The sequence below is a fragment of the Haemaphysalis longicornis genome, unplaced genomic scaffold (assembly GCF_048455015.1).
Source record: "Haemaphysalis longicornis isolate Haplotype H1 unplaced genomic scaffold, Haemaphysalis longicornis Haplotype H1 scaffold_16, whole genome shotgun sequence".
In the NCBI taxonomy this organism is placed as follows: domain Eukaryota; kingdom Metazoa; phylum Arthropoda; class Arachnida; order Ixodida; family Ixodidae; genus Haemaphysalis; species Haemaphysalis longicornis.
In genome coordinates, this window is record NW_027526266.1 from 18,323,481 (window position 1) to 18,395,569 (window position 72,089).

At 45.4% G+C, this 72,089-nt stretch overlaps 1 pseudogene; it reads left to right on the top strand.

Moving 5' to 3' along the window:
• The first annotated feature begins 37,114 nt into the window (after nt 1-37,114).
• On the top strand, nt 37,115-50,548 carry LOC144166049 (uncharacterized; annotated as a pseudogene).
• The last annotated feature ends 21,541 nt before the right edge of the window (nt 50,549-72,089 follow it).

The following is a 72,089-nucleotide window of genomic DNA, read 5'->3' on the forward strand; positions in this document are numbered from 1 at the left end:
GGACGCTACCGCAGCATTGGAAGAAGGCCAAGATCACCCTGATCCCCAAGCCGGGCAAGCCACCCGGCACGGACAACCTCCGGCCCATTTCGCTCACGTCTTGCGTGGGCAAGGTGCTGGAGCACGTTTTGACGAACCGGTAGCAGGACTACCTGGAGAGGTGGGGACTGTACCCCGCCAGGATGATTGACTTCAGACAGCGCCTGAGCACACAAGACGCGATGCTGCAGCTCAAGAACGAAATCGTGGATGACACCGGCATCTCACAAGACAACAAGACCACCCTGGGGCTCGACCTGCAGAACGCTTTTTATAAAGGGAAACACTCTGCGATTCTGTCCCAAGTCTCCAAGCTTAACATGGGCGAAAGGAGTTACAGTTACATCAAGGGCTTCATGACGGACAGGAACGCCAAGCTGCGAGCTGACGAAATACAACTGCAAGACAAGAAGCTCGGGAGCACCGGCACGCCGCAAGGATCCGTGATCTCGCCACTACTGTTCAACTTGGTAATGATAGAAGTGGCCGACAGGCTCGCGAAAGTGGAGGTCCGGCACACCATCCACGCCGATGACAACCATATGGAAGACGGGCGGCAGCGACTCCCAGATCGAGGCCAAGCTGCAGGAGGCCGTCAACGCCATCGGAGACCATCTCGACGCCTCCGGCCTCGTCTGCTCGCCAAGCAAGTCGGAGCTCCTGATAATACCACCACAAAGAGGCAACACCGAAATCACTCAGCGGCGAGAGCACGAGAAGATCAAGATAGTAACGCGGTCCGGGCAGACGATCCCCGAGGTCAGCAAGATCAGTCCTGGGCATGGTCATCGAGAACCATAGAAGAAACGGCGAGACCGTCACCCGTCTCACCGCCAAGGCGGCCGACGCGATGCGTCTCGTCCGGAGAATCACATCCCGGAAAGTCGGATGAAGCAGGACAGCCTGATCAGGCTCGTCCAGTCCTTCACCGTCAGCCACATTGCGTAAGTAGCGGCCTACCACAACTGGCTGCAACACAAACGGAACAAGATCAACGCCATCATGTGAAAAGCATACAAGTCGGTGCTCGGCTTGTTCGAGTCTAGGGGCACGCCCCGATTCTTGTAGCTAGGAGTACACAATACGCCTATGGAGATGGTGGAGGCGCAATGAACGGCTCAGCTCGAGCGCCTGTCAACAATGAAGGCCAGGAGGAAGATACTCGAAGGCCTGGGTCTCGAACGTCAGGACGAGGAGAATGCCAAACTCTCCATCTCCGACGAGATCCGGAGCAAGATCAGGGTAGACCCCTTACCGAGAAATATGAACCCGGAATACAACAAGGGGAGAAGAATTGCGAGAGCCAAGGCCCTAATCGGACACGCGCGGTGCGCGGCCGCGGCCGAATATCAACGAGAGGTTTTCGCTGCGGCTGTCATCGAAGCGTCGACGAGTGCCGTGAGGACGGCGGCGAGCGTCCGATGCTCCAAGGCGGAAAGCGCGAAGGAGGTCGCCATCGCCCTGGCCATTGCCGACACAGACTGCCTCAAGGGGCTGAGCGATTCGAGAACGGCGGTGCGCAACTACGCCAAGGGACGCATCTGTGAAGAGGCCGTGCGAGTGCTGCGCGGAGTCAAATTGCAAGAAAAAAGGGTGAGGATCAATTGGTTCCGGGCGCATGCGGGCGAGTGCGTGTCGGAGACAAACGCAAACCACAACAAGACGGCACACGGGGCGGCACGACCTCTAAACAACCACACCCCCGCGACCGACCGTCCCGCATGGTTCGGAGCCAAAGACCACATGACGGACTACGGCTAGATCACGAACCCCCCGCCTGGCTCGCAGAGCTCTTTAACAGCCGCACCCGGGGCTGAGCTGGGCGGAGGCCATACTTCTAAGACAGCTACAGACAGTGTCACTACCCACCATGGCCTTGATGCATCAAATGTACCCAGAAGCGTATCCGACCAACATGTGCAAGGTGTGCTGTAGGCAGACGGCCGACAAGTAGCATATCCTGTGGGACTTCTAGAAACAACCGGAGGAAGCGGCATCGAGAACCATCCCGCCGCGGCTAGAAGAAGCCGCGAAGACCTACGACGGCGAACATCAACTCTCGGCCGTCCAGCAGGTCCTGAGGGCGCTCGAAAGGCACGAGACTCGCGAGCCGACAGCGGCGAACGGATGGCCCGGGTGGAGTAACAGCTAACTCCTAGGACGACGCCAGTCCCGCATCACGGCACACAAAAACGCCGATCTGCAGGCACGAATACAGTTTACTCCAATCCAAACCAATCGTTTCCTTTTTCGCCGTTTTTTTCACTGTCTTCACCAGAGACCATATATCAAGCACATTGCTATTATACTCCTATCGGACCTATTAGGCCACTTGGATATATGAGTGATGAGACAAAAAAAAAACAGGCCGCTATGAAAACAAACCCACACGGCTTGCTTTGAATTTAAAAAAAGTAAGTCAGGACAAATACCTAATCATTTCCAGTATCACGAATAATTGTGTAACGTGGCCACCTCTTCGCAGTTTCCACTAGTGGTGCAAGGATAGAGGATCCACCGAGATGGCCTAGCCTCCCCCTTCATGGGAGACCTAGCTGTTTCATACATAATCATTGCCAGCAACCCGTTAGTTGTACTGCAGGACAAAGGCCTGTCCCATCTACCTCCATAAGTTCCTTATCCGCGCCGCTCGATTTGATTGTTTGCTTCCGAATCTTTTTATTTCTTCGCTCCATCCAGTAATTGACCTTCCTCTTTTAGATGCGAAGCATCTCATGGTTGGAGCTATGTCCCTCCCTTGTCGTTGTCGTTGTTGTCGCGCCGTCCACACCCCCACTGCGCATGCTCGGCTTGCTGAGTGCCTGGTCCCTTCTAGGGCTCCTGGAGTGAGTGTTGCCGGTGTCTTCCTGGGCCGGCACGACACGAGCACGCTTCCCCTTTAAGCTATAGAGGCTACCTTCTAGCCTCTATACTTTAAGGGCTCCTGGAGCAACAGTGGTGCCTGTGTCTTCCTGGTCCGGCACTAGACGAGCACGCTTCACGCTCCTTTGACGTTTCATCGTCGTCAGCAGCGGCGTGCGTCGGCGAGTCTCGGCGGGCCGTGATTACAAGCAGCCCACAACCATCCGGGGAACGTGCATCGACCACATCTTGAGCTACTTTAGCGTTCATCCACTAAAACAGCGCTTGACTTTACATTTCACAGACCATAAGGCGGTCATAATCAAAGCGGAACGCAAACCACAGCTCGACGTAACCTACGTTGAACATGATGATGATAATGCTTAAATAAAGACAAACTCGTACCATGTGCAGCGTCTCTCTCTCTCTCTCTCTCAAATGCCTCTACCCTCTAACACCCCCCACCCTCCTCCAATAAAATTACAACATCTGCCCGTAGGGGAACCCTGCGTAGTATGCGAAACAGCCACGGGGTCAACGCAATTTCCTATTTTGTAGTTCCGGTAAGTGAAAAGTGTTGTAGGTGCTATGGAAACCAAACGGTAAATCGAAATGTGGTATTTATCAAAGTGTGCTAGTTACCATGGAAACCAAACGAGCGTTGAGAAACTGCTTCGTTCGGGGGCATGATAGGCCCTGATGTTTATATTTTTGTATATATGTAAATACCTTTTGTATTTACACAAGTCATAGTTGCAGTAATATTTTGTAAGAGAATTGTGCTCAAATTGCATCTTTTAAATTGTTTTTATATACACCCTGTACAAAGTAGCATTGACGTTTTCATCATTTTTTTTCTTTTTGTTACTTTTGTTTTGGTAATTTTTGATAAAATTCATAACAAAGCTGTTGTTTGAAGTTTGTACTGTTGGAAAACCTTCTTCCGCTGTCATTTCATACGTTACACTTTACCACCGATTGTTTTCTGTGCAAAGAAACAATATTTTCTGGTATACCCAAAAAGACCCCATGGGCGCTAGAACTTCTGTTCTTGTATACATGTAAATAACTTTTGTACTTGCAGAGCTCATACTTGCAGTATTATTTCGTAAGGGCATTTTAATAAATTGTATATTTCTTGTTATGTTATGTGTAACCTGTGCAAAGTAGCATTGATATTTAGACCAATTTTGTTTTCTATTTGTTAGTTTTTTGTTTTGATTATGTTTTTGGTAAAATTCGTAAAAATCTGTTCTTTCATATTATTACTGATGTAAATATGTTATTTGTTCTATCATTTTGTGCCTTCAACTTTGGCATCAATCATTTTCTGTGGCAGGAAGAAATATTTCCCGGACTACTCAAAAACAACCGATTTTTTCACGGTTACTGAAATGCTAAAAAGCCATTCTGGTCAAAGAAAGTACAGGCCTATCAACCAACAACCAGCTGTAATCTCAAACCCGTACACAGCTTCTACGGGAACCTCGAATCAGTAATGAAGAATGCAACAACGCAGATCACGATTTCAATGGAAGGCTTCAACGCAAAGGTCAATAAGAAGGCAATGACAGAAGCTTCAGTGGGCAACTTCTAAAGAGACAATCGAACGAGTCTGGGAGACACACTGGTGAGATTTTCAGAGAAATAACCTCCGGTTGGTTAACACATTCTTGTACATGCAAAAGAATTGGAAATGAACATGAAAAAGCCCTCATGATACAACTAAAAATGAAAATGACCTCATTTTAAGTGACACCTTAGGTATCGTGCAAAGCGTAGAGGTGTTAATTATGATTAGGAGATGGAAGCTAAAGCTGAATCTCAACGGAGATAGAAAGAAACTTGTGAAAACTAAAAACCTCCGCTTGGAGTCAGCCAGAGGCAGATCGCAGGAGTTTAAATTAATCTTTCAAAACAAGCTCGCCTTTCTAAAGAAGCAGAACGAGGTCATTGTAGACATGTTAAATGGCAAAATAACATCGGCACTCAGTGAATCAGCAGCAGCTGTGGGAAGCAACATGTAGAAAAAAATTAGAATTCATAAGAAAACGAAGAAGGTAATTGCAAAACGTAAGAACATGAAAGTGTCAAGTACGGTGGATCAAATTGAACTATCCGAGCTTTCGAAGCTTAATAACACAAGTTAAACAAACGAAATTCGTGCATAAAGCATGGAAGTGATCTAGGGAACGCTGCAAATAAGGGAAAGTTTGATATGTAACTAAGGCGAAGCTAAAAATCGGCAAAAAAGGATGTACAGTCGGCCAAATCTTCAACTTGCGTTCGGGAGCGGCGACATTTCATGCTTCAGCTGCGTATAACGGAACCCAAGTTGCAAACGGCCTATCGTCTGCTAGGCTGTTCCTTCCTAAGAGCGTCATGAGAGTGAAAAATCACCGCTCGCGCACAATAGATAAATATTTGGCCCAGAGTTTTTATTTGGCACAATATTTGGCTAAATATTTGGCACAATAGTTAAATATTTGGCCGCTCTGAGAGACGAGAGGGGTAACATTTCGCAAACCTTAGACGGGACAATAAACGTAGCAGAACGATTCTGCACCAGGCTGTATGTGAGCGACGTTCGACCAGGGTAAACTACTGGGTGTACAAGATGAAATGGTGATGTGTCACTAGTAACCAAAGAGGAAGCTCGTAGGGCTCTAAAAGAGATGAAAATAGGAAAACGTGCAGGTGAGGATGGCGTAACGGTAGATCTTTTGAAGGAGGGAGAAGATATTGTGCCGAAAAACCTTGCTGCACTATTTTCGGAAAGCTTGAAGGCTCAAAAAGGACCAAACTTGTAAAAAAGCCAACGATTTTTTTTATTAATATGAAGGCGTCCCCAAAGTCCTATGAATTACAGACCCATCAGCCAACCCTAAGTTGTTTACGAACTGTTTACGAAAGATATCTTTGGCCGCATAGGTGACATCGTGGATTCTGAATAACCCAGAGAGCAGGCTGGGTTTAGCAGAGGGTACTCAACCACGGATCCTATCAATGTCGTCAATCAAATGATAGGAAAATCCACTGAGTACACTAAACACCGTTACATGCATTTATAGACTATGAGCAAGCGTAAGATTGCGTACTCACCCCAGCCGTACTGGAAGGACAAAAAAATCCGGGAATAAAGGAAACCTCCATACATTTCTACAAGACATCTGTTAGGAATACACTGGAAGGATAACCCTCCACATCAAAAGCTATAAATTTCCGATTGCAAAGGGTGTAAGAAACCGAGATACCATCTCGCCAAAGAAATTCGCAGCAAGTCTGGAGAGGGTATTCAGCAAGCTTGGCTGGGAAAACATAAGATTAAGTTTAAACGAGGAATACAAGAACCATTGGACGTTTGCGGACGATGTAGGCCTGGTGATTTTGACTGCAGAAAACCTGCAAAAAGTGCTTGAGAACTGTAGTCAGAAAGCACGGCCGTGGGGCTAAAATAAATACGAATAAACCTACGTAATGCGAAATAAACATGCCGAAAACGCTCGCTTTAGCTTAGGAAACGAAACACTGGACAAAGTGAAAGCATGCAACTACCTCGGGTAGATTGCTAGTGCTGACCCCAACCACGAGAGGGAAATGCGCCGCAAAATAGGCATAGGTTGGGGAGCAGTTGGCAAGCACTCCCGAAAAATCTGAAGTGAGCTACCTGTGTATCTTGAAAGAAAAATTTACAACGAGTGCGAACTGCCGGTGATGACATACGAAGCTGGAACTTGGCGCCTTACGAAACAACTAGAAAGGACACTTAGGTCGGCTCAACGGGCCATGGGAAGAATAATGTTAGGAGTAACACTCAGGCACAGGAAACTAGAGACCTGAATCAGAGAACAAACTAGAGTAGCAGCTATCATAGTTGAAATAAAGAAAAAGAACTTTGTCTGGTCATATAATGAGGAGAACTGACAAGAGGTGGACAATTAAGGTAACAGAGTGGATACAAAGAAATGGGTCTGGAAAAAGAGGAAGGCCAATAATTGGATGGAGAGAAGAAATAAGGAAATCGGGGGGTAAACTGTGAGCTCGAGCAGCGCACAGCCGGAGTAGTTGGAGGTCAATCGGAGAAGACTGCGTCCAGCAGTGGACCTGAGTAGGCTGATAATGATGATGACGACGATGATGATGATAATGATGACGTTGTTATCTTTCTTTTTTTATGGGTATTATTCGTTTGCGCCTCACAGGTGCACGAAGGCGTTCAGTATCTGTTGCATAGGGTATGACGAGAACTGGGCTGTGTATTCGTATTGCATGAATGCAGCAGACCCCTACTCTATGGAAACCTGCGCTGGGAAGACAAAAAATGGCATGTTTATGGTCTGACTCACATAATAAAAAGTTACGAGGGACCAAACTGTGTTTCCTCTTTGATATCAGTCGAATGGCTATTGAGTAAACTTTTGCGGACGAACTAAAATAGAATTAAAATACTGAAGTTTCCTTCGACGGGTTTGCGCAGCCTTAGAAAAATATGTGAACTATTCAGCAATAATGGGCCCTGAAATACTACGAAAACCAAATGTTGAGAAGTAAAAAGCCCCTCAAGTGTTTCAAAAGGCTGCTGTGACAATTTAGGCACCAAAACATGGAGGGTTTTTTTTTACCGCCGGCTGGGCGATTTTTGTTCATTTGTGTGCAACGAACACTTTTTATACGTTGTTATTCCCTCCAAACATTCGCTTCACTTCTTTATTATTCTACCGGGTTTGGGGCTCGTTTTCTCTAAAGAAAATGTTCATACAATGTTTGATGCGTATTACCAATATATTTAGTGTGAAAATGTTCAAAATGTTTAAAAACATTTTCTGAACTTCCATTCATTGCGTTGACAGCGCCCATTGGTAATTTTTGCGGCCTAAATAAAATGACGGATTCAACTAAAAACAACTTTTTTCCCGCAGAAAACAAAATACACAGTGAGCATGTGAATTTCAGACAAAGCTTTTATTGTTTTTTAGGGCTCTTCATCGGAAGTTCCATCAAAGTAGTCATTTGTAAAGCATTCGCCAACAGGTTTGCCAGGGAAAGCAAAGCAGGAGCAGCCATCGCTGCAATCATAGTTTGAAGAACACTGAAAAAAAAACAGGATTTTATTATTGTAATAATGAAAAGCTAGAATTAACGCATTTCAAAATTTTTACCAACAAATGAGGACTTATATAACTGTAAAACTTTTTTCCCATTAGTAGGTTTGAATATTTAAACCGGAAAGTTCGTAAGAAGGAGTAATTGTCGAAGACGTTTTATACACTCTGGATTAAGGAACTTAGGAAGTGTTTGCAAGAAAAGTGGATTCACTGTTAAGTCGCTGTTTTTACCCACTTCCCGCCTGTAACATAGGAAATGGGCCTATGTCAGTAAAGTCTCTCAAAGTAAATGCGAAAAAAACAAGTGTACTGAGGTTGAGGTTTATGTTGTAACAGGAAGCTCCTCAACAATTTTATGAGAAATGAAGCATCAAATATTCTTAAAAGATAAATTATTTTTATGCATTTTGCACAGATATGGCAAGAGGACATTTCGCGATCGTCACCAGAAGCCCTTCGTTCGGTTTCAGTACAAAAAATTACCTCCGGAAGAGTCGGCTTCACATGGAGTTTCCTAAGGGGGCTGATCTATAGCGTGAGGGCAAGTAAAGGCATTGCTTCGGACGGCGTGCTCTTATTATATATGTGGACATAGATTGTGGCTTAAAGAAAGTAATTCCACCCCACTCGAAACGCCAGAATGCTTGACATGCTAATATAGGGCCCACAAGCCCGAAGCCGTCACGAAAAGCAGTTTACCACGTCATACCGCATGCCCCGCGGTGGCCGCTTTCTAATGGAGGCGAAAAGCAAGAAAGCCCGTGTGTACGAGATTTCGGGGCACCTTAATGATGCCCAGGTTGTCAAAATTAATCCGGAGAACTCCATTACAGCGCGCCTCATCGCCTGCGTTGCGGCGGCGAGTGAAGTCCTACAATCAACATACCGCATACCACCATTGCCATCTCTCAGAAAAAATTAACAGCCAAAATTTGCAAGGAGCCTCGAACCAATCCAAGGAAAAGATAGTTTTGGCGGCTCTAAGACCCTCGTACAAATTTCGTCGAAGTTGTTTATTTTTCCTTTTTCTTTCGGTGTAAGATAGCAACGCTGCAGGAATTGTTTATGAGAATAAAGCCCTTCTCCGTCTTTGCTATCCACGCCTTATGTTGATCTTGCTCACTTCCTCTTCCAAGATAGCACCAAAACCTTCAAGAAATATACGTACCATGACATTAACTACATCTCCCCGAAGAACTTTGGCGTGCCCCTCACAAACCGAGATCCTTTTCTACAAACCCCCGAAACCGCGGAAAATAATGAAGGACGCCCCTATTAGTAAAGTGTATATAGAGGACAAACGTATCCCCCGCGTCGAATGCATTTGCGTCCTTGGCCTTCGTGTCCAGGCAAATGGGGCCAACACAGCTACTATTTTGGCATTGAGATGCAGTGCGGAGCCAACCAGCCGACTCATTGCGCTCATAGCAAACTCTATAGCCTCTCAGGAGGCAAGTTTACTGCGCTTGGTTTATGATTTCATTAATTACTCCTTCGTAGACGTGAGTTTTTTTCTGCACCGACTGCATAGTACGGAAAGCCTACAACTAAGCTGTAGGATCACGCGTCACGGATTCCACCGCGCTCATACACGCAATGGGGGTTCATACTACCCTGGGAGGGCTTGTTGAAACTCAAAGGGCGGGGAAGCAGCCCAGGCTCTTAGGCAACAGAACTGGCGGCTCAAGTCTAAGGTCCCTGCATATTCCCTTCACCACTCAACACGACCGAAATGCTCTCTGCCGACAACACTCCTTCACACATCCGTTGTTCTCCCTTACCCGAAATATGCTCCCAGAATATGAAGACAGAACCTCAGCAGCATCTGCACTTACCAAGAGTTTGGCGGAAACGAACATGTACTATAGGTGAATGCTGTGGACTATCGCGTCTGACCTGCGGTGGCTGTTGACGTGGGGGACCAGTAAGGAAACGCCGTGACCTAAAGGCGCATCCCTAGGTGGCGGTTGAAATGGCTACCAATCGCTGCCAATAGCTACAACGGCGGCGAAAATTCTTGTGTCTGATTGACTGATGGCTATCAGAAACCTCTTAGCGGACGAATACAACGTCCAGCAGCCAAATACTGCTCGAAATTTGTCGGATACAGATGCAGGCGTACGAACATACTGAGTGGCGGAAATACACCGCACAAGAAAGAAGACACGGGCAGGCGCTACACTTCCAACAGTTTAATGTCTTCTTTCTTGTGTGTCGTGTATTTCTGCCACTCAGTATGTTCGTAAACCTAAGCCAGCACGCCCAGCAACACGTTCTCTTCAGATGCAGGCATGCTCACCTTGTATGGACACCGGGACACTCGTCTTAGCCGGGAAGGAATTGGCTTTTAAAGCAGTCCAAGATTGCGTAAACCAGGCTAAGATCAACAAAGACGTCCGGCCTGCGTTTCCGGGCAGCAGAGACAGGCTGGTAACTTGGAAGAAGTTTATGTATCACTAACGGCTGAGCACCTGACGTACCCTCACCGCACCCTTCTCTCAAAAAATGGGAATCGGTTGTGTGGATGCGAATACTGTTTACCACTTCCCCAATCTCATTATTCATGCCAATATTTCTTAGATTCTTATTACGGCAGATGCAAGTTGTGAGCAAATAATGCCACCCTACCACATATCGTATGGGGATGCTCACAGAAACCCCAACTACTTAACGGATCATGAAAGACCGGGGCTAAAGAGCAATAGCATGTCATCTTGCTCGCTCTGTGCCCGACCCGCATCGACAACCCTTCCCATTGGATGAAGATGCCGCTAACGCCCGCGGTGTTATTGCCGCCAACAGGGAAGGCCAGGTGACTTCCTCCGGATCGCCCCTTCCGTCTACCAGTGTGAGCTAAAATCAAATTTCTTTTCTCTCTCTCTCTCTCTCTCTTTCGTTTGAACGCTGTGAGTTTGTGGTAGTGGTGTAGCTTAGAGGGGACGAACTCCTAGCCAGCCCCCTTCAGGTTGGTGGTAAACCGGGTTGTGTTCCACCCACCGAATATTTTGCAGTATTAGACATAAAAAAAGCGAGTAAATGCCGCTATGTTCAGTCAGAGCAAGGGTTCAACAGCTAGAGGTTCAATCCTTTAATTCAGTCTCGTTCCTTTAAGCACCCCAAAAGAGTGCGCTTAGTCTACACGTACTAGTCGTGAATGGTAATTTTGCGCCACCGCAGGCAATCACTCTTTACTACTTGCAGGCAATCACTCTTTACTTACTCTTTACTCTTTACTACTTTACTCTTTACTACTCTTGGATGTTCTTTTGCGTGTTAGAAAAAAAATATATTGGCACAAAATATGTCTGGGGATAGAAACAGGAGCTTCAATGTCCTCACTGATGTCGTTGTACACCAATACGCTCTGCACAAAAGCTGACTTTTTCTAACGATATTGATGAATGACCTTACGTGGAGAGGAAACAAAACGCTTCCCATGTTCGGAATCGAACATTGGTTCCTCTCGTTATGAAGCTGGAGTCTATCCGATTCCTCAGTTTTGAAATGGTTGAAGCCAACGCCAAGCAGTAGGTACCCATTCCCGCTGTACAACCCAGATGCAAAGGTAATGCGAACGGAGTGCACACCCGAGAGTTGCTGTGGGTATTCTGGAAAAGTAGTGCGTACATGCAGAGTAGACATACTCGCAGTACGGGTTTCTCTTACCAAAAGATCAATCAGGAGACTGCGTCGCGCTTAGCCATAGTCGTCGTTAGACGGAAGCGTGAATGATTTTGGGTGCGGAGTACATTAGGACCGCACAATGTCTGTCCGCGTCCGGGCACATAGCCTTGCAGAGGAGCCGGCAAGAATCGAGCAGTTGTCTCGTAGAGCAGACACAGTTACTGTCAGTCGTCTTGCCCTTGGGCCGCAACCGCTTTTTTCTTTATTGCCGGTTTCAGACATTATCTTGAAACAGGGGTGCATATAATAAAAGCGCTGACTTCACTTAAGCCCGCGCCACATGAATAAAAAAAGGGCATACACAATACCTTTTCAAATTCATGCAACCATTCACGAGTATATTGTTGACGTTTCCCCATTTCTGCAATAGGTTGGACACTCTCGCTGAAATACTGCCTTGCGGGCCTTCCGTCTACGTCACAGTGCCGAGCCGCCATTCGATGCCTCCATATTGCATAGAGGACCACGAAAAACCGAATGCTGTAAGGGCTCAACGAAAACTCCTTTTTCGATGTTCGCTGAAGAACGTACTACAAAACACCACATTCCAACAATCCAGAAAAACACGTTCCACCATCTCGGGCTTTTTACACCAGGAACAGTCCACACCTCATTGCACAAACAGACTTTTCTCCAACATTCATGTTTTAACTGGTAACACTCCAGGATGCCGTTTAAAGACAAAAAATTTTAACACCAGGGGGAATGGCCTTAACGTTTACCCCTTTCAAAACGTTCTGCCCTTGGCCGACCGGAAACAAGGATCGGTATAAAGAAACCAGAAAACAGATTTCAGCAAAGGCTTTATACTACTTTTTCTTCGACACGGCACTCAAGTACTCCACAGAGAACCGTACACAAAGAAATTGTGCCGCTTGATTCGCTTCTTTTAAATAGCCGTGTACTCGTGCATTGTAGCTTTGACATGACGTAAAAATAAATTGGTGCAATAGCCTGCCGGACCTGACTTGAAAAACAGTGCGCAAGATGGGGTTATTTACCTCGTGCAAGAAATAGAAACGATTTACCATTTATCTAAAAAAAAGATGCGAGAGCGATAAACCGCCTCCACGAACTCTTCGAAAAAGATTCGTCCTACTTCTCATTTCCCAGGACGAGCCCCAAACGAAAACAGCACAAATTCGATGCAGCCGCTAAACATTGGTGCGAGAACAGTGGATCACTTGCAAGACGTACCAAACATTCGCTAACATAAATATGGTGCACACCGTTGCGCGCGCACTCACCGACAGCGCACGCCCCTCGCTTCCCACTTTTGCGCTTGATATTGGGCCACGACCGTGAGTTTGTATCTTAGAGTCCCTCGCCTGTAAAGGTGCGGAATACCTCAGGACCTCCCAATGTCCGTCCGCGTACATCCGTGCGCACACCACCATCAAGCGAAAATCAAGCGAAATTGGATTTGAGCAGTGAGTTGCCGTTTCATTTAGGGAATAATGAAGGTGCAACTCACGATTCAAATCGGATGTTACTCGGGGCGCAACTTGGATGTCATTGAAATTCCCCGTACTCCACCCCCTCGCCATCATCCACGGACTGGAGATGCTACCATTTTTTTCACTTATGTTTCGTTAGCAGCATCTGGCCGCTCGTGGGTGTGTTATGCATGTTCCCCTTTCTCTTTGGCATGTTTCCCTTTCTTTCTTCTGTATGCCGCCCATTTATTATAAAATATTTATTAGGGAGAGTGTGCGCTATGTCAGAATGCATCATTTACTCTCGTGTAGTTCCGTGGTGTCAGACCACGAATGAAACGTCGTATGCACGACAAAGACGGTTCCATTCGCTTCCCAATACACGTCTCTGCACGTAATTTTGGGGACTACTACTTAACCGGTTGTGTACGTTTTTGAGTTGTTAGTTATTACAAATTAAGTTCACATAAACTTCCTTTCCCTAACAAAACCAGCATCATCCTTGGCTACATGACCGCTGGGGAGCTGCTGGGTACATATACCTTGGCCCCCGAAAGGCTCCGAGAAAGTTCATCCAGTGCCAGCCATCTGCTGCAAGGCCTCTCCCAGAAATTCGGTCTTCTTCAGGACATACAGATAACCAACTGTGCGAGTTCGCCCCACGTCCTTCTGCCCCAGCTCAAGGAATCACTGTTGATCAGGGGATCCCCCACTGCAGACCCTAACGGTTGGACAAGCTAGAGCGCGTGGTATTCAATAGGTGGGACGCAAAAGAAATGTTTCGGCCTGTGTTCTCTATTTATAAGATTAAGCCCGAATAGTTCTAGAACCACGAAGGCTCCCTGACCGACTGCACTAAATACAAAACCAAGTTCTCTAAAACATTCTCTAAAACTGCCGTAACGCCAAAGGAACCAGCCACGCTTTTTCTACAAACTAGCACGACGCACTCCATCGAAAGGGTCGACACATTTGTTGAGGAGATAAAGATTTTGTTTCGCCATGCGGACACGGAAATGGTGGAAGAAAAGAAACTTAGCTTGAGGATAGCAGGGGTAAACCAAGAACTCTTCTATGCGTTGTCCGTAACCCCGCCCCCCTCTTCAAACACAGGGCGAATTCATGTCTAAGGCGGCAGCTACGGTAAATACGCTGGAAATTCGACGGAATTACTACGACCGGCCAATCAGTGCGCTGCTTTCCGACACGATCAGTGCGGGGCGGTTACCTTTGACACACTATGTGGGACCATCCGAGCAGTGTCACGGGTGAGCCGCGGAAATGTTTCCTAAACACGCCGGAACATAAGCTGCTTCCCTCATTGACGTGATCTGCGAGGTGAAGCAAGGTAGTACCTACATAATGCACGACGTGCTACCCAGAGAACACTGCTCTTCCGAAGGAAACCGCACAACAAGTAACGAAGTTGTTCGTCCACGGATTTGTGATGCTACATGCAGCTCCTGAAATCCTAATCACGGATCCCTGAACGGCCTTTTCTGTGGAGCTCATGCAAGTAGTGTGACCCTACAACACGGATCAACTAAAGCTTGGCAGGGTAGCACCCCCGAACGAAGGAAGAGATGCAACCCCCGAACAAGATGATCGCGAATATTGTGTCTTTTTACATCGGTACTGGGGACATGGTAGTTGGGACGACATCCTCCCTTATGTCGCGCTTGCCTACAATACAAGGATCCAGGAAACTGCGCATGTGACAGTGAACCCGGCCAACTACGATGCTCCGCACCATGCTGCGGCATCAAGAAGACGAGGACCTAAACGCCGACATTGAAGAATACCTACAGCATGCAGAGGATGCTCTCCAGGTTGCTCGAGCTGGTACAATGAACGAGCCGCTGCTGTAAGCCAAGCGCTACAACCTCTGTGGCCGATACGCCGAGTATCACCCAGGTGAGCTTGGGTGGATTTGAACCCCATTTCACCGACGCGGACACAGTGAAAAGCTCCTTCGATGGTATGTCGTACTCTGCAGAATTCAGTGACGTGTTGGTCAACATGTCTACTGGTTTCTCCACGACGTTAACTCCGGCACATCACGGCGACGCACGCGGCCCGAAGTCGTCCAGATGGTTTACCTCGAGCCTTCCTATGGAATATCAAAAGCTTATTGATGATTGGACTACGCGTTTATTTTGGAGTCGGATCCATTAACTCAAGGAGGGAGGGTGTTAATAGGACGAATTATGCCTTAGGTTTTCTTTTATGGGCGAGTGCCTTAGGGGCTCTGGCTGTCGGCGTCTTCTGTCGTCGTCTCTAGTCACGGAAGTAAAACACCGGGACACTCGTTTCTCAATGTTTCGCACTAGCCTCTCCGTGGGCACAAACGGGCACAAAAAGAACACACCGAAACATTCGTTTTCCGAGCTGTCGTGTTAGAACGCTTCGCGCTTGAAAAATGCGACACTTTTACAGCAAAGCTGTATGCGTTTACCTGAACTCGGCACGATCTACGACTCTGAAGCGCAGGAGCCTCATCAACACCAGGAGCAGTAAGACAAGGGAGAATAACACAACAAATAAATCATATATTTTGACTGGGGTTAGCTATGCGACTGCTGATTGTATATAATATGTGTACACATGTATATAGTTGAAACAACACCGTTTTTTCTCTCTCATGGCTCATTAGCAGCCACGTTTTGTGTCTGAAACACCGATGTACGCTGCATGCATCGCCCCTATCCAGGTTCCACGACAGTGGAGAGGGTCCGGGATTTTTTTTTAGTTTCGTTGATTGCATCTGGCCAGCCGTGTCTGCCCTATCGCAGTTCGAATCTGAGAAAGTGTTTCCCTCTCTTTATTTTCTATCCCGCAAAAGCTACCTTATTTGTGAGGGAAAGTGCTGCACCCTGGCTAGAATGCTCTTCTTTGTTCTAGAAGTAATCCGACGGTTCCAGAAAGTAGTCTAAAAACATGTAAACACTCGCAGAGCAAATGGCGCGGCATTCTATACGCCACAGAACTCCCTGCATGTCATTTTGATGAATGCAAATTCACCGCTTGTCGACTTTTTGAGTACTCAGCGGAGCACAATTTTGCTCAAAAAAAGTTTCGTTTCATTCAAGAAATCTTTGTAGTCCTCTTATACGTGACAAGATGCACAGTGAAGGACTAAAAAACATCGGTCGTCATCCCCCCCCCCCCCCCCCCCCCTGAAAGTGAATGCCCAGCAAAGCTGCTGTAAACCACTAAAAATGCAATGCAAGAGGGTATGAAATGTTTCTCGGCGTCTCGACGGGCTCGTCCGTTGCCCTCGGCTAGTGTCACCGCATAAGCGGACAGACTATCGGCATAATTTCTCGTATTGTTCCGTGCCAGCGCCATGATCATTGGTCAGTTGCATTACGTGACATTTATTTACACTGTGGATCTACGTTCATGTGCGCGTACATTTTGTTTCGGCGTTTTTTTGGCCAACTCTTATAGGCTAAGCTTGGGCTCTCTGCTCTGCGGCTTTGCGCGACTGACGTCGTACCGAATGCGAATAAAATATAACGCGTGTAACAGCATTTCAGCAGCAGAAATGTGTTCAAAGATGCCGTTTTGCTGCATCATCGGTACTATTGTTAGAAAATGACCTGGTCGACGTTAACAACGATACCTTAAACGCGGCAATCTCGCAACACCGATAACACAAAGTCGCCGCCTTTGCTGCCTTGAGTTCTTCAGGGGCAGTTCGTGGAAGCAGTGCACTATTACTTTGTCTACTGATACTACGCTCGGATTTCCTGGCGGCAAATGCTGGGTCCTGAGTCGGCTGAGGCATGCTGTCGGGGTTTTGTTCAAGACGTCTCTCTTTATTTGCACTAGTCCTGCCCATCCGTAGACATAATCTTTAACAAGACCAGGTAATGAGTCGTCCCATTCTTTAGAGGCGGCTTAGCATTCAAAATGCGGTTTTGATAGTATAATTTCCGTTTTCCGAAACGAATTTTTAGCTCAATGCTGTATTCCTGATTTGCCTGACGCATGTGCTCGGCGTCTTGGGCCTTGGCGCCTTGGCGTGTTTGCCCACAGAGATCGGTTTTGACCACTCAGATGAAAAGGTTGGGGTTAGAGGTATAAAGCGCTGCTGTAAAAGATCAGTGGAATATATTGTTCCTATAATTATTTGCACTTGATTTTAACCCCTTTGGCACTCTGACTATGATCATGCTGTGCTTATCATATTACGTTTTTAATCCGGAAGCCTGAATGTAATTACTCACAGTTTCATTGCACAAAAACTGTGTAACATTTGCCAAGTTTGGTGTTACGTAATCAGCGTAGCAAACACTGCAAAAAAACATAAAGCATGTTTAAAAATTTGACAATTAACATTTTTTTTCAGAATGATGCATTATAAATAACGTAGGAATAATTTGCAATAGTTGAGAGAAGGAAGATACGGAAAACAGTGTGGGTTGGAGAGCAGTAGCCTATATTTTTTGTCGTTGATTCATTCTTGCCGCTGTTAGTGACAAGAAAGCTCGATTACCGAAGATAGAAATCCTCTTCGATTTTCTTACTAAACTGTGATTTTTTACTGCACTATTTCCGTGAGTGAATGTTTTCATTACACAAGTCATTAAGTGTTCTGTTTCTGTCTTTATACAGAAAACTGTTTCTAAAATACGAGGTAAAGCAATGTTTAGAAAAAAAGATTAGCTGGGATAAACAAAGCTTCGCCATGCACTTTTTTCACGATAACACAATCTGTGCAAGTGAATTCATTTTGAAACAGTGCGTGCGTTTCTTCGGTAAATAATTACATGCGTAAACCAGCTGGAAACTCTGCTGGAATTCAAAAGTGAACAGAAAAGGACGGTTTTACTATTCAGCTAAAAATTTCGTAACTATCCCATTTATTCTGTGAATGTAGATGACTAGCGAAGCTTTTGTTGGGCCTTCACGTGGGATTTATATTAGGACGTAAAAAAACGTTCATTTTAAAATAAATGATGGCAATATGTCTTGGCGATGTGGCCGGTGACCCGATAAGGCATACAAAACACGACACGAAGATTATTAAGGCAGGCGAGGAAATAGGGGTCGGTGCGAACGCAGGTGCAGCCGATGCGGTTAAAACAGGGCACAACCTTCCAGAAACCTATACTTTCTACCTGGCGGGTTATAATGGCAATGGTGCCCACTGTTAAACAATCAACAAAATGCATGTTCAAGTGATGAGTGCATAGGATACTTGACAAATTTAAAACATGTTGCATAAAATTTGGCCTCTTGTTTGCCGCACTTTCCGTGCCCAAGTATCTTTCATGAAATCCTGTGCGCCTGTGTTCTTCTTGTGAAGGAGCTGCTCCTTTACGGTGATATTGAGGAGACACCTGGGCCACTTGCCGAGGAAACCCTTGCCGAATAACGAACTACTCGTCGCAATGGCCGCTGTTTCGTCTAAGTTTGACTCAAAACAGGCTGATGTCATGCAGGCTTTAGGGGCCCTTATGCAACATCAGCACGAGATCACGCAAAAGCAATACATTTAGTGGCTAGAGGGACAACCGTTGAATCTTTATTTGAAACTATTTGAGCTCTACCTCCTTCATCGGACATTTTGCTTTGGTTTCCGATGCCGTGCGCATTGAAAACGCGGAGATAAATTCCCGAATAAACGATCTTGGGGATCGTTCAAACAGACACAACCTTTTATTTTCTGGAGTTCAGAACGGTCCTTACGAAAATTGGGCAGTATCAGAGGCTCATATTCTAAACCTTGTTTCTAAGCCCCTCAACGAAGTCCTTACTGAAGACGCCATTGCGGAAGCAAACAGGTTAGGCGCTGATGTTCCGAACAACACACGACCAATTATAGATACATGTTCGTCATTCAAGTATAAAGAGAAGATATTTTCCCAGAAATCTAATCTCAAAACAGCTGGCGTTCCGGTAAGCGAGGATATTTGCAGGGCCACACGACAACACCGAAAAAAAACTTAAGGAGTTTGGAAGAGCTAGCGGTCAAATTTATGTGCTGCGCGCAAATAAATTAGTAATTAACAAAAAGAAATACGTGCACTGCGCAGCTACTGATTTTGTATGTGACATCGACTCCGCCCGAAATGCGCCAGACCCAAACGAAGAAGAAAAAAGCACCCCGGTCTGGACCGCAACCCATCCTAGATTGCCACAAGTATTCTCTGAAGCTAAGAAGCAGCAAAACAATGTATCCGTTTTTACACAAATGCGCGCAGTGTGCTGAATAAACTCTACACAATGTGTTCAATAGTCGACTCGTGTTCTGCTGACATTTCAGTTATCACTGAAAGTTGGTTGTCTGCAAATATACAGAACAATGAAATTATATATTGTGAAAATGCATACACCATCTACCGATAAGACTGCGATTTTCGGTCGTGTGTAGGTGTGATGAATGCGGTCAATAATTTCCTCGTTTCGAATTATGTTGCTATTGCATCACCTTTGGAAGCTGTTTGTGCTTGTGGTATTCTTGCCGGCGGTAAATTGAATTTTGTGTCTGCTATCGTTCACCGGCTGCCTCGACATATTTTGGGAAGACATACATGACGTATTAAACAGGGTTAGGGCCAGATTTCTAATACGTACAGTGTTATTGTTTGGCGATTTAAACTTCCCAAACATTGAATGGCATAAGGACTATATTGCTGTTAGACAAAACACACCCGAGTCTACACATTTCTTAAACATTTGCCATGATTTCAACCTCGTCCGACTTCTTTATAGGCCTACGCGTACTACAGCCACAACCGCAGGCACTTAAGATCTTATCCTTACTAATGCAACTGACCTGGTTTCTCCTATCACGTACCTTTCTAGAATTAGTGGCGACTCTTTACATCATTTTGCCTTAATACCCAAATTCCTTCTAAAAAGCATACCGAAAACTTGTTGTTCCGTCTTCCATAGGTACCAGTAAAATACGAAAGTGAAATGTGCCCTAATAGGAGCATTTGAATGTTTGTTGGGCGTAGATGGGAACTTGCTCTTCGCTATTTATATTTCGTCGGTATTGCACTGTCATACGCATCAACGTTAGACACTGGATTACACGTGCTAGAGCATTGCGTAAATCTGACTGAAACCAGAGGCGCTCGCAAACCGTCCGTGTGAACAAAAGCAAACGGGTTGTCAACGAATCACCTGGTGAACACATGGTCCGCTGCAGCAAAAGGAGCAGCGGGCAGTACCACGAGCGCGACATCCGCAAGTCGGCTTCTCGCACCTTACGCTGTGCGTCCCCCGTACACGTAGGCGCTTAAGGCCCCTGTATTTTGCAAAGATAGCGCCGACCATTGTACAAAAAGGAGAGGAGAATATCCTCCTCGCCATCTACGTCTCTCCTCATCCCGTCGCCCTTTTGTGCCCCCTATTGGACCAGGCTCGACACGTGACCAATGACCTCCGATGACCCCACCGCGAGTTTCCCTTTCACCGGCAGCAACGCCATTAGGGAGCGTAGGACGACGGGCACGCATGTGCGCTGCACGTGAAGACAGACACAGGTACATCTTTTTCAAGGTGGTCTCGGCTGCATCGCGATACCGACTTGCTGTGCCGTTGGCTGCTTCGTAGCATTGCAAAAGGTGATCAGCTGTTGTTGTTCCAGGAGAGAAAAATGACGTTAAACGATGAGCGATATGGCTGCACTGCACCGAGAGAAAAAAGATTTTATTGTCACGTAGGAAGGATTTCCGAGTTAAGCAGTCACTACTAAACCTGACTAAACTCCTTCGTGTATACTTGTCTCTGGAAGTTCTTTAAATGAAAGTCAGGCTGATACTGACTTCCGGGTTAAATGAAAAAAAAAAAAACCAGCGTGAAGTTTCCATCGATGCTTTCTCACACGATTTAGTAGCAATGAAAGCACGATCGTGTCTAGCTCGCTAGCATTCGGTGAGGTGTTCGAAAATGCCCACGGTAATTACGCCAAAATCTTTCGCGGTCGCGATTTTTTTCCAGTTGGAAAAATTTGCAGCGGAAGAAATACGTTTCACCAGTGACCTCCTTTATAATATATTCTATTCGCTTGAACTCTATGTGGTCGATCTTTGTGTTCTGATATTGTATTTTAATTTACCCCATTTTTGTGCACTGTCATGACGAATGTAATGCATACGTGTGTAGTTATTATATAAGAGTGTAATGTTTTATAGTTTTTTTATGGGGTGGTTTTTGTGAACGTACTTGTCAGTGGTGAACACAGGAGTAGGGGTGGTTCATTCGCAGCTTGACCATAAGACATTATTTCCAAGATGTTTCAACCGTTCCTTCGGAACAGGGTCCTCAGTAGACGTGAGCGATGCAGCATACAAGATAGCTGTGATCCAAAAAATAATTCTCAGGCATTGATAACAGGGAATAGCACCGGCATACGAAAATATTAGCAATTTAACAAGGAAAAAGACCCTGTGTATGCTCTGCTGGGAACAAAATGTCCTATTTTTGGAAGAAGAACGTCAGCTTTAGTTGCCATAAAATAAGGACGATGGATAAGTCGCAAGTAAAACCACGATGCAGATGCGCGCGTGCACACGGGAACAAAAACATTTTTTTAGAAACTGAACGGGAAATAGAACCACGTGAGTGCATTTTGTGGCCTTAAAAAAATAAAGCTTGGCGTATGCAGGCAATAAAATTCCCTGCCGTGTAGCGTTTATAGACTGATGCAGCTTTTTTTTAAACGCGTCCACTAAACAGAACACCTTGTTTTGTTATATACATGGGGGAGTAATGAAAACTGCCTAGGAGTATGTTTGTGCCAGATCTATGCGGCGCCGATTCTGCTTTGAATTGAACATTTGCGTATGCAGTAAAAGTACTTTCCTCCCACTGAACGGTTTCAGCATTTTTTGAGCAAATTGTACACACACGACCAAGGCCGTGGCCAGGACTTTTTTCGGAAGGGTTTAAGGGGTATTGGAAGGGAGGAGTTTTGGTGAAAGGAACATTAGGTCCTGTTTATGCGCTGCCTGGAAAAAATTTCCAAAAAAAGTCCTAACCACCCCCCCTTCTCCCATCTCTTCTTGGATACGTCCCTGCACACAATTCAAGAGGTACGCGTGCATGTTCCCACTTTTAGTATGGTTCTGCGGTTATAACTCTGCTGGCGCTCATACCTTTTTGACGGGCCCTTCCGCACTTGTATGTATGTATGTATTTATTGTTCTTAGGAAAAGGAAGATCCACGAACAGGCGTAAATTGTCTCGCTTAGGGGGCGGACACCGGAACGCCCGCTGGTGTAGGGAGGGGGGGGGATAGGGCGAAAAGAATACATAGGAATAGGAGGATAGGGGAGAAGGTGGACATCTGTGAACTGAAAAAAAAAATGTATAAATGGTAGGTTTTTCATCTCCTGGAACGGTCCCAGATTTATTTGGTATCCCAGATTTAGATGGTATCGGCTCCGGTGAGATACCAGAAAAGGAGATTGTAATCGGCCGGCACGAGCGCGTAGTTGGTTGCCCTCAAAACGGGGCATGATAGCTAAGGCACTGACCAATCACAAACTGTTCTTCCTACACATTATCTGCGAACACCGTTAAGGATTTTGCGTCCAGAACTGTCGAGTTTTAAGCAAGCACTTCAACGCGCCGCCCATACGAAACGAAACGGTCCGGCGGCGCGCTCCGCGGGAATTGTTCACTAATGGCGGCCAAGAGTGACGGCCGAGGAGTAAACGGCGCGGGAAAGTGAGTTTGCTTAACCTTTGAAAAATACAGGGACCTTATGGGCGACCACATCGAGGCGCCAACTGTCGGCGCTCATTAGCGTTATGATGCACTACTTCGCTTCGCCTCTCCTGGGGGAAGCACCATCTCAAAGTAAGGATAGAAGGCGCGTTTGTCTTTCTACTCACGCGTCTGTTCTCTGCCAAGTTCAGTATTATGAGAGTAGTGGACATAACAAATCTATTTAGTGCAGTTACCGGGAGCTTGGTTAATTGGGGAAAGTCTCTAGGGTTTTGGCACGCGAACGGCAGTCAACACCCGGCACTTTTGCCAATGTCAGCTGGTTAACGACCCCAGTAAAGTACCTCGGTGCCTCTTCGCAGTTCTATAGGGACAGTGAGCCGTATTGGCGTGAACAAACCCAGGAGATTCGCGCAAAGCCGGATAAGTGGAAGGGGGGTTTTTTGTCAACATTTGCTAGGGCAACGGTGTGCAACTTGTTTTTCATTTGTAAATTGTGGTATGTAGTGCGGGTACTGCATTGCTCCGGTGCGAATGTGCAAAAGCTGCATCGGGTGTTGGCGGTTTTTGTGTGGGACTCAACCTGGTAGAGGTGCAGACGCACAAACCTGTTGGGGGACTGTGGCTGGAGCATTTATTTGTGCGCCAGCTGGTCAACAGATTTCTTTTCTTAAGGGATGTAAGAGACCCTTTTCTTCCAACAGTATGTCAACTAAGGCTGGGCAGGGTACTTCCTGACTGTGTTGTCACCACCGAGTACATGTCGGGGGGTATTTTTGGATTTTTGCAAGAAGTAGTTGGGAGTGTGAACTTTTTGAGTGCACGTTTCTCTAAAGTATATTTAGGCACATTGAAGCGGAAAACCCTGAACAATATTATTGTGGATGTTGTCTTCCCTGTGCCCTTGTACAGAGCTATGTACTGTGGAGGACCCGGCCAGGATGTGCTCAAAATTGTGAAAAGTATGCAAGTACAGCCTGGAGTAAATTCTTTTTTCTTTCGGCTACACACACGAACATTATCATTCCGGACTTGTATGGAAAAAAGGGGGCTTTTTGTGCCATGGGGGACAGATTGCTTTAGCTGCAAATCACCGGAGACGATAGACCACGTTTTTTTGCATTGTTGGGAGGGCGTATATTTTTGGGATGTTTTACAGAGGACACTTTGCAAAGACTTCCCGCTAAACCATCATGGCATACGGTATCTATCCGTAGACAAAGAGGATGGAATGCCTTAGGACTTAGTCATGGCGCTGGGCCTCCACAGCGTATGGCCCTCACGCACAGCAAGACTGTACAACGACGTAGATGCCCGTTCCGCAAAGCAGTACTTCAGAGAAAGTGTAGGTCGTTATGTGGAGGTAATTAAATCTCAAGAGGTCTCACCTGTGTGGCTGCCAAAGATACAGCAGCTTAGGTCATTGAAAGAGTTTTAAAGGACACCACTAGCCCTAAGTCGGTCCGCCTCACCAGGTTTGTGTCGTATATCATTTACGCTGTTGATCTGTGATGTGTTGTGAATTGTCGAATCCAGGCAATAAAGAAAAAAAAATGTTCAGAGCTCAGTCTGGAGCGTGTTTCGTGCATCCCAATCGCAGCACCAGAGTTCGTTGCTTGAATCCCGGCGCAGCCACTTCAATCAAAGTTTTTTCTGGCTACGTCATTTCTGCGAAGGATATGACGTCGTGGGATCTTGGTGGACCCGGGCCTAAAACACTTGCGTGTTAAAATTATACAATATTTTGCAGAGCCGACATTCCAAATATTTGGGAACGATCACTCGATGATAACTGGTCTTTTTTAAAACGCAAGTTGCTGCACTTAATGCAGTGCCACATGCCTAAAAGACGAGTTACTTCTAATCGCCGCTCCCCCTGGCTTAACGCAAAACTAAAGCGACTTGGAAACAAAAAGATACGGTTTTTAGTCGCGCCAAACTAACAAATCACCCGTATAAATTGTCTGCTTATCGTCAAATAGGTGCAGAATATAATAAGGCCACCACAAATGCTAAAAGGACACTTTTGACCTCGCGCTTCTCTCCCTTCTGAAAGACAACCCGAAAAAATTCTGGAGCCATATTACTTGGGCTTAAAATAGACAATTTACAATAAAGAGCCTAACAATGTGGTTGTTGCGCCTGAGAACAATTGTGTTCCTTTAACTAAGACGTTTGTCTCTTTTTTAATCGGTGGGTTCCCATCTGTTTCCCACAACTACAAAAAGTTTTGTTTCCCAAGGATGGAAACAATTAATATAGACTTGTGTGGTGTGAGTGAATTGATTTATAATTTTACAGTTTCCCCAACCACAGGTCCGGACATGATCAATTCCAAGATGTTGAAACGTACGGGATTGTTTACGTCCATAATCCTTGCTCTGATTTTTTGAACAATCTGACTTTTCTACACTGCAGAGCGATTGGAACATGGGAAGGGTGATTTGCGCTCATAAATGAGGCAATATTCTTTCGCTTGATAAATACTGCCCCATTTCTTTCACGTCAATTTCTTGCAAACATTTAAAGCACATCCTGCGGTCTTACTTTATTGAGGTTCTCGAGACAAACTCCTTTTTAATGTGTCGCAGCATGTTTTCAGATAGGGTGTTCTTTTTCGAAATCCAACTAATATCTCGTACCAATGATTTGTTTACTAACGCTGAGAAAGAGGCAGACACCGATTGCATAGTTCTCTACTTCCCTAAAGTACTCGACACCGCTTCTTGGGACCTATTAATTCTCAAAATGAGCCAGCTAACATTGATGAGGACGTTCTTTGATAAATCAGAGACCTCCTCTCAAACCGGACACAATATGTAACAGCTCATGATTACTTATCTGATATTTGTGCAGTTAAATCGGGAGTTCCGCAATGCTGCGTACTGGGACCCTCACTTTTTCTGATCTACATTAATAACCTTCCAGTTCGTGTTAAATTTTCTTCAATTAAGCCTTTTGCGGAAGATTGTGTAATCTACCATAAAATCACTAACCCAAGCGGCGTCCACAGGTTTTAAGAAGATCTTAACAACGTTTCTAACTGGTGTGATAAATGGCTGATGAGAATAAACGTTAAAAGTGCAAAACTGCCTTTAACTTAACTAGAAGCAGCAAATAACAAATTTAAAGCTTTATTTTCTTCATAACTGTCGTTTATTGCCTGTAACACGTACAAAAACTTTGGTCTGCATATCTTGAACAACCTAACCGGGAATGCGCATATTAACTATGTAACTAACAATGCTATTGGCATTCGTGGTTACCTGCGTTGCGGTTTAGCCCCTGCGCATAGCTAGCTAAAATTAACTTTGTACAAAACGCTAGTCGGTTCGAAGTTCGAGATCGCCTGCGCCGCAGGAGACCCTTCTCAAACTTTACTCGTCATAGCCTTGGAAGCAGTACAAAACCGAGCAAATCGATTTATTCCGTCAAAATATTCCCGACACGCCAGCGTAACAACGGAAAAAATATCCCTCCAGCTTTCCACTATTTCACTGCGTCGAAAATGTTATCGCATCTGCATATTTCATAAAATTTTCCACCACAAACCCATTCTGAAACAAGCACTTTTTACTTGTCCCTCGTACATATGTTCTCGATCTGACCACGTCCATAAAGTAGGTACACTGACATGCCGTGCGAGCATGTATCACGATTCCTCCATTCGTGCAACCAACAATGACTGGAAACATCTCGCTGCCTTTATCGTTGATTTACGTGATCCTGTTATATACAAGATTACTGTACAAAGTGCTTTCAATTGACAATCGACAATGTGCTTTTTTCTGTACGTACCACCTTTATACCACTCGTTTCTCTAAAGCCTCCGGGCCTCAAATAAAAATAATAAATAAATAATAAATAAATAAAATAATAAATAAATAAATAAATAAATAAATAAATAAATAAATAAACATATAAAACAGGTTTTAGGCCACGCCGAATAAATATGCAAGGATTACTACCACCAAACAGCTTCGCTGTAAAAACCACGTACGACACAAAAATGTACATTAGCTCTACCGGTTTCTTTACTCATAATTTTCGTTGACTCGTTGATCTAATATTTGTTTTTCTGAAACATATGAGTACTTCAGCGTTGCTGGCTATTATAGGTAGTAAAAAAAGGCGAGGACTAATGAGCCAAAAAAAGGTTGTGGATCGAAAGCACTAAACTTTCAATTAGGCGAAAATGCGGCATACGTATCGCCGGTGCCTAAGCTGGTCCTAAAAATGACAGAGAACACACAGAGAAAAGACGAACCGTAGGTATGTCGGTGGGGCAATGTCTGGAGCCTGAGCTCTAAACTGGGTGACTCCAACAGTCACACAACGCGCTATCGGTGATACTTGGCTTGAGAAAACAGGAGGTATACCGGTGAACGCTTCGTGTTCAAATACGTATGTCAGTGACATGATGTAAGGCGCACGGCCGTAATTTGAGCGAGCTGGTTAGATAAGTAGTAAAGTCCTTGACTCTTACAGATAATATATCGGCTTACGAGGACAAAGAAAAAAATTAAGAAATCATTATCCCTCCCGGGAAGCTCCAACACTCCTAAACATAAAAATAAATAAATGAAACAGAGCAAAACACACAGAGAAAGAGAGTTAGGACTGCTTAAAGTTGGTTTATCAAGAGGCGCAAATGGTATTTGAATCTCTGCACTATTAAAGTTTAGTGGCCAGTGTATCCCATTCTGTTGCGGCGCTGTCTTCGTCATGAGAGGGAATTATCTGTTACATAAAATCTATCTTTCGTAACTGTTGTGGTGCCCAGCAGTAGTTAGGGAATTAGCTGCAGTCTTAAGCTGCCTCCTTCCTGTAAGTGCGGCATTCTCACATTTCCTGGAATGAAATGACGTTTCAGACAATGCTACCAATACAATACTTTACGCCCACGCCTGACTTTGTGCCCTCATATATGTGGCATCGTCTGAACTATGTAAAAGTGTAGAATAGTGAGAAAGCACGCAGTCGGCATGCATTTAAGCTCGGTCGTGTTCAAAACAATATATTTTCACCACTTGCTATTTCGCCACTGGGTCACCGTAAGTGGGTAAGCATATGCGTGCATTTCCGAGTTTAGGACTGAAACACTGGCGAACAAAGACGTCCAGTGATATGATGAAGAAAATGGACAGAATAAAACTGTATTTAGGTGGGAGAACACGCAAGGCAGGTGTAAAGACAGCCTATCCCGCGTCCAAATTCCCCGATTGAGGCATCAGAGCAACTCTTCATTTTTGAAGCTACCTTTGTGGCTTTTGTAGCACTTAGTGGCTCATTTAGGACGTGCCTCTTGCACATGCGTTCTACCGGAAAAATATACATAGCTTGCAACCGCAGCAATAACAGAAAACCTAATCAACAATAGTAAAATTTAGCTGTACCCGATTTCCAGACTTCTGACTCCGCAGTTCCGGCTAAAGTACAACAATGGCACTTACACAAAATATAGCGCCGCTACTGCAACAAACATTACGCGGCAGGAGCTGGAAGCGCTCATTGTTGCAGCAAATACGGGTATCAGCTGGAATAAAAATCTTACATCTTAAGATGCAAATTCGAGCACTTTTATACTCTGCCTTACCAGCGTTGAAATCGGTCAAGTCGGACATATTTTTTTTTAGCAAAAGGATTTGACGTTCATGTTAGGTTCATAAAGCATTGACTTTTCAATCGGGGGTGAGCCATTTATTGGCGTTTTAAATTCAACCCTACAGTGTTTACAGAAAAAGGATTTAAAAAAATTGGTACGTTGGTTACTGAGGTGATGAACTTTATATTTTATTTGTAACATGCAGTCCACAAGTATTTATTATACAACCAGTCTTTGCCACATGACAAGAGATGGGTTTTATATATTCTGTTTCAGTCATCCTCCTTTGAGAGATTGGAAATTGTTGTCTTCTTAAGAAGCCGAGGGACGATTTACATTGTGCTTAACATGTGATATTAACACGGCGTAACTACTGCATTCGACACACCGTGAATACTGCCTTCGACACCGCGTAAATACGGCATTCGACACCGCTTCTTGGGACCTATTAATTCTCAAACTGAGCCAGCTAACATTGATGAGGACGTTCTTTGATAAATCAGAGACATCCTCTCAAACCGGACACAATATGTAACAGCTCATAATTACTTATCTGATATTTGTGCAGTTAAATCGGGAGTTCCGCAATGCTGCGTACTGGGACCCTCGCTTTTTCTGATCTACATTAATAACCTTCCAGTTCGTGTTAAATTTTCTTCACTTAAGCCTTTTGCGGAAGATTGTGTAATCTACCATAAAATCACTAACCCAAGCGGCGTCCACAGGTTTTAAGAAGATCTTAACAACCTTTCTAACTGGTGTGATAAATGGCTGATGAGAATAAACGTTAAAAGTGCAAAACTGCCTTTAACTTAAGTAGAAGCAACCAATAACAAATTTCAAGCTTTATTTTCTTAATAACTGTGGTTTATTGCCTGTTAACACGTACAAAATCTTTGTTCTGCATATCTTGAACAACCTAACCGGGAATGCGCATATTGACTATGTAACTAACAATGCTAATTGCATTCGTGGTTACCTGCCTTGCGGTTTAGCCCCTGCGCATAGCTAGCTAAAATTAACTTTGTACAAAACGCTAGTCGGTTCGAAGTTCGAGATCGCCTGCGCCGAAGGAGACCCTTCTCAAACTTTACTCGTCATAGCCTTGGAAGCAGTACAAAACCCAGCAAATCCCTTTATTCTGTCAAATTATTCCCGACACGCCAGCGTAACAACGGAAAAAATATCCCTCCAGCTTTCTACTATTTCACTGCGCCGAAAATGTTATCGCATCTGCATACTTCATAAAATTTTCCACCCCAAACCCATTCTGAATCAAGCACTTTTTACTCGTCCCTCGTACATATGTTCTCGATCTGACCACGTCTATAAAGTAGGTACACTGACAAGCCGTGCGAACATGTATTACGATTCCTCCATTCGTGCAACCAACAATGACTGGAAACACCTCCCTGCCTTTATCGTTGATTTACGTGATCCTGTTAGATACAAGATTACTGTACAAAGTGCTCTCAATTGACAATCGACAATGTGCTTTTTTCTGTACGTACCACCTTTATACCACTCGTTTCTCTAAAGCCTCCGGGCCTCAAATAAATAAACAATAAATAAATAAAAAAATAAAAATAAAAAAAATAAATAAATAAATAAATAAATAAATAAAACAGATTTTCGGCCACGCCGAATAAATATGCAAGGATTACAACCACCAAACAGCTTCGCTGTAAAAACCACGTACGACACAAAAATGTACATTAGCTCTACCGGTTTCTTTACTCATAATTTCGGTTGACTCATTGATCTGTTATTTGTTTTTCTGAAACATATGAGTACTTCAGCGTTGCTGGCTATTATAGGCAGCAAAAAAAGCCGAGGACTAATGAGCCAAAAAAAGGTCGTGGATCGAAAGCACTAAACTTCCCGTTAGGCGAAAATGCGGCATGCGTATCGGCGGTGCGTAAGCATGGTCCTAAAACTGACAGAGAACACACAGAGAAAAGACGAACCGTAGGTATGTCGGTGGGGCAATGTCTGGAGCCTGAGTTCTAAACTGGGCGACTCCAACAGTCACACAACGCCCTATCGGTGATACTTGGTTTGAGAAAACAGGAGGTATACCGGTGAACGCTTCGTGTTCAAATACGTATGTTAGGGACATGATGTAAGGCGCACGGCCGTAATTTGAGCGAGCTGGTTAGATAAGTAGTAAAGTCCTTGACTCTTACAGATAATATATCGGCTTACGAGGACAAAGAAAAAAATTAAGAAATCATTATCCCTCCCGGGAAGCTCCAACACCCCTAAACATAAAAATAAATAAATGAAACAGAGCAAAACACACAGAGAAAGAGAGTTAGGACTGCCTAAAGTTGGTTTATCAAGAGGCGCAAATGGTATTTGAATCTCTGCACTATTAAAGTTTAGTGGCCAGTGTATCCCATTCTGTTGCGGCGCTGTCTTCGTCATGAGAGGGAATTATCTGTTACATAAAATCTATCTTTCGTAACTGTTGTGGTGCCCAGCAGTAGTTAGGGAATTTGCTGCAGTCCTAAGCTGCCTCCTTCCTGTAAGTGCGGCATTCTCACATTTCCTGGAATGAAATGACGTTTCAGACAATGCTACCAATACAATACTTTACGCCCACGCCTGACTTTGTGCCCTCATATATGTGGCATCGTCTGAACTATGTAAAAGTGTAGAATAGTGAGAAAGCACGCAGTCGGCATGCATTTAAGCTCGGTCGTGTTCAAAACAATATATTTTCACCACTTGCTATTTCTCCACTGGGTCACCGTAAGTGGGTAAGCATATGCGTGCATTTCCGAGTTTAGGACTGAAACACTGGCGAACAAAGACGTCCAGTGATATGATGAAGAAAATGGACAGAATAAAACTATATTTAGGCGGGAGAACACGCAAGGCAGATGTAAAGGCACCCTATCCCGCCTCCGAATTCCCCGACTAAGGCATCAGAGAAACTCTTCATTTTTGAAGCTACCTTTGTTGCTTTTGTAGCACTTAGTGGCTCATTTAGGACCTGCCTCTTGCTCATGCGTTCTACCGGAAAAATATACATAGCTTGCAACCGCAGCAATAACAGAAAACCTAATCAGCAATAGTAAAATTTAGCTCTACCCCATTTCCAGACTTCTGACTCCGCAGTTCAGGCTAAAGTACAACAATGGCACTTACACAAAATATAACGCCGCTACTGCAACAAACATTAGGCGGCAGGAGCTGGAAGTGCTCATTGTTGCACCAAATACGGGTATCAGCTGGAATAAAAATCTTACATCTTAAGATGCAAATTCTAGCACTTATATACTCTGCCTTACCAGCGTTTAAATCGGTCAAGTTGGACATAGTTTTGTTTTAGCAAAAGGCTTTCACGTTCATGTCAGGTTCATAAGGCATTGACTTTTCAATCGGGGCTCAGCCATTTATTGGCGTTTTAAATTCAACCCTACAGTTTTTACAGAAAAAGGATTTAAAAAAATTGGTACGTTGGTTACTGAGGTGATGAACTTTATATTTTATTTGTAACATGCCGTCCACAACTTTTTATTATAACCAGTCTTTGCCACATGACAAGAGATGGGTTTTATATATTCTGTTTCAGTCATCCTCCTTTGAGAGATTGGAAATTGTTGTCTCCTTAAGAAGCCGAGGGACGATTTACATTGTGCTTAACATGTGATATTAACACGGCGTAACTACTGCATTCGACACAGCGTAAATACTGCATTCGACACCGCGTAAATACTGCATTCGACACCGCTTCTTGGGACCAATTAATTCTCAAACTGAGGCAGCTAATATTTATGAGGACGTTCTTGGATAAATCTGAGACTGCCTCTCAAACCGGACACAATATGTAACAGCTCATGATTACTTATCTGATATTTGTGCAGTTAAATCGGGAGTTTCGCAAGGCTGCGTACTGGGACCCTCACTTTTTCTGGTCTACATTAATAACCTTCCAGTTCGTGTTAAATTTTCTTCAATTAAGCCTTTTGCGGAAGATTGTGTAATCTACCATAAAATCACTAACCCAAGCGGCGTCCACAGGTTTTAAGAAGATCTTAACAACGTTTCTAACTGGTGTGATAAATGGCTGATGAGAATAAACGTTAAAAGTGCAAAACTGCCTTTAACTTAACTAGAAGCAGCAAATAACAAATTTAAAGCTTTATTTTCTTCATAACTGTCGTTTATTGCCTGTTAACACGTACAAAAACTTTGGTCTGCATATCTTGAACAACCTAACCGGGAATGCGCATATTGACTATGTAACTAACAATGCTAATTGCATTCGTGGTTACCTGCGTTGCGGTTTAGCCCCTGCGCATAGCTAGCTAAAATTAACTTTGTACAAAACGCTAGTCGGTTCGAAGTTCGAGATCGCCTGCGCCGCAGGAGACCCTTTTCAAACTTTACTCGTCATAGCCTTGGAAGCAGTACAAAACCGAGAAAATTGCTTTATTCTGTCAAATTATTCCCGACAGGCCAGCGTAACAACGGAAAAAATATCCCTCCAGCTTTCTGCTATTTCACTGCGTCGAAAATGTTATCGCATCTGCATATTTCATAAAATTTTCCACCACAAACCCATTCCGAAACAAGCACTTTTTACTCGTCCCTCGTACATATGTTCTCGATCTGACCACGTCCATAAAGTCGGTACACTGACAAGCCGTGCGAGCATGTATCACGATTCCTCCATTCGTGCAACCAACAATGACTGGAAACATCTCGCTGCCTTTATCGTTGATTTACGTGATCCTGTTAGATACAAGATGACTGTACAAAGTGCTCTCAATTGACAATCGACAATGTGCTTTTTTCTGTACGTACCGCCTTTATACCACTCGTTTCTGTGAAGCCTCCGGGCCTCAAATAAAAAAATAAAAAAATTAATAAATAAATAAATAAATAAATAAAACAGGTTTTCGGCCACGCCGAATAAATACGCAAGGATTACTACCACCAAACAGCTTCGCTGTAAAAACCACGTAAGACACAAAAATGTACATTAGCTCTACCGGTTTGTTTACTCATAATTTTCGTTGACTCGTTGATCTATAATTTGTTTTTCTGAATCATATGAGTAGTTCAACGTTGCTGGCTATTATAGGTAGAAAAAAAAGCCGAGGACTAATGAGCCAAAAAAAGGTTGTGGATCGAAAGCACTAAACTTCCCATTAGGCGAAAATGCGGCATGCGTATCGGCGGTGCCTAAGCATGGTCCTAAAAATGACAGAGAACACACAGAGAAAAGACGAACCGTAGGTATGTCGGTGGGGCAATGTCTGGAGCCTGAGCTCTAAACTGGGCGACTCCAACAGTCACACAACTCTCTATCGGTGATACTTGGCTTGAGAAAACAGGAGGTATACCGGTGAACGCTTCTTGTTCAAATACGTATGTTAGGGACATGATGTAAGGCGCACGGCCGTAATTTGAGCGAGCTGGTTCGATAAGTAGTAAAGTCCTTGACTCTTACAGATAATATATCGGCTTACGAGGACAAAGAAAAAAATTAAGAAATCATTGTCCCTCCCGGGAAGCTCCAACAATCCTAAACATAAAAATAAATAAATGAAACAGAGCAAAACACACAGAGAAAGACAGTTAGGACTGCTTAAAGTTGGTATATCAAGAGGCGCACATGGTATTTGAATCTCTGCACACCCAAACTTTAGCGGCCAGTGTATCCCATTCTGTTGCGGCGCTGTCTTCGTCCCGAGAGGGATATATCTGCTACATAAAATCTATCTTTCGTAACTGTTGTGGTGCCCAGCAGTAGTTAGGGAATTAGCTGCAGTCTTAAGCTGCCTCCTTCCTGTAAGTGCGGCACTCTCAGATTTCCTGGAATGAAATGACGTTTCAGACAATGCTACCCATACAATGCTTTACGCACACGCCTGACTTTGTGCCCACATATAAGTGGCATCGTCTGAACTATGGAAAAGTGTAGAATAACTAGAAAGCTTGCAGTCGGCAAGCATTTAGGCTCGGTCGTGTTGAAAACAACATATTTTCACGACTTGCTATTTCTCCACTGGGTCACCGTAAGTGGGTAAGCATATTCGTGCATTTCGGAGTTTAGGACTGAAACGCTGGCGAAAAAAGACGTCCAGTGATATGATGCAGAAAGTTGACAGAATAAAACTATATTTAGGCGAACGAACACGCAAGGCAGGTGTAAAGACAGCCTATCCCGCCTCCAAATTCCCCGATTAAGGCATCAGAGAAACTCTTAATTTTTGAAGCTACCTTTGTGGCTTTTGTAGCACTTAGTGGCTCATTTAGGACGTGCTTCTTGCTCATGCGGAGTACCGGAAAATTATTACATAGCTTGAATCCACAGCAATAACAGAAAACCTAATTAACAATAGTAAAATTTAGCTCTTCCCGATTTCCAGACTTCCGACTTCTCAGTGCAGGCGAAAGTACAACGATGACACTTACACAAAATATAGCGCAGCTACTGCAACAAACATTAGGCGGCAGGAGCTGGAAGCGCTCATTGTTGCAGCAAATACGGGCATCAGCTGGAGTAAAAATCTTACATCTTGAGATGCAAATTCTAGCACTTATATACTCTGCCTTACTAGCGTTGAAATCGGTCAAGTTGGACATATTTTTGTTTCATGAAAAGGCTTTGACGTTCATGTCAGGTTCATAAAGCATTGACTTTTCAATCGGGGGTCAGCCATTTATTGGCGTTTTAAATTCAACCCTACAGTTTTGACAGAAAAAGGGTTTTTAAAAAAATTTTGTACGTTGGTTCCAGAGTGGATGACCTTTATATTTTATTTCTAACATGCAGTCCACAAGTATTTATTATACAACCAGACTTTGCCACATGACAAGAGATGGGTTAAATATATTCTGTTTTAGTCTTCCTCCTTTGAGAGCTAGGAAATAGATGTCTTGTTAAGAAGCCGAAGGACGATTAATATTGTGCTTAGCGTGTGATATTAACGTGGTGTAAGTACTGCATTTATGATACTTCAGTGCACAGTTCGGCACAATCTATCCCTCCTTCAGTATTAACGTGCTGTAGTAGCGGGTCACTTTGGCACTGCAGCCTACATTTGTGTCGGGAGCAAACAATTAAATTGATTGAAGTAATGAATCTTCAGTTAATAAATAGTGGCTTTGTTTGACAATAAAATCTAAGAAAAGGGCCAGCCGTTTCTTACCTTAAATGCACGAACAATTTTTTTATTCCCTATAATGGGTTTCATCTCGCACTGGCTCCTTCACCTTGGTAAGCCTGAAACCAAAGCTCTGAAAATACTTTTTATATTCTTAAAAATTTGCGTTGATTTGGGCGTAAAAAATCTATGTTTATTTTCCATGCTAGCAAAAGTATTCTGTCGTAATCAGTATAGTATGCTTCGATGATCTCTTAAAAGGGTTCTAGGCGATTCTTTTCTCGTCGTCAGATGCTATCAGATTCTCCGTCATGCATGATGCGCTTTCTGAATTTTCTTTCAGTGTGACTAAAAATAATTCTAAAGATATAAGGGCGACTTTCGAAGCACTAAGCTTCAAGGTACAAAGATTATGAAGGGGGTGGTTATAGTGAGATTGTTTCCAAGCTTAACACATTTGTGAGGAATTCAAGTATACGCGCCTGTAAAGGGAAAAGCTCATATAACAACATTTGAGCTGATGCCAGGGACATTGTAGAGTCGAAACTTCATGAATGCGAGATATCAGGAGTGAAGGAAAAAAATATCAGAATTTCAGCTGGGAGGTGTTTATTGTTTGTTCGTTTCTAATGAAAGCAAATGTTACGAAGTGGTTTAATACAAGATCAAAGTAGCACCAGCATATCTGATCATTTTCACGAGAGTAGATAATTGGTGTACAGAGCGTCTTCTAATAAGAGAAATCAGAGTACACATACTAAAGAAGTTCTGCAAATAAATGCACTAAAGCAAGTTGCAAATTTCCCGACTGAGAACCATTATGAAGTCTATGGCAACTAATATTCAGTCCGGAAATATGCCACATAGCCGGGTACAAAACTACTGAAATTTCAATAGAAAGTAGGGGTGTGCGAATATTCGAAAAATTAGAATATTACTCGAATAATAATTATGTCATATTCGTATTCGCTTCAAAAACTATGTATTAGAAACATTTCGAATATTCGAAAGGTTTCGAATACTCGGCTATTATTGAATATCTGGATTGATGTGAATGGGGGACGCGGCGTTCAACTTCAGAAAAAATGACAAAACGTCTTTTTCTGAGAGCAACGTATTCGGTTTCTATGTTTTCTATCCTGTGCGTTTGAAACGTTTTCCTGCCGAAAACCACCGCAAAGTGGCATAACAAATACATTCGGTACTTCTTAATCTAAATTCCGAAAAATCACCCGGTGTACAGGGCATTCCGCACGTATTCCTAATTACCTACGCGGAGTGGTGCTCACAGTACCTCTAGGTTATATACTATTGGCGAATTCCATTGGGCAAAGAGGGGCCAGTGGAGCGAGCAGCCAGAGCAGCACACGGGAGTAACGGGGACGTGTTTTCATTCCGCGAATGAAACATTCAAGCTGCTCCAGGAGCAGAGTAAAGAGGGGGAGGGCGTGATGGGAAGGGTCATGTGAACAAACTTTTCCCGCGCAAGCTTCCCGGAACATTTCGCGCTCGCGTTGTCCCCACGCAGCCTTTCCGCGCCAGTTTTGCCAGATACGTGCCGGTGGTTTTATGACTGCCTTCCGCACGGCGAAAAATGAAGAAGCCAAGCGGATTTTCATGTCCATGATAAAGGGGTCACCACTACGCGCTACACCAGTTAAGCATCGTGTCCACCAAAATTAGCTGCGAACGGTAACAGCGTCAATCTAACGGCTTTGTTTGTGCTCACTACAGTTGTTATCGATGCCCTGGCCGCGCGGGAGGGCATAGACGAGGATCCCGACAGTAAGCGCCAATAACTACTAGGCAAGAGGCTATATTTTGTAATACTTGTTTCAACTTTCTATTAAAGGGACCATGAAGTAAATTTATCAAGCTCCCGTTTCTGCTTGCACTACGTAGACAGGTTCAAATTAACACACTTTTCATCGTTTATCTGGTTGATAAGTCGCTTTTATTTTGCAAAGCCCGAACTAAGAAAAACTACCATGCGCGGTCTGCGGCGGCCGCACCAACTAAACGCTGTGACGTCGGGAAGAGGTGATGATGATTGGACGAAGTCCAAGATTAGCATTCAAACAAGTTTCGGTTTCGGTTCTGTACACCAACATGCTTGACATTCGACGTTATTGTTGGATGGGCATTCTCGATATTTCAGTAATCGGCACACCGCGCTTCTGTCATGATTTTGGCTGTAAAATTATTCAGGTAAGGCTACCAAGACGGCTTGGAATCGTAACATGCACTAGCCGAGGCATATGCAGTGGATGATTCCCTCCGCGTTACCGCAAACGCTCAAATGCGATGCGCTTTCCCCCATATTTTTAGCTTGCCTCACTCATGCCTGTATCGTAAAAAGCGTGTTCGCACTAGGCCAAGCGTCTGCTGATTCTGGCCTGTGCCCACTGGCCGCAAGCAGTCGGTGCTTATGGAAACAGCACGCCAACGAGAACTCGCCAGCGCATCAGTCAGTCCGTCAGTCTGCGCGCTTTCTGCGAACTCGTTCGTGAAGCAGTGAACGTTACAGCCCAAAAATGGTGATCTGAGTATAAAAAACTTTGGCCGAAAACGAAAAAAACAACTTACAGAAAATAATGTACCCTGTGGAATTCAAACTTGCAACTCGGAAAACAACATGCCTAGCACTTTAGACCACTCGGCCACGGGCCAGCACTGCTGGCGATTGAAATATGAGGTATATAATGTATGAGCAGTTTACACTTTTATTTATTTTTATCATTTCAAGCAGCTAAGGTGACTATTAGCTGTGTAGAACTCGTGCAGTCAGCGTCCCCCAAATTTCTACAATATCTCACGTCTAGCAATTGCAATTCTTAGACGGGAAAGCCTTCGCAGACGCATAAACGTGCTGCTGACCCCTGTGCGTGTTCACCCAGGGCAAAAAAGTGCTCACTTCTCTCTAGTTTTAAGCTGTACGGCAAAAGTTTCGGTTGATTTTATTTCCTTAGTACCTATATTGACTTCGCTAACTTCTACCGCCTTCAAGTCGCCTCATATTTCCCTACTGTCGTACCAGTTAGCGAAGCGTCGCATGTGCGCTTGTGCAACGCTTGTGTCGAGCTATCTGAACTTGGAGCTCTATACAGTGTACACACTAGCAAACTAAGAAAACACGCATTCTTCCATTTATAAACGTGTCGTGGCTTAGTTTCAATATAGCGAACGAATTGCGACGACCAGTCGGCAGATGGCGGAATAAACGCTGGACCGACTGCCTCTGTCGGAAGGTCGGCGATCCATGCAGTAGCGCAGTCAAGCCAAGTCATTTCCTCCTGACGTCAAACGAAAGCGCCACAGAAAATGGGCGAGGATGCAGAGAGGAGGAGAGCATTTTAGAATTAATTTTTATAATGAATAAATTCGCGTAAACGCTGTCAGAGTGGTCGAAACATGGGCTATGGACTACGAACTACAATTCGCGCTTGTAATCCCGCATTGTTTACAAATAGTTCAGTGTCCCTTTAAATTCTTGTGCTGAATGAACCAGTCCATGTAGCGGCAGCGTCGCGGTGTCTGAGGGAATGACGGATGAGGACGGAGCCCGTAATTTACGTACGTGAGCGTCACGGCGCCGCTCTTTCGTTTCTTTATCGTCTTTCTATTTTGTCGTTTATCGTCACTTCTTATTTGTTTGTATGCCTGTTTGAGTATGCAAGACAAACCTGTTTATGTTTGAGTTCAGCAAGGGCTGGTGACATGCTCCATCCATCGTTTTGGGAGACGTTTACTTACGCGAAGAGAACAAGATATTCATATCACGTCGAACAGAATACGCACCTCGGCAGAGTTTTTTACAGTAGCAACTTATTTTTTATGTGCAGAGACCACCATATTCGTCAAACGCTGGCGAAATGGGAACAGGCCCAGCGCCACAAGGAAAAAAAGGTGGCACAGGTAAGCTTCCTCCTAACCTTTATGAAAGTTTTTATTTCCTTTCAACTCACAGTCAATTGCCCATCAATATCCCAGAAGCAGTACAAGGGAAGTTTCCTTTGAGTTGGCTCTGAATTGAGAATTGGCCACTGCTATTTAATATACTTTGAATGTTCTTCTTTTGAATTACCTCTGAATGTCTTTCCTTTGAACTGGCTCGGATTGTACTTCCTGTGAATTGCCTCCCAATGTACTACCTTTGAATTTACTCTGAATGTACTATCCTAAAACATTTGAAGGAACAAACAGTGTGCAGAAAATGCCTTAGTCCATAATGCCTTGGCCCTTTCTCAGAGGGACCCAGCCATGTTTGGGACACTGACAGCATTTTCCGCTTATACATCTCACATTTCTTCCACTAGTACATCCATTCATTATCAGGCCACTTTTATTCCAGAATTTCGCCCCATAAGTATATGTTTTCCTGAGCACCACGCCGCAGTTAAGACGAGCACACCTGCAAAAATATGTAGGAAAGCATGCTTCAGGTTGAAAGCATAACAGTTTTAAAAAAGAAAGTAGAAATAGAGTTTACATAATTGGGAACATACTATATGAAGTGATTGTGAGGCAACTGTAGAATTAAGGGCATCAGAAAGTTTACATAATTCTTGGTTCACAAATTGATAGATGTGGCAGGAAACGACGTACCAGCATCGAGCACTGACGGAGTCTAGTGCCTCACAAACCCTCAAATAAAGTGTTTTGCTCCAAGGATGCAGTGTCACAAGGAACAATGCGTAATATGTTGCTTGTTACAAAATTACCATATTTTAACTTTCCATAAAAGGAAAAAAACGGGCAGTTCATGACTTCAGGCCTGTCCAGCAGTCTATATATATTCTATGGACTTCTAATTCCCTGTAGTCATCGAAAGAAAAAAGAGAAGGAAAATAATGCTTTCCGGAGTGTAATTTTTAAAACCACAACTTAATAATCAAAAACAAGAGCAGCTGTCATCGAATAAGGCAAAAATGCCTTAATCGTAACAATGTCAGAGGGCTGTCCCAGTATACCAAGGTCACCTGATGCCAGTTTACACACAAGGAGAACACAAAGCAGTCTTGTTTGGTGATGGGAAAGAACAGCAGAGTGGCTGCAAATGAGATTTAACTTGAAATCTTTTTGTTCTTTTGCTTGGCGACATTCTCTGTGCATTATCAGCACTAAAACAGTATAGTGATACCATGCCCACCAATCGTTTGGGTGATCCCTAGAGGCAGAACATTTGTCACAACAGATTGACTAAGCCCTCGCTCAATGACGGTCTAGCATCAGCCAGTGGCACGTCTGCTGCCAGTTCAGCCAACATGTTATTCAGTGATTTTGCTATTACTCACACCACATTCAGTCCAACTTATTCCAAATTGCGATGAGAAAGGCAGTCAGCAGGTTTTGATTAGAAGCATTGGCAGAGTTCAGTTTATGCTAGCAAGTCGAGCTTAATTCAAAACCGGTATTGATAGGTTTCAAAGTTTGACACCTGTATATGTTCTAGCAGAAGCTGCCTAGTACCTGAGACAAAAATTGGCAAAAAATAAATTCAGTGAAGAATACGTGCAGAGGATTGGCACTTTGTGGTAAAAGACTAATATATGACAAAAGTCTGCAGTCTGTTTCTAACTACTAGCTTTTTTACTACGCAGCACGTTTTTTAAAGCAAAGCTTTTTACCTCAACCCCGCGAGGGTTCTTTCGCGACCGCTGGTATTTGTCTTTCGCGACCGTTGGTTTTGTTCGCTGCGAACTCCAGCGAACAAAAAGAATTTACTGGCACCGCCGGGAATCGAACCTGGAACTAGACTAACAAAGCGAGAGCCCGTTTCTCTTACCGATTTAGCTATGTGCCCACGCTATGAGCCCACGCGAAGATGGGGGAGACAGGTGGTGTACTCACCAAGCACATCTATGGGTTTCCCCCTGCGTTCTCGCTGAATGCCACGTGAAAGCGTCACGCGACCACTCAAACCCATCTAGCGGCCATTGTCGCACCTTGCCCATGTGCTAAGAGTTACAAAAATTAAAGGACGCTCACACCAATGCATGGCATCTCACTTCCAGTTCGCCAATGTGCTAACGCCTGTGGCCTCTAGCGTTCTCGTAAAAAATCACCGCTCCTTGTCGCCTGCCCTCACGCCAAATCAAGGAATACATTCAAATACTCCTTGATGGCCAGGCCATCACTCTGAGCCCCAGCATCAAGATCCCGGGCCTACATCTCCAGGCTAACACCAAGAGTGACGTCTCCTTGCAGCGCCTCAACAACAGCATTATTCAATTGTGCACATGATCAGGCGAGTTGCCCCCAAGTAGCGAGGCCTAAAGGAATCCGCTACTTTTCGATTAATTGAAGCTTTTGTCTTCTTCACAGTCACTTACGTCAACCCACTGTATTCTTCTCGACAAGGAGGACATAGAGATGCTTATATATTGAATACAAAGCAAGTCGAGCAGGCCATTGGTCTTCTCATTAGTGCGTCCACGCAGAGGCTGCTTAGCGCAGGGCTCCACAACATGGTGGAAGACCTGATATAAGGCCATCTTTCTAACCAGAAGGTCCGTATCAGAACTGGGGTGGGTAACCGCATGCTTCACCAGGTTGGCTGGGCAGTCCAGAATATCACTCCGCTCGACGTACTCCCAGACTCTTGGCGACGGAAACTAAGGAATCTCGCTTCACTTAGAAATATGAACCCCTCACGTGACGAGGGTCCCCGAAAGCACGGGCTCGAGCGCTAAACACCACCTCCAGTGGGGATCATGCAGTTATCCACACAGACGCCTCCAAACATCGAGGGCAGCAATACCCCATCATCGTGGCTACCTCCCGAACAAACCTCCTTGCGTGTACCTCGCTTAGGACCCAAGACATGACGGCAGCAGAAGAGGCAGCCATCGCCCTGGCTCTCACTCAACCATGGGTTCGGAGGGTAGTCACCGATTGCCAGCAAGCCAACTGGAATTACCAGTCGGGTTGGGTGTCCTGACTTGCACTGCACGTGCTAAAAAACCACTCTCCATACGGTTCCATTCAGCTCATCTGGACACTCCCTCATGCTTCAATAAAGGGCAACGAATACGCCCACCCCACAAGCCTGCGCTATTACCTCCCGTGCTATGAAGCTGCACGAGGGCAGTCACCCGCTTGTCACGTTCAGAGAGATAACCCAGCATTATCGCCTTCTGAGACAGACCGTACCTTCGTCTTACCGTGACCTTTCCAGAGAACAACTACCCTACGGCTCATACAATCAGGGCTCCTTCCCACAGCCTACGCGTGTTCACTTAATGCATCCGAATCGCTACGACGCTGAATGCAAATGTTTCTCAGAAGTAGGAACACTCCGCCCCGTAATCGTGGTGTACGACTTTAGCCTTGAGCAGACTCCTCTCTTTCCGTCAACTACCCAACCAGATCGATTGGAGGTGCTGCTGTCCAGGCCCTCTCTACCTACCCAGCTTCAGCGGGTGGACAGAACAGAGGCCGCGCATAATGCGTGTGTTACTTCCCAAACAGAAGTATTTCTTCCCCCTTCTACTCCTCCTTCGTCTTTCCCGCAAATCTCGTTGCCTCCGTCCGCGGTGCAAAGACGGAGACGTCAGATCGTCTAACAACGTGTTGGAGCCTACTTTAATTTTATATAAAAAAGTTTCCACTCTTGTGGTACACCAATACAAATCAACCAACTACCGTTCAAGCATCATGCATTGATTTACTCTAACCAAGAATACCTCTTCGTCGTAATAAATGGTGTGGTTAAGTGCATTTCACTTCTCTCTGGTTTTACTATTTGTAGAGCGATGTGAGTGAATTTAAGTGACGGCGCATGGGTAATCGTTGTGCGTGCCGTTTAGAGCTTTGCTTTCCAACCACATTCACGGGGTGGATTGGCGCGATTTTTTTTCTGCATTGGTTTTAAAGCCAAAGTGTCTGCTTGCCTTCAGCGTGTCAAGATAATGCATCAGACTTGTTTAAAGATGCTTTGTGTTCTTTATGCTATACACCCTAGCTTCTGCGGAAAGCAATACAGCAGCGTGGAAGACAATAAAATACTGATTGACGTCAAAAAGGTATGTGCCGTTACAATACGATCCCCCTGCAATTTGTTACACTTACGTGCAGTATTTTTGAAAGGCTGAAGTGAAATCATACCTTTTAGGTAGCTCTCGAGATGGCAGGCATAAAAAAAACTCCTCCCACCTCCCCGAAAGGGATCGTGCGGAAATGCGAATGCATTGGGTGCACCGATGAGTGCGCTGCGGCAAGCAGTAACGGAGAGAGGCGTGCGCTCCACTGCTTTTATATACATTTTCCGAGCGCAGCGAGCGGAGAGAGGGTACGCGGAGAGGAGAGAGAGACCCGCGCAACACGCCCGCCCCGCGTGCGAGCTCTCTCTCCCGCCGAGCTCCGCGATGCGAGCCCCCTCACACGCCCGAGCGTGCTCCTCCTCTCCACTCACGCTCCGCTACTCCGCCCGAGCTCCGCGATGCGAGCGCCCTCACACGCCCGAGCGCGCTCCTCCTCTCCCCTTGCCCTCCGCTACTCCCGCCCGAGCTACCACCTGCTCCGGTTTCTAGGCGCGCCACAGCTGTTGCTAGGGGCGAGGAGGAGCGCGGAGAGATAACACCTGCGGGCGCACGCCGACGGAGCACGACAACCCCCGACTGTAGCGGCGCGGGTCCGCCGCGCCGAGACGACGACGACGACGACGAAGGCAGAACTACGAGGCGCGCGCTCACGTGCGCTCGCGCTGGAGGAATGCAGGCGCACGCCGACGGAGCACGACAACCCCCGACTAAGAAATGCATTCGCATTTAAAATTCAAGCCCATTCACCATGTGAATGTGGTTGAAAAGCAAAGCTGTAAACGGCAGTCACAACGATGACCCATGAGCCGTCACTTATATTCTCTCACGTCACTCTACAAAGAGTGAAGCCAGAGAAAAGTGAAATGCACTTAACCACACCGAGTTGTTACTTTAAAGAGATCTTTTTGGTAAGTAATAAATCAGTGCATGATGAATACACGGTGGTTGGTTTGAGTTTTATTGGTGTAGCACATAAGTGGAAACTTTTTTTACAAAATCAAAGGAATCTCAAACCCGGCGTTAGACTATCTGAGTTCTCCTTTTCTGCCGCCGCGGACGCAGGCGACGAGATCGGCGGCATAGATGGAAGGAGGAGGAGGGGGAGGAGGAAGAAATACTTCTTTTCAGACTTATGAACGGCCCAGAGTGCGGCCCAGGGGAGTGGTTCCTTCTCCACTGGAGCCCATAGGCAGTGCTCGCTGCCTGTCCACCAGCTGAAGCTGAGTAGGCGGAGAGGGGCTGGACAGCACCATCTCCAATTGCTTTTATTGGGTAGCTGACGGAAAGAGAGGAGGGTGCTCAGGGCTAAAGTCGCACACCCCGCTTATGTGGCGGAGTGTTCATACTTCTGAGCAAAATTTACATTGAGCGTCGTAGCGATTCCGGTGCATGAGGAAAGACACGGGTGCGGAAGGACCTGGATTGTATGAGCCGTGGGGTAGTTTGTTGTTCTCCGGAAAGGTCAGGGTAAGGCGAAGGTAGGGTGTGTCTCTGAAGTCCATAATGCTGGGTTATGTCCCTGAACGTGACGAGCGCGTGACTGTCCTCGTGCAGCTCCATATCCAGGCAGGGGGGGGGGTAAAACCGCAGGCTTGTTGGTGGCCGTGTTCGGTGCCCTCCTTTGAAGCGTGAGCGGGTGTCGAGATGAGCTGAATGGAGCCGTTTGGAGAGTGTTTTTCTAGCACACGCAGTGCAAGTCGGGACCCCCAACCCGTCTGGTAATTTTGGTAGGCTTTGGGAAGCGGTGACTACCTTCTGAACCCCTTGTTGACTGAGAGCCAAGGTGATGTCTGCTTCTTGTCTTGGGTCTTGAGTGAGCACACGCAAGGAGGTTAGTTCTGGAGGTAGCCACAATGATGGCGTACTGCTGCTGTTGATGTTGTGAGGCGTCTGTGTAGACGGCTTCATGATCCCCACCGAGGATGGGGTGGAGCGCTTGAGCCCGGCCTTGCCGGCATCCCGTGTCATTGGAGGGGTTCGTATTTTGAAGCAAAGGGAGAATCTTTTGTTCTTGTCACCAAGAGTCCGGGAATACATCAAGCGGAGTTAAATTCTGTGCTGGTCATCAAGAAGTATTTGAATGTGTTCCTTGATGTGTCGCTTGGTGTGAGGGTGGATGACAAGGAGCTGTGATTTCTTGCGTAAACATTGGAGGCCATTGGCTTTAGGACACTGGAGTACTTGAAGTGAGATGACATGCGTTGGTGTGAGCGTTCTTTAATTTTGTAATTTCTAGCACACCCGCAAGGCGCGCGCAGGACCGCTAGACGTGCCGTTGGCGGAGCGCACAGCGGCGCGAGAGGCTGCGTGACGCTATGAACTGGCCTTCAGCAAGAATGCAGGGGGTAAACCCGTATTTGCGCTCGGTGAGTACACCACCTGCCTTCCCCGTCTCCGCATGGGCTCGTAGCTAAATCGGTAAGACAACGGGCTCTCGCTTTGGTACTCTATTAGTTACAGGTTCAAATCCGGGTGGCGATAGGAAATTATTTTATTTGTTCGCGGGAGTTTTCTGGTGACACCATCGGTCGCGAAAGAACCCTTGGGGGGTAGAGGTAAAAAGCTTTGCTTTAAAACACTGTTTATATAGCGACAAATAACCAAGTATTCAGTATAGCCATGCAGGTAGGACTGCCCAACATTAGTCATGATGAACTGTACAGCCGCCCAATTTTTTACCAATATCACGGGAGCGTCGACCGTTCCGTCGATGAGCGCCGTATGATGGGGCGATACGACAAACTCGGCTACAGGAGACGCATGCGCTTTAAAAGCGAAGGCCGCTGCTGCCGTCGTCTGCTAGGCTGTTCCAAGAGCAGACAGCCACCCCGCACTGCTGTTACCATCGCTTTCACTTGCGCTCTTCGTACCGCTAACGGCTGGTTGGACGGAGTGTGATAAGCGAATAAAAAAATAGGGGGGACCGTCTGCTCTCGGAGCAGCTTAGCGGACGACGAAGGCGGTGGCCTTTGCTTGATGCGCCTGCGGCTACTCTCGCCGGGTTTGTCGTATCGCTCCATCATACGGTGCTGATCGAACGAACGGTCGACGCTCCCGTGATATTGGTAAAAAATTGGGCGGGTGTACAGGTACGGAAATAATGAACTTACCTTGTGTATATATAACGTTGCTCCCGGCGGGGCTCCCAGCGTTGTGAATTTGACTGATTCCAAAGCCTTGCTAACACATTTCACCAAGGTATGGTAATACCACACTTTGCAAGCTTCTTTATCGTACGATCACAGCGCAAAGACACAACACGGACACACAAAGGATGTTCACCCGCGTTAGAAGAGCGCACAAGATGGCTTTTCCTTCAATACATTCGATGTATCGCCAGTTGCACTGCACTGTCTGACCTTCTATGCTCGTTGAAATGATTCGCACATGGCATATAAATCACCAACAACACAAACAAAGCTTTTAATTTGTACAGAACACTCACAACGCCCGCACCACGCGGGACCCCGCACATCCGGGCTTTAGAACAAGCGACTTTGTCTTGGTTTCAACTCGCTTGGCGATGGCTAAGGTACAGCTATGCATTCTTGTGATAATTGAACGTGAAAATATTGATACACTACATTAAAAAAACCGACGGGGGCGTGTGAATCCTATGTTAATATTTAAAATGATTTTTTTATAGAATTATTACCAGCCCCTCTAGCAGCAGTAATATATCGCAGGTAACCGAACTCCGGCCAGGTCACGAGGTTGGCGATTAGTGCCGCAGGCGACGGTGGCGACGCAGCGTACTAGAGATTCGCGACAGCGTGGTCACTTTCGGTTAGCATGGGAGGGTGCCCGAGGCACCAAAATCTGGTTATCGCCGAGTGCGCAGGAGGATGACGCATGTCTTTTGTGTCGGCGTGCCCACGCCCTTCGGACCCTTCCCGGCTTCAGTGAACAACAGGAGAAGAGAAGATGGAAGAATTCTGGAAAGTCGAATCCTTCAAAACTGTTTTGAAGTACGGGATGTGCTTTCGCCCGCAGGATATTGGCGAGGCGCTTGCGTTTGAGAGACATGGTCCGCGAACGCGTTGACATCTTTAAAAGAAATACTTTTGTTAGCGAGAGAGTGGTTAGGAGTGTAAAAAGTGGCACGCCAGCTCACTAATTTGTTAGGGTTCTCTCTTTTTTTTGTAGTGACGTGAAGCAGTGTTATGCTCGTTCTTTCCTTTTCTGTGCTTGTGCAGTAGAAATGACTCGTTATTCGGCGCTTCATATTGTCTTTCTTTTTTTCTTCGTTTGTTGGTTTAGTTAGTGTAGGCGGCGGCGCCTTGGACTGAGGGCCTCTTCGTTTACGAGTACAGAGTTCTTTTCCCTTGAAAGAACTGTTTTCACCTGTTTTAGATAGAACGTAGATGCGCGTGTGCTCATTGCGGGATCCAATGTATTACACACTGCAGTTCTACGGTTGTTATCGTAGACAGTTCACGGTATTCACAACGTCACTTATGTATGCGAGGAATATTGATTTGTTTGATTACAAACTTTAAGGCGCCGACGCTACACAGGCGATGAGGTGCGCAGTAGTGGAGGGCTCCGGATTGACCGCCTGAGCTCGGTATCTTAAGTCGAAAGCTAGCCAAGTGACTTTCACTGCTGCGGAGTGAGGGAAAATATGGAAAAGACTGCTAGCTGAATTAACTCAGGGTGATGATGTCGGATAGTTTTGTGACCACCCTGCAAGGCAATTAAGGGTGCTTAAAATGCTTGCACAGCTGTTTAGGATATGACTGGGAATCAATGCTGATGGGGCAGAAGACATATTACGATTACACTTAAATATCAGGAGTAGGTATACACCTTTGCTCCTTATGTGCGTCGTTACAGAAAAAAAGTGCAGTTTACTTTTTCAGAGTTGTGAAGTAGCGTGATCGGCCATCGCTTTATTTTCTATATACTGAAGAAAAAATAGGCAGTTTATGACTTCCTGTTTCCAACAGTCTATACACAGGCTATTTACTTTTATTTTCTGTAATCAGTTGAAAAGAAAACCAGAAGGCAATGCTTTACGGTGCTCCAATTAGGCATAATGGTGCGTCTAATTAATTATAATGATTGCTTTCAAAAAGCATACTGCACTATTCCCTCTGGGATGCCACTCAGGTTAAGAAAGGGTGGCAAACATCCTATATATATGTGTCAATAAATACCTCTTTCTAGACTATTAAGAAACTCTCTACAGAGGCTCTGAAATGCTTAAATAATGAGCACGTGTGCCTATTCATACTTTCCATAAGCGGCAGCCCAGAGACAAAAGTCCAGTTTGCTTTTTAGCAGCAGCTACTTAGTCTAGTGCGACACCAATTTATTTTTTTAGACTGTAGGAAAACAGGGTGTTCATGACTTCCTGTTTCCAACCGACTATACAGAGGCTATTTACTTTTAATTTCCTGTAATCAGTTGAAAGCAAAACCAGAAGGCAATGTTTTACGGTGCTTCAATTAGGTATTACGGTGTGTCAAATTAATTATAATGAGTGCTTTCAAAAAGCAAACTGCCCTATTCCCTATGTGATGCCACTCAGGTTAAGAAAGGATTGCAAATATCTTATATAATACCTCTTTTTACACTAGGACCTCCCTACAGAGGCTCTGAAATGCTTAAATAACGAGAACGTGTGCCCATTCTTACTTTCCCTATGTGGCGGCCCAGAGACAAAATCTCAGTTCGCTTTTTAGCAGCACCTATTTAGACTAGTTCGAGAGCAATTTGCTTTTTATAGACTAGAGGAAAAACCGAGGCCGTTCATGACTTCCTGTTTCCAACCGTCTATAAAAAGTCTATTTACTTTTAATTCCCTGTAGTCAGTTCAAAAGAAAACCAGAAGGAAATGCTTTACGGTGCTTCAATTATCATAATGGTGTGCGAAATTAAATATAATGATCGCTTTCAAAAAGCAAACTGCACTATTTCCTCTCTGATGCAACTCAGGTTAAGAAAGGATTGCAAATATCTTATATATATGAGTCAATTAAATACCTCTTTTTACACTAGGACCTCCCTACAGAGGCTCTGAAATGCTTAAATATAGAGAACGTGTGCCCATTCTTACTTTCCATATTCGGCGGCCCAGAGAAAAGAGTTCAGTTTGCTTTTTAGCTGGAGCTAGTTAGACTAGTTCTTCACCAATTTACTTTTTTATAAACTCCAGGAAAAAAAGGTAATTTATACATTCCTGTTTCCCATAGTTTATACAGAGGCTATAGACGTTTTATGTTCTTTGGTCAATTCAAAGTAAAAGTCAACAGAAGGGAAACTCAGGAAACACAGAGTAAACGCAAAGGAAGTACAAGAGAAAAGTTGATTTTCATAAGGGAATGCACTGCCGGACACATGTGGTTTAAGTAAACTAGCGTTGTTTCTGTTTCAGCCTCTCAGTGGACACCACGGAAAACAAAAGACCTATTAGACTAACACTGCAAATACTTCCCTGAAGTTGGCCCTTTGAAGAAGTTTAACAAGAAGAAGATTCTTTTTAAACAGGTTTCCAACGATCTGGCTGATGAGCTTGGATGGAATAAAACGCCACAGCAATGACAATCGCGTAAAAAGGGGTAATGAGGCAAAAGAAAAAGCGTGTGATAATAACAAGTCAGTTGCTCAGCCCCGTACCATTCGACGATGAAATGCGAAATATTGAAAGCAATGATGATAGCCTCGAACCCGAAGTCCAAAGGCACCCTTTTGGAGGGACGTACAAGGCAACTTCTTTAAGCTCCAGCAGCTGAGCAGATGTACCCTCGACTTCACCTGAAAGCTCCAGTACTCTGGGGCGTGGTTCAGACAGTTTGCAAAGCACGAAAGGGCCATCAGAGGTCAAGAAGAGGGAGTTCGCGCTAGTACCAGTTGTATGCTGCAGATGCAATATTTATTTGACCAACTGCGTTCTATTAATGTAGAGCGAGCAGCTCACAGGGAAGAGGTGGACGAAGAAAAGAAGAGGCGCGCCTAGCGGCGAGCTCAGCGCATCCAAGAACGCCATGAGCGCTGCGAGATGCACGAAGAAAAACTTCATTTCATCCGCGAGGCCCTGCGGCTCAAGCAATAAAGAGGTGCACTTTGGAGGAAAATGATTTCATGACGGTTTATTTCATACGCAACAAGAATATTCCTGTACATTGCTAAAAACAGACGCTGCCTAAACGTTACTTCAAGCTTACATTTCATGTTTGAGCACTATGCTTGCATTGCGACAGATTTTGTGGCTGCCTGCTTTTTAGCCCCAACTTGGACTTCTTTTTCTCGTTTACCTTTTCTCCGAATGCCCGTAAGAGGCTGTCTTTCTTAGATGTTCCACTGCGGACTCTGGCTGCAGTAGGGTTCTGATTACTAGTACCCTGAGAGTTCAGATGCATGTCCTTAACTAGACTATCAGGTGAGTCACCGTTGTAAATGCAGATGTTGTGGAGGACACAACCTGTAAGAATAAATTTTGTCATGTTGTTTACATTCATGGTAGCTAAACACCACGTACTTGCCCGCATCATACACCGAGCTCAGAAAGAACTTGGCGAAGCCGAGTTCTGCCGACGTCTAAACGACAAATACTTGCCCGCTACCCCCCCGAACCTCTCCCAGACTACACGGGAGCAAGCAACGACCTCCTCGACAGAGACATCGAGGAATGGGAAGTAAGGGCAGTATTGCAAACGATCAACAGCAATTCAGCAGCCAGACCCGAGAAGGTCACGAACAAAGCTCTCCGCAACCTAAGCGATAATGCCATCTCTGCACTAACACGCTTCTACAACAAATGCTGGAGCAGTGGCCGATTGCCCAAAAGATGGAATGAAGAGAAAACAGTCCTTATTCCTAAACCCGGAAAGCCTCCGAACATCGACAATCTGCGTCCCATCTCACTCACATCGTGCATAGGCAAAGTTCTGGAGCATGTGCTGCTTAACCGATGGCAATTATACCTAGAGAATGAAGGATTGTACCCAAACACAATTCTGGGTTTCCGAGCGAAACTAAGCACACAAGATGCTATGCTGCTACTTACACACGAAGTCATAGACCAATCGACCAACACCCTCGACAACAGAGCAGTCCTAGGCCTGTACCTCCAAAGTGCGTTCGATCGAATCCGCCATTCGGCAATCCTGGAACAAATATCTCACCTTAATATGGGACAACGGACCTTCTGCTACGTTAAAGACTTCCTGTCGAACCGAACAACAACAATTCATGCGGGGGGATATCCAGCTCCCCACAAAGTCGTTGGGTAGCGTCGGAACACCGCAGGGGTCGGTAATCTCACCCATGCTGTTCAACCTGGTAATGATTGACGTGGCAAACAGGCTTGCTCGACTCCCCGACGTCAGGCACACAATATACGCCGACGACATCAACCTGTGGGTGACGGGGGGCAGCGATGGCCACATAGAAGCCACCTTACAACAGGCAATTGACGTGATAGAAAATCGGCTGAGAGGTACTGGTCTAACCTGCTCTCCTTCAAAATCTGAACTACTCATCCTACCACCACGAGAGAAATGCGCCAGTACATCTACAACCACAAGCATCATCACCCTTCGAACAAGAGACGGGACTGCAGTTCCACATGCCAAGACCCTGCGTGTCCTCGGGCTTCGTCTGGACGTGAACAGAAGGAATGGCTCTACCATCAGCAAACTGGAAATAAAGGTATCGGCAGCCACCAGACTCATCCGGAGGGTGTCCACCCGATACGCAGGCATGAGGAAAGCAAGCCTTTCCCGCCTTGTGCAATCTTTTGCAATCAGCCATATTGCATACATCGCGGCCTTCCAGAATTGGAAATCAGCCGAGCGCCAGAGGCTCGACGCAATCATCCGCAAGACATACAAGGCAGCACTGGGGCTATATCCACATACTATCACGGACAAGCTCCTTGAGCTAGGCATACATAACACTCTATAGTTGGTGACAGCTTAACTCTGCAGCGGCTTTTCAAGATCAAAAGGATTTTGTGTTCATCCGCAACCAATGGCGTCTCGTCGTTTGTGTGACGCCTGCGACGTACGTTTGAAAGGAGACCTACTTCTAATATGGCCGCGCTCGCTTCCCCACCGCTGCTGCGCTGTCGAGCGACAACGAGGTTGCCGAGAACAAACAGCTCTGTAGGCGATTTGTGTTACGAATGTGCTGTAGTGCATCAAGAAGCCGCTTATCGTCACCTGTCCCGTGTGTGCCTTGCCGCGTCGTGGTTTGTACGTACGTGAGGAAATCGTAACGGCACTGGTGGGCTGTTTTACGTACTCGGAACGTCGTCAACGCACTCGATCTGAGAACGGCAAAGCGTCGAAGCTGCATCTGTTCCTGGTGTGATTGTGGGAATTGTGTCGGTGTAACGCAACCTTTGTGAAGAAATAATGCGATTTGCTTTCGTCTACGGCAGTAGCGGTGACAAGTTGCAAGCGTTTTTGTTTGTTGCTGTGAGCGTAGGCTGCGCCCGATGTCGAGCGCAGGCCTACGTGGTGTCCGTCCGGCGCGACGCGGATCGTGCAAACGTGTGCGGCGTGTTTTTTGGCCGGATACGGCCGCTCGTACAACCGAACACGTTATTAAGACGATTGCCAAATCTTACAATGGAAGGTATCTTTCCTTGCCGATTCGCGCATTGCTTTAGCCTGTCGGGGTACGAACGGAGCAGCGGTGTGGAGTTTTTTTCCCCCTGGCGTAAACAGGTATGATTAAACCATTATTGCAGAGACTCGCGAAGAAGTAAACGTTCGTGCACAATTATCCGAGACTGGGTTGGGTAGCTTTAAGAAAATCGGTATGAACCTGCCTTTCTGCGAGAGACGGGTGCCTATGGCGTTCTGTTTGTGCCAATGGGCACATTATCGAACATACAAAAGTATGAACTAGTGCGAGTATTGTTGAGGTAATCAAATGTGGTTGCGTTTCGTTTATTGACTCATTGGTTGGTCGTAATCATCAGTAGCGTTTTTGAAACGTATAAGAGGGCTAAATAAACATCGAAACTGCATAATTAGTGGATTTTGAACCACGTCGTTGAAGGAAGCCGTAAATGTGTGGCCCGGCAACATGACCACGTAGTTTTTTATACATTGCCAAAAATACACACGCGCGCAGCTTTTTATTATGCCTGCTAAGCTTATGGTGCGTATGTTTCCATCGCTACACAAAGTGGCATCAGAGAAACTGACTATGCATGTACTTAGGCTGCGTATTTCGTGGGCAGTGTGGAATTTCTCATGTGTCGTGAACTGTTAAAGTTGTTTTGAATAGCTGAATGCGTTTAGTAGGAATGAACCAATAGTTTATCTTCCCTTTATTTTCATGCAGTTTGGGTGATGGGCTTTATGATTCATGACTGGAACAGCGCACAAATAAACTTGACCAAGGGAAGAGAACACACACTGCGTTGTGTGTGTTCTATTCCCTTGGTCCAGTTTATTTGTGCGCAGTTCCCGTCATGAACCATTTTCAACTAGCCCAGCTTTCCACTGGGCTTTATGAGTTATAAAAATTTGTCTATTGCAGCTGTGTTTCATAGTGATGGCTGTGTGTTATGATTGCATTTTGGTGCTTGTGCAGTTGAAGTTTCAACAAAGGGGTTCCAGAGTATTGGCAGACATTCAGATTTTCAGTGTTTCAGTCATGATAGACTGTTATTATACAGAGTGGAGGACATGTTTCAGCGTCTTATCATGGAGCATACTTTAATTTAGATTCAACACCGCTTCCCACTTTTAGATGTTTTTATTGTTCCAGCAACTATGGAGAGCCTTCAAACAGTGACTGAAGGTGGTTCAGGTTGAAGAGCTGCAGTATTAATTGCTAATACTTGTGTATCAGGTAGAATTGAGGTATGTCACCCCTTCAGAATGCTATGTTCATACTTTTCTAGCATGCATTGTTGATTCTGGTTATACAGCTGCAAGAATAATAGAAAGCAGTGATGCGGCATATCAAAATGGTTCAACGTCAGGACTCCAGAGTGTCATGTCGCTGCTTTCTGTGCGCACTGTTGCTTCCGGCTGGTTCAGACGCTCTAAAAATTGGAAAAACTTACTCAGCAGGTCGCAACGATTTTACGTCACTTCGTCAAGATGCTATGTAACTCCTTTGCAAGGTTGAACTGTTCCTTCTGACTAGAAAGCTATGGCAAGAAGTGAAAGCTCTAATAAAATACGTTGGAATGTGTTTATGCCAGGCCTTCAAGCTGTGATGTCGCTGCTTTTTATGCACACATTGTAGCTTCTAGCCATGAAGTTGTGGTGAGGGTTGAAGACACTTACATAGTACGTTAGAATAAATTCATGCCACACTTTCAGGCTATGAAACCGCTGCTTCTCTCGCACACACATTGTAGTTTCTGGCCATGAAGTTGTCGTGAGAGTTGAAGATGCTTATGTAATATGTTAGAATGAATTCATGCCACACATTCACGCTGTGAAGTCACTGCTTTTCACGTACACACTTGCTTTTGGCTTTAAAGCTGCATTAGGCATTGAAAACACTGGTGCAGCAAATCAAAATCGATCCAATGTCAGGCTTTCAGGGTGCCACTTTGCTGCTGCTGGCTGGAAAGTGTGGTAATATTAGAAAATGCTTGTGCAGTAGCCCATGACACCTTGACAAGGGGCAGTGAGAATTAAATATTTCTTCTCCCTGTTCCAGTTTGGTGCTCTGATTGGTTACAGAAGTGGATAAAATGGAAAAGCTTGCATGGAGATGTGGGCACATTTTTAAATAATTCACTTAGATCTCACGTTCAACTCATATCATTGGGCCTGTTGAGTGTGGTTGTCTAAATAAGTGCAGTAAGAATTGAGTGCACTTGTATAGCTGTTCGTTCAGGTTTAGTATGGGACAGTTAGTGTTCGACGTCACTGTTTGGTGTACATAGGGGAAGATTATTGGCTTCGGGAAGATTATCAGAAATTAAAATGCTTCCACAAAAGCTTGACATGACATGGCTGCAAAGCAACTACATGTTCAACCGAATATTTAATTTATGTATGCTATTTCAAAAGCCTCATCAACAATAAAAATATCTTCACGGTAGGCTGCTGCACATCAGTGTAAAGCCAATGAAAGTTGAATGTAGCACAACTTGGAAACTAACTTTGGACGGATGCATTTGTAGGTCACTATTTGTTTTTGTTTTCATAAAAGCTTGCAGCAGTAATTTGTTTAGGCGGCTGCTTGTGCTTAAGGGTGTTTTTCTATGAATTTTCACCGTTAGTTGGGGTTCTCTGCGTTATCATTCCACTGTAAACTGCGCGGGGGTGATATGACACTAAAGAAACGCCGGCAGCTCTTTTATTACATCGCCGGGAAACACCTCGGAAATGGTCGCCTGGATTGAAAGCATGACACTGTATACTGTCAGTCTAACCAACTGACGTAGAGCGTCTTGCCACTCGCGTGTCTCGTGAAGTACAAATGCTTAGTTTGTAACGTTTCACATCCCGCAGTTCTCTGCTCGCCCCATACGGTGTTGTCGTCTCGTTTAAGCGGAATAAAATAACGCTTGTTTCTTCGCACCTACAGCTGATTTCGCAAGGAAGTACACCTTATGCGGCATCGCGACCTCCACGGTTGCGTGCGTCTCCGCGATAAGTGTTTGCAGTGCGTCACTACTTTCGAAACAGTCGCATAGAACAATGCGTGGCCCGTTGATATCGCAGCCGATTTCTGAAAGACACCGATGAATTTTCGCCGCTGGTTTCCTTTTCACCCTGGGCTTCATAGTCCGTGCACTGCATCCAGCCATTGCGGCGACGAACCTCCCGTTTCTTCTACCCTCCGTTTACGACGCTTGATTTAGCGGTGATGATGGCTGTGGAAGATATTGTACCGACTACATTTCTTGGCAATGATTGCACACGCGAAGTGAAGAAATAGTCGAACTGCGACGAGCCCGACAAAATATAACGACGACCATTATGTTGATTATGTTTCTCCAAGCAGACGACGGCTAAGCGACGTGCAGCGGTCGAAATTCGAACTATTCAGACCCAAAAAATCGTGTGCGCGTTGTTTATATGTTTATTTCTGTTGTTTAACAGTAAAACAATCACACATAGCTTTGATTTAATTATAAAATACACCGTAAATAGTTTCTATCAAGAATAACCTTTGTTTTAGTGAGTAATTTTTTTTCTCTTGAGCCAGTTTTCAATGACGATGACTTTTTCTTTTTCCTGTGAAAATCATTCATTCTTCGGAATGAAACATATATAAACGACATCATAATCATATGGTTATACTGTCAGCCGCTCATATTAGTAATCATGGGTATAAACAGCTGCAATATAACGAGCTATTTTTTCTAACCGCGGAGAGTCAGCTAGCGGTCAAACAACGCTTGTGGGCGGAGCTGCACTCTTACCCTGTCATCAACAATAGATGAAATAGTAGAAGCCCAGCATACAGCGCAGCTTAGAAGATTATCGCTAACAAGAACGGGACGCTACATACTACAACGGCTCGGCTACCAAAATCAAGCACTACAAGACGACAAGGACCATGTATCACTCCCACAGGACCTGCTCCGCCGACTCCACGTACCGCCGATCACCAGCCACATGCACTCCGAACACAACCAAGAGAGAAGGCTCGCAAGTGCGAAGGCATTCACGGCATCGCACGCCAACGACTCGGGAGCATACTACGTAGATGTGGCCAAGTACCCAAATCAGCCGAACACATATGCGGCAGCTGTTATAGCCGCCAACACCAGCGAACTATACACCGCAGCCAGCGTCAAAGCCAAGAGTGTGCATGACGCCGAAGAAATCGCGATCGCACTGGCACTCACAAGTCGGAAGTGTACCACTGTGATCAGCGACTCGCGGACAGCGATCGTAAACTACCCCACAAATCGTGTCTCCCGCAGTGCCGCAAGGGTGTGCGGGCCCCTACCTCCCAAAGAAATGACGGTGACTATTAGGTGGTTCCCGGCGCACGCCGGCCCGTTGGGCACGGACAGCCACCGCAACGAGGAGGCGGACCGAGCAGCGCATGCGCTCACCGGACGCGGCGCAAGCTCGAGCCCCCAACTTGATGATGATGATTTGATTTTATTGGCGCAAGGCCGACACGAGCAAAGAGCGCCAAACACAAAGTTATTTGATGAGGAGAGAACACGAAATAAAATCGGTTAAAAAAAATTATGAGTAAGGCTGGTGTAAAGGGGCAGGGTGAAGAACAAGAGTGGTTTAAGAATAAATAAGGTGGCTGGTGTATAGGACCAGGGGTAAAACTATGGGTAGTATGAGATGAGTTTTAAAAAGTGAACTTCTGATAGGAATTCAAAGGTGCACTGAACAGAAAAAATGGCATCGTCTCCTAAGAAGTATGACGGGTGTGGTGGAATATGTCGTGTGTGTAGTTGTGGGAAGTGTTTTCGTCGTGTAATGTCGAGTGCCTTACATTTTATGAGGATGTGGATCACGGATAGGGCCTCTCCGCACCTGCTGCACAGAGGTCTTGGAGATCTAGTGAGCAGGTGCGAGTGCGTTGCGTGCGTGTGCCCTATCCGTAATCTAGCCAAGGCGACTTCTATGTATCTGTTGCGTGTATCGGAGGTGTACGGTCCTATGTGTGGTTTTATTACGTGTAACTTGTCTGTTTGTTCACTCCAATGTGTTTGCCATGTGTTGCGAAGTTGTTGTTTGATGTGTGGCTTCACGTCGGTGTAGGGTAAGGTGGTTATGTCTACTGCATTCGAGAGTGTAGCAGCAGCGGCCATTCGATCCGCGGCTTCGTTCCCGGCTATACCACAGTGGCCAGGGACCCAGCAAAGGACGAGTTCAAAATTGTGGACATACACCGACATAATACCTTTGATGATAAGATTTACAACGTGATTTTTTGAAGGCTTTCTTGATGACAATGCCCACACAACACTGAGGGAATCTGTATAGATAATGGATTGTGGGGTGTGGCTTTGGAGTATGTGATTAACAACAAGAAGTACACCATAAGACTCTGCCGTAAAGATACTAGGACACAGAGGTGGAAGTGTTAGAAGCATCCGTATAAAACTGCGAATAATGATACTTCTCCTGCAAATACAAGAAGTGCTGCTGAATTGCACAAGTGGGAGCTCGGTTTTTATCTACATGTGTGAAAGATGTGTCGCATGCCACAGGGCGGAGATGCCATGGTGCTATGAAATCTGTTACACAACTTTAGATGGTGTCTAAGAAGGAGACAACAAGCTCTGACGCTTCCTCTCTAACTCTGTAAGAGAAGGGCGCAGAGAACGATGGTCGATTTAAAAGAAGTTCAGTCATGGAGGTATCATGAAAACTGATTTAAAAGGATGGTGAGGCATGGATGAAATTTTAAAAGCATAAAGGAGGTCTGTGTATGCTCGCTGACGTTGTATGTTCCATTTGTTGCACTCTACATACAGGCTTTCAACTGGACTAGTTCGGAAGGCACCGCACGACAAGCGGAGCCCTAGATGAAGAACAGAGTCCAGCAATCTGAGGGATGTTTTAGTGCCTGACCCATAGACAACGCTACCATAGTCCAGTCGTGAACCTATTAGGCTGGTAAAAACACGTAAAAGAAGTGGTTTGTCAGCACCAAAAGAGATGTGCGTCAGAACCTTCAGGATATTCATTGTTTTTAAGCATTTAGGTTTTAGTTGTTTTATGTTTGGGGTGAATGTGACCTTTTCGTCAAAGATTATACCTAAAAACTTGTGTTCCTTTTTGACAGGAATAGAGACACCGTGGAGTCGAATGTCTGGATCCGGCCGAATGCCACGCCTCTTGGAAAGCAGAACACAAGTGCACTTTCCTGGATTAAATTTAAAACCGTTGCTATCTGCCCAGCCGGCTAGCTTGTTCACACCAAGCTGCACTTGGCGCTCGCAGATAGACAAGGTACACGATTTGAAGGAGAGTTGAACATCGTCTACATAGATTGAACAGGAAATCGATGGTGGCAGTTTCTTCTGAAGAGAAATCATTTTTACAATAAACAAAGTGCAACTCAACACACCACCTTGCGTACGCCGTTTTCCTGCACATGAACCATAGAAAGTGCAGCTCCAACTCGCACGCGAAACGTTCTTTCAGACAGGTAACTAACAAGCGTATTCATCATGTTACCCGACATGCCAAAGGACTTCAAATCGCTGAGGATGCCGTACCGCCAAGCCGTGTCGTACGCCTTTTCAAGATGAAAGACTACTGTCATACAGTACTGCTTACGGAGGAAAGCATCTATAATATATGACTCTAACGCCACGAGTTGATCGTTCGTAGATCGCCCCGCCCTAAAGCCCGCCTGGCAGCTCTCGAGAAGACCGTTGTACTCTAAGAAGTACACGAGTCTCCTGTTTATCCTCTTTTCGAAGAGCTTACACAGGCAGCTTGTCAGGGCAATGGGACGATAACTGGCGGGAGAGGAAGGGTCCTTCCCTTCCTTTAGAAAAGCCACTACTATGGCCTCCCTCCAAGAGCGTGGAATGTGACCCGAAAGCCATATTTTATTGTATATGTGGAAGAGTGTTTCAAGAGTGTCTGGGTGTAGGTGCTGTATTATGGTGTATGTAATCTCATCTGCGCCTGGAGCTGAAGGTTTGCACGTGTTCAGTGCAGCCCTCAACTCATAGAGAGTGAATTCAGAGTTGTAAAAAGTTTTTGATTTGTCTTTGTCGTGTGAGGGCTTTTTTTCTGCAGTTGTTTTGTGTTTCATGAAAGTGTTTGTGTAGTGTGCTGAACTAGACACGTGTTCGAAGTGTTGTGCAAGTGTGTTAGCCTGGTCTTCCAGTGTGTCCCCTGTTGTGGTAACCAGGGGCAGGCTGTGTGTCTGTTGTCCTTTGAGCTTGCGTATACGTGTCCAGACTTTGTGTGTGTCTGTGTATGAATTAATGGATGTCAAGAAGGTGTGCCAACTCTCTCGTTTTGCCTCACGGCGCACACGTTTTCCAAACGCCTTGGCCCGTTTGAACAAAATAAGGTTACCCGACGTGGGGTACCGAAGAAGGATACCCCACGCCTTGTTCTGGGCCTCTCGCGCCCGCCTACAGTCCTCATTCCACCACGGCCTCCTCTGGTTACACGGGGCACCAGATGCGTGGGGAATGGACTTTTCGGCGGCGTCGAGGATGTGCGCCGTGAGGAGTTGGGTAGCTTCTTCAACGTGTAGGTGTCCTATGGATGTGTGGTGTAGTTTCGATGTCTCTGTAAATGTGTTCCAGTTAGCTCGTGCTTCATTGAACCTATTATGGGAAGATGAACTGCTTGGGCCTTTACCTATATATGTTAGTGAAGTGGGGAAGTGGTCACTGCCATATGGGTCAATGCCCACTCCCCACTCAAGACATGGAAAGAGAGTTTCCGAACCAATAGTCAAGTCAAGATTTGAGTATGTATTGTGTCCTATGTTATGGTATGTAGGCTGTTTCTTGTTGAAAAGGCATGCTCCAGAGGATGTTAAAAACTTCTCTATCAGGCGACCTCGGGCATCCGTGCGAGAAGAGCCCCAAAGAGAATTGTGTGCATTGAAGTCGCCTGTTAAGATGTACGGTTCAGGAAGCTGGTCGACCAGCGCCTCAAAGTCAGAGCTCAGAAGTGGAAGATCAGGAGAGATGTAGATGGAGCATACCGTTATCAACCTATTAAAAATTATTGTGCGGATGGCTACAGCCTCAAGGACGGTGTTCAAGGTGACAGGGTGGCATGCTAAAGATTTGCGGGCGATTATGGCCACACCGCCAGAAGAGTGTGTGCAGCCATGCCTGTCTTTCCTGTATACCTGGTAATTATTCAAAACATTTGTGTGTTTGGAATTCAGACGTGTTTCCTGGACACAAATTAAACTTGGCTGGTTGGCACGCAGAATCCCATTCACGTCGTGAAGATTATTCAGAAGGCCTCTGCAGTTCCATTGAACTATGTTTTCTCTTCCCAATTATGATGTGTTAGAGCTACTTGAGAGTTATTATTTATGTAGGGTCTTTCGGGGCTTGGACTCTTGGAAGAGGTTTTCTGGCCTTCTCTACTGACCTGGACGTCGCAGCCCGTTCCTTCCGCTGCGATGAAAGCCGGAAGGGCTCGACGTCCATGTCGTCATCTGATGGCTAGGGGGTGCCCAGCGGACTGGGCCCCCTTGACGTGGTACCCTTTCGGGCGTTCTTTGCCTGCACTGCCAGTGCCGAAGGCGTGGGGAGCACGACAGATGGCACAGGCAGTGAGGCGGGGAAGGCGTCGCTGCGACTGCCTCCGTCTCCATCTCCGTGCCCTCGTGAGTGGTTTGGGATGGTGGAGCGAAAGTGGAGGATGCAGTATCACTCCCACCGGACGTGGATGCCACCACAGCCGCTGCTGGCCCAGCGAGCGTTGCGGAGGCGGGTTGGGCGGCAAGAGGCAACCCAGGGGGGGGGGGGGGGGGCGGGGTCGGGACCAAGTCCGACTCTCGGTACTGGGTCCCCGCCGAAACAAGACGCCACTCCGCCCCCCGGCGAGCTGCGTCGGCGTACCTGCCCAGAGGGAAGGAGGCGAGCCTCTTCCGCTTCTCTGGGACGGTGATGTTTTCAGTGATTTTGAGGTTGATTATTTTCATTTCCATCTGGAACCTTTCACACGTGCGGGAGTACGCAGCATGAGGTTCATGACAGTTGCTGCACATTAATTGTTGAGCCTGGCAGTTATCTGTATTATGATCTTGAGATGAACATTTTGCACACGTTGTTTTGCCACGACAGGAGGTGGTGCCATGCCCGAACCGTTGGCACTTGAAACAGCGCCGCGGGTTCGGGATGTATGCCCGGACAGAACAATGAATGAAACCCACTTTGATGGATTCGGGGAGTGTGGAATGGTCAAATGTCAAGATTATATGCTTTGTCATTATTTGCTTATCATCTCGCCGCATGGTGATGCGCCTCACTGCCGTCACGCCCTCGCTTTTCAGACGTTCGATCAGATCGGCTTCCGTCTCATGTATCAGATCTGGCTCAGAAATCACACCCTGAGAGCTATTGAGGCTACGGTTGGGTGTGACTGATGTCCAGATCTGCCATGCGATTCTGGGTAAGGAGGCTTGTGGCATGCTGGTGAGTGTTCACCTCGACCAGAACTTCGCCGGTTGTCAGTTTCTTGGCTTGGAAAGACTTGCCAAGGATGCCTTCAAGGAATTTGTTGATAAGGAACACTGACTGGGAGGAGATAGCATTTGACTTGTGAAGTGATTCAACGATCAAGAAGCGCGGATAGTTATCTGGCTTTTGGGATGGAATTGTTGGCAAGGGTGGGAATGAAGCTTCGGTGCGGCCCCTTTTCGGGGGCCGACAACGTTTGGGGGGTGGGGTTTGGAAAATGCCATATGATACATCGGAAAGCAGGGAGACGGGGGTACTTTCTTCTTTGACCTTACCCTAGTAGTCAAAGAGGTCCCGGAGCTCCCTGCCTGGTCCCGGTCCCGGAGCTCCCAGCCCATCTGCCGGAGCTTGACCTGGGCTCCGACAGCCACCGTTCGTGGTTTCTAACCCTCCACCTATAAACACATCGCCACGGTTGGATCCAGCTTATGTTTGGGGGCTAGGGGTCCGCGGTATCGGCAGTACCGTCACCAAGATTGCTCAAGGTGCCCCGTGCGGGGAGCCCCCAACTTGCAGAGCAAGAGCTCGACGAAGCGTCGCCACTCACCGCCTATAGGGACATCCTTGAGTGGTATCGAGCTAGCCGCCGGACCTTCCCACCACCGCACCCTCGTCTGACGAGACGAGAAGCGGTCGTGTCCAGACAACTACAAACTAATGCGCTAATGACTCCGGTGATAGCCAAGCACATTTGTCCAGAAGTGTTCCCAAGCGACGTGTGTGTGTTGTGTAAGAAGGACAGAGCCACAGCAGCTCACATTCTGTGGGACTGTTGACTACACCGCAGTGAAGCCAATACAGCCAAAACGCTCCCGCCGTTGCTCGAAAGTGCGACCAGAGACAAGAACTACGAAAAACAACATACTGCCGTCCAGCAGGTGTTGGGGGCCCTCGAAAGACAGCGCCCCGAAACTGCTGCCTCTACTGGAGGCAATGCATGAGTAGGGAGCCGACGACGAGTGGTAGCCCGACACGACGACTATACTGCGTCCTAGCTGCCTGACTCAATAAAGATGTTTGCTCTCTCTCTCTCTTCTGTCAATGCAACCAATAGTGTCCAGAAACCCTGAAACCTACAGGTTGGAAAAAATGTTAGAAAGTTTCACAGAAAGTGCAAAAGTAGCTAACAAAGTAGCAAGTGAAATTGTGCCCTAATTCTTCAAGCTTCATTTTCGTATGCTTTCCTTGGATGTTGGTTTTTACTTGTATCTGTTGGTTTTGTACAGTACTAACGTAAATTCATTCACGTGGTTATGTGCGCAGTAAAGCGCGGAATGCATGGACAGTCATTACGCATAGTAGAAGGGAGCTTTTCCTTGGCATGTTTCCGCAAACTCTCCTACGTGCAAGTGTGAAGAACTTACAACTCTTAGAATAGATATAACTGAAATCAATGGCTTCACAAGCTCTTCAACATCTCCATGCGGCTTACAGCATAAATGATAAGTAAATGCTTGTTCCAACCTTAGTGTAATAAACCAAATTCAGGGGTGTCCTGTATATACCATTTGACCAAAAGTTGCGTCACCTCCGTCTAGAAATACGCAGCGTGAAGTAATCATACCGATGGTAAGCGACTGAGATTCAGTTTTTATTAAATCAAAAATCTGTTACAGTGCCAATTGAGAGAGAGTAGGGCTTCGGTTCACCTGTTAAATGCATTGGCAAGTCTCTCGAAATCTTCTGAGAAAGTCACCACGCGGGGGGGCAATGTCGAGAAGCAAATCGATGACTCGGTACATTATAGTGTAGTGCGCAATTTCCCCAAGTTAAAAACGTCATGCAACATCCCGTATGCGGGATTTGTTGGCGCCATACCAGCAAAAAATTCGATAATTTTATATTGATCCGAAATAGTAAACAAGCATCTTATATTGCCATAAAGCATTAGGCGAGGTATCAGAGAAATCCACATCTGCCCAGTTGTCTGAACAATCTTCACAGCACCCTTGACACAGACGGGCAGTATTTTATACGAGAATGTCTTGAAACAGCAAAAGAAAGAATTGAACGAAAAAAATACGTAAATCGCATTGAGTGCGATTTCTCCACTGTAATTCTCAGGTGGTAAGGAAGCAATTAACTGAGCCTGGCAGTAACGGAAGATCACTGGCACGAAAAAGAAATTTCCAGGCTGCATCAGCCTTCAGCAAAAATCAGTTGATAAACCTTCACGTGGCGTATTAAGGCATTCAAGATCAGCCTTCGCTCCCTTCTACATGTGGTGTGAGTTTCATGCTCTTAAGATTTCGGCAGGCGCCTCGTAGTCGTTGTGAAATACCCCTGCCCCCCTATATTACCCGATACATTGTTAATTCCCTGTGAAGACATATGCGCAAATTTCACCTTCAATTTCCACGTATGTGAACTCTATAATCTCTACGTGAACTCTAAGACAGGCGTCGTGATATGCTTGCCGAACTCGAGAAGCTTGGCTACAAAATCAGGCGTCTTTACATTGCCGTACTCGTTCGCTGGTGCATACCCCAAACTCTCTGACCGTTTCCTGCCCGCGCATATTATTTTCTCCCCCCTCCACCTTCTAAATTCTCCTGCTCCTGCAGAGTGATCTCTGGACTACTTTTCTACCAGCGCAGCTCTTCCAGCACCCGGTCGACGCGTACGCTGCCGGGCCCGTTGGCGAGGGAGTACGGCGATTTCGCGACGCCTGACTTTGTTGCCAATGTTGACGAGTACAACGAACATAGCAAGATGCTCGTCTTAGGCCTTCGAGGCGGATAGTCGCAACGGCGGCAGGTGGTCTCCCGATCACAAAAGCTGCGAAGCGCACTGCACGAAATTAACAATTTTAGATAAGGGAGGGAGAGATTTCACTATGTCTACGAGGCGCTAGGCAAGAAGCGCTTATCTTACATCTCACCTTCTCTCTTTGCTGCTAAATAATTGTAAAACTTTGCCACAGAAAGGACACGACATGCTCTTCAGGTGACTTGAGGGGTAGGCCTCCGTGATCAGTCCTTGAGGGGCAGTGCGGCGATTTCGCGAACTCGGCAGCAAGAGCTTTTACAACTGACCGTGACAGTCGGAAGTTTCTGCGAAACTGTCGAAGTAAAACGGAAAGGAAAGCAGGCCGGTTATTGATTACGCGTTTTAAGTAGGATGCAGCGGCTCACCTCTTCATCAGAATATGTGGCAACCGTCTTTTCAAGATACTACTCTACCTTCGTCGCTGCTGCGGCCGGGTGAACAGGTGCTCAAACATAAACTCATACAACGTAAGTCGTCGTCGTCGCAGCTGCTGTCTGAGGTTGAGCTCACGCTTGAATCTGTGCTGCTTTCATCATCTAAACGCAGCAGCAACTTCTTATCCAAACGGCGGTTTTTAGCTCCTGCCGTACGTATTTAGCAACTATCGCAGCTGCTGGCTTCCCCCATTTTTTTTTTCCTCCACCACCCCGGGGATAAAACAAGATGTGACGTAAAAGACGTCATGTTACTTTCTCAGCGTTCCCTGCTACTCCGCTACTGGCGACGGATCCCCGAGAATTGCTATCGGGTGCTCTCGGAACCAAAAAAGTGCTCCTCCCCGACCGTTGAAACACAACGTTATTGGTCCTTCCTGTCCACTGGAAGACGCCAGAACTCGCGAGAGCAATTTGAGTGCACTTATAAGGGCTCGTGTTCGCGCAATGGAAAACGCTATAAAGGTCGTTCATCTTAGCAGAAGTACCAAAAAAATTGCAGGCACAAGAAAAAAAGTTACGTTCCTAAAACAAACCATTCGTCCAGTATTGCGTTACACCGACCAATATGTATACTATGAATGCGCAAAATTCTTGTACATGTTATTCTAAAAATACTTATTCAAGAAAACCATGTTATTTTTTCTCGTCAATACCGTTTTTGAAAGGCGGTTGTGTACTACAGCGGTGTTAGTTTAAACAGTGCCTGGACCTGGCGCAAGATTAGACACCCAAGTCAAGGTTACATCTTTTTTAAACACCGTAGTCTTTCTAGTGCTACTTGAACGCTGAAATGTTCGTCTGTCTGTATGTCTGTTTGTCTAAATTTCCATATATCTATCCGTCGATTCAGCCGCCCCTCCAAAGTGAGACAGCAGCTGCAATAAGTTTATATGGCCACCGCTAAAAATAAGCATCTCAGTTCGGTTGCAATAATTATACTTTGCGACATTGTTAAGCAACAACAAAAGATTACGCAAATATTAGGTAGAAAATCAGTACGTAAGTGATATTTGCAGTGTTTCTTGAATAAATATTTCTAAGACATTTCGTGTTAGATAGTAAATGAAATAATGCATTCACTCAAACGCAAACAGTAACGTAAGGTTCGAATAGACATGTTTCACATTCCACTAGAAACTCGTATTGACTTCGGCAATATGGTTCGACAAAGTTTGCAGTAGGGTGCCTCGATTCACCCCCGTCTCCGCCCTATGGCAGCGTTGGCATAGGGCCAGCCGACCTGGAGCAGGGGAACGCGGTGAAGGTGAATTGACTTGAGCAATCCTTTAGCGTGTTTATCTTGGGATGGTTGACACGAGATAGGAACAGCATAAGCGGTGACCATAAAAGAGGAGGGGGCCATATAGTTAGTAGGGGCGCCAGACGGGTCTCGTCTTTTGTTGAAGTCTTGAAAGATTGGTGCAGGTAGGCGGCCAATTTTTTTAGATTTTTGAAAGGCACGTGACCGTGTGAGCCACCAAAAGTCACTCATCAAGCCAAAATCTATCTCCATAATACTGCAGTTGGAGGAGCGATAGAATACTACTTTTCGTCCCCAAGCCATGTCGTAAACATTGCATTGAAATGCTCTATTTCAAAGCCTGTTTCATCTTGCACACCTAAAGGATGTGTCCTCGGACCACTACTACATTTCATCATCATTAGCGTACTGACGTCCTTTATGCTGCAGTTGCTTCTGTCCTCCTCTGCTCGAGCCCACTTCTTGCCCCCAATTTCCTTATTTGTTCCCACCATCGCATTAATGGCCCCTTCATCTAGAACCATCTCTTTGTATCTACTCTATTACTTTAATTACCCACTGGTTGTCGGTTCGTCTCACTTCCAGGCCAGCCCAAATTCACTGTATTTTCTTAATTTCAACAATGACATCTTCTAGTGTGGTTTTTTATTTGATCCACGTAACGCGTTTCCTGTCCCGGAAAGGTAGCCTTGCGCGTTCCGTGGCCCGTTCTGCTGACCTAAGTTTGAATTTTAATTGTTTAGTAAGACGCCTATACTAAGCTCATTTGGAATACCGGCAGTATGCAATGGTTGTAGATTTTTCTTTTGAGTGATGGGGAAACCATACTTTTCATACTTGGGAGTGCTTGCCGAGTGCTCCACAACCCGCGCCACTTCTGCTCCAGATTTCTCTCTCGTGGTTGAGGTCCGCACTAATCATCTGTCTGAAGGAGTTGTATTGTTTTACTTTTAGCGTTTTGTTTCCTAAGCTGGATAGGTCGTTTTTGACATGCTCATTCCTCATTACTTTATATTTTTTTCGAATTTATTTTTAGCCTCACGGCCGTGCTTTCTGATTGCACATCATCAAGCATCGTTTGTAGGTGTTCTGCAGCCTCCCTGAGCGATACTAACTCTTCCAAAAAACCTAAATGACGTAAGTATTACCTGTTTTTTCTGTAAATTTATGTTTTCCCAGTCCAGATTTCTAAACACCCCCTCTAGACATATTGTAAATAGTTTTGACGCGATGTTATCTCACCGTGTTACTTTTTTTTGGTTTCAAAATTTGTGGCTTTGCTTGTGGAATGTTATGCCGCCCATGCAATCCTTATATAAGTCTTGTAGAAGTCTTATTTAGGTCTTCTCTATTCCCTGGTCTTTTAGTGCTTCTAGATCGGGTGTGGTGAGTACGGATTCAAACGATTTGTCATAGCCGATATAGGCCATGTAAACTGGTTTATTTTATTCAGCGGATTTTTGATCACTTGATTAACAACGTGGATGTGACCCATGCTTGAGTACCATCTTTTAAACCCAGTCTCCTCTCTGGGTTCTTGGGAATCCAAGCTGTCACCTATGCTGCGAACGATAACTTTGTTAAAAAGCATGTACACAACCGATTGTAAGCTGATGGGTCCATGAATCCCGAGAACCTGGAGTCTCTGATATATGAATCGGAATAATTTTGGAGTTTTTTCAGGCAACGGGTGCATTTTGAATCTTCGAGGATTCCGAAAATAGTACACAACGCTTGCCAGTACAATATTACTCCTCCCACCTTCAACGTATCCAAGTTATGCCATCGTCCCGTGCAGGTTGTGCTGTTTTTATGGCTTTGATAGACTTCCCGGCCTCCTCCTTAGTTCCTAGCGTGATATCCCAAGCGGAGCTTGTACTATAAGTAGTTTCTCAGTAGTTTTCAGGGGATTTTACGCCGACCACGCATACCCGGTGTATACAAAATGTTGGCGTACGAGTGGTGTACGAGAAAAAAAAACAGAAATTATGCGGCACATGTTGTTTGAACGCGAGTGTATGCATCGAAATCTACATGAGGGAAGTAATCGGCTTCCAGAGGCCCTTGAATTTAAGGGTGCAACAGGGGAGTTGACGTTAAGGCTAAGGAGGCGACGAAAAGAAGATTAGAATGCTGGTGGACGAAAAGCAGAGAGTGGCATATTGCCTGGAACAGCTACCACCTGAACAGAAAAAATTATTTTTCTCTAGCCTGAGACGTGCAACTAATAAACGAAGAATACAAATCCTAAAATTATTAGTTTTTTGGTAAACTGACGCGTACTTACATCGATAAAAAAGAGAAACCCTAGTAATCATCATTTTCATTCGGTGTTAGCCGATTGCTCGGGTTGGCCTATTAGCGGGAAGAAAATGTGCTTGCTAATACGGCAACAGGATTGGCTGAAATTCTTACGGCTGGTCAACCTGCTGTGCCCAAAAGCAAGGAACAACTGATATGAGGAATAGAAAAGTGACAAAAGCTAAGAAAGTACCCGTAATTGCCGCAACAGCCGATTGAAGCCGATCTATAAAGGAAACGCAGACAGGGCTGATGCCAACTCGTGCCGAACAATTAAGCTAGGTTACTTAAGGGGCATGCAGGCTGTCAATGAAAGCCATAAAAGCAGAACTAAAAAATTTGATAGAAGAGGACGGCTAACTGGGAAAACTACAAAATGGATTCAGACCAGACAGGCGATTAGAGGACAATATATTTGTCCTAACTTAATGCGGACTGGTGTCAACGACTCAAAAGCGACAAGTATGAATAGCCTTTCTGGATACGAAGTTTTCTATGACGATATAGATACAGAACTTCCACGGAGACTACTTAAGCGGGAGGAATTAGGCCAGGACTCTATACCGCTGCGAGAGGGAGTGCTCAATCAGAGCCAGCTGCGAATTTCCTGGGGGGACCTAAAGTGCACCGTACCTGTAGTCACAGAAATAGGGGTTTAAAGCAGGGTTGTCTTCTGTCTCTCTTGTTATTCATGCTACACATTGCAAGACTCAAAAGAAAACTTGACTGAAAAGAAGGTTTCAGCCGGTGTTGTAGCCTAAAACGAAAGGACTTCAACTGAAACAACATATCCCGGAACTGATATATGCAGATGATATATATGACTACTAGCAGATAGCGAATAGGGTGTGCAAAACCGTACAGATATATGCGGGGAAGAAGCTGCTGTACTGGGGTTACAGTTTAGCACAGGAAAGTCGGGAGTTATGATTTTTAATGAGGATGCCGGTAACGAATCGGTTTTCGTTCAACAGGCAAAAAAAGGGTGTGTAACAAAATACAAATATCTGGGCGTATGAAAAAACGATGGTCAGGCCTGTGGAAAAACTTATGTAGAGCGTCATATTATCATCATCATCATCAACAACAACAACATTATCATCGTAATCATTACTATCACCGTCATCATCATCCTTATCACAATCGGCCGCAGATACGGACTCCCTTGAATGGCTCGGTAGAGATTGGGCGGCTCGGCTGTTTTCGCTGTCGTAATTCTTCATACCTTTCCCGCGGTCGTTAGGCCGGCTTATCTCAGCAGCATAGAGAAACTCAAATGAAGCAAAGTTTATTCAGTGAGCAACGCAAGGTTGACAAATTCTTCAAGCGTGGTGTGAGCATATGGAGTGGTACGAAGTGCTTTCTCGGAGGTTATTTTCAGAGTTATTATAAAGAGTTATTTAAGTTTATAAACAAATCTGCGGTTTCCATGCCATGTTGCAACTTTCAGAAACCAGGGTACACAGCGCAAGAAACTAACATATGGTCCACTGCAGCGCATAGTGAAAGTTTAAGCGCATAAATGCGAAGTGTTTCAGCGCAATGAAATGTTTTCTGTGACGACATGCCAGCGGTTTCAGATCCTATATTTGTGAATAAAGTGCTGAGTATATTGAAAAAAAACTCTTACTTCCGTAGCACTCTGTGAAGGATGAAAGGCTGAGCAGCAGGGTGCAATTCAAGAAGGGCATGGAATAAGCACTTTGTGTGTAGTTTGCGATTAAACATATATTTTCTAGTTAGTTAGGGTAATGAAACTTTCAGCGGCTAGAGTTCACTCTGGCGGAAGAACATGGAGCTGTTCATTACCATCTTGTAAATGTATTTACAGCAGATGGGGATTTCAACTTTATTCTTAACTACACAATGGTGAAAAGCATCATGAAAGTTGACGTAATGTTTGAGTCGTCTCCGCTGCTACCTTGCACACAATTTGTTTCTGGATAGTTTTATTAATACAAAAAGTGCCGTTTTCTATATTCAAACACACCCTGTTTACGGCCATGTAAGCAGACGGAAATTCTATAACGTGTAGAACATCACTGTAAACTAGTTATGACAATTTAATGATGAGCAATGTAAAGATGGAATCGCCCTAGCAGCCAATTTCTTTATGAATTTGAAGGATACCAAAGTAATATTAACATATACAGTGCAAGGGCTTTAAAGTTCACTTTGGCCTAAGATAAATGCTGTCAACGCGACTTTTTCTGTGTACATTGTATGCACACGCAGTTTTTAGTGGGAACCTAGCCTGTAACATTTGACCTCTAGAAACGTGCAAAGAGACCCTTTGCTTACTGGCAGGTATGCGGATTCATTTTATTTTAGTGTATGCGATCCTCAATGTCTAACGGTAGGTCCGTGGTAGTCGTGTCACCTTCTATTACAACAAAGTCATCAGAGGAAAAGGTCTGGCGTATAATCTACGTGTCGTAACGATTCAGGAAGCGTCCATTGGGAGTGCTTGTTGCAGAAGCGAGAAAGGGCCTCTTCGCACGGCTTGCGTCATTTGTTTGTTTCCTTGCTCCTTGCGAGGCCCCCGTCTCGTGGTCGCCTACGTTTTACAGGTCCCGCTGAGAACTGCGGGCCTGACTCAGTACAAGTCTACAAGGCCACAACACATTTACTGGGTGTGTTGCAA